This window comes from Elaeis guineensis, chromosome 10 (assembly GCF_000442705.2).
Source record: "Elaeis guineensis isolate ETL-2024a chromosome 10, EG11, whole genome shotgun sequence".
NCBI lineage: Eukaryota > Viridiplantae > Streptophyta > Magnoliopsida > Arecales > Arecaceae > Elaeis > Elaeis guineensis.
Window position 1 is genome coordinate 56,344,426 of NC_026002.2, and position 70,073 is coordinate 56,414,498.

General features: G+C 41.6%; 1 protein-coding gene and 1 non-coding gene across 7 annotated transcripts; one reads left to right on the plus strand and one right to left on the minus strand.

The window, feature by feature from the left end:
* The first annotated feature begins 24,225 nt into the window (after positions 1-24,225).
* On the plus strand, positions 24,226-60,639 carry LOC105035396 (probable DNA helicase MCM8). 6 transcript variants are annotated; one of them, XM_029261947.2, is made up of 18 exons: positions 24,227-24,601; positions 50,629-50,769; positions 50,848-50,965; positions 51,059-51,281; positions 51,374-51,537; positions 53,527-53,790; positions 53,958-54,053; positions 54,217-54,369; positions 54,966-55,036; positions 55,124-55,242; positions 56,533-56,662; positions 56,847-56,898; positions 56,993-57,149; positions 57,250-57,424; positions 59,136-59,306; positions 59,488-59,601; positions 60,248-60,316; positions 60,495-60,639. In XM_029261947.2, the coding sequence occupies exons 1-17, from the start codon at positions 24,416-24,418 to the stop codon at positions 60,266-60,268; spliced, it is 2,355 nt and encodes a 784-aa protein (XP_029117780.1). In that variant the 5' UTR covers positions 24,227-24,415; the 3' UTR covers positions 60,269-60,316; positions 60,495-60,639. The 6 variants fall into 6 exon arrangements, 5 of the variants coding, with proteins under 5 accessions (XP_073101175.1, XP_073101176.1, XP_029117780.1 ...); XM_019847324.3 differs by having other exon boundaries at positions 60,248-60,639; XM_073245073.1 differs by lacking the exons at positions 60,248-60,316; positions 60,495-60,639 and adding an exon at positions 60,100-60,241.
* Positions 41,069-41,174, minus strand: LOC114913302 (small nucleolar RNA R71). The gene has a single exon (XR_003799311.1). It is a non-coding gene; the product is annotated as a small nucleolar RNA R71 (small nucleolar RNA).
* Positions 60,640-70,073: the final 9,434 nt, after the last annotated feature.

The window sequence follows — 70,073 nt, forward strand, 5'->3', positions numbered from 1 at the left end:
TCTACTGTCAAGATTTGCTCCGATGGGATATGGGTATAACTATCCCTCCAATCTGAGACCGTCATGGTGACTTGCACACAACTCATGGCACTTAGGTACTGGACTATCTGAATTTTTAATTCAGTGATGGAAGGCTGCTGGGTGTAGTCAAGTACTTAACTTGTCGGTGCATGTATCAAGATGGGATTGACCACTCCAATTCAGGAGCTGTGTATAATCGTGTTTCAATTTAGCAAAACCTTGGCCAGGACAGTCCTAGTGAGGAGTCACAGGACTGTTTGAATTGAGTACGATTCGGATGATCTAATCAGGGTTGACAGTTTAACCCTGAGTCATCCTAAACATAGGGGTCAAAAGGGATGAATTATACAGTAACCATATTCACATAGGTTCTGAGTGTTATGATTGTGACTATTCGATCTATCCAAACATCGGGTACCATTGCTAGATGGTCACTTCGATTAGTACAGGAATTGGTTCCTGTGCTACCGACTTAGGTTCGAACCTGCGGGGTCACACACATTAGAGGTTCCTATCTGATCTGATGGCTGATGAAGAGTCTTAATACTTATGAACTATGAGTTCTATGTGTCTGAAACTCTATGATCAAGAATTAGAATTCTCTGATCACGAGTACCACACATTTTGGGTACCGGGGTCAAGAGTCCCACTGGTTTGGGACTCTTCGATCAAGATTTCATATCGATGGACTTTGATACTCGATTGCCCATCGAATTTGGATTCAATATTTATGAGAAATTTAATTAGTAATTTGATCACTAATTAACTCAATTTGATTGAGTAATTATTTTTGAATCAAATCCAATTGAATTAGATTCAGTTGGGTTTGACCCGATTAGGTTAAATGTTGACCTAATCGCTAAGGTGTTTTGGTCACTGATTTGATCAGGAGTTGGGCTTAGTCAATTTTTGATTTGATTAAAATTTTATTGAACCTAATTAAGCCTAATTAAGTTGAATTTAACTTAGTCTAATTATGTCTAACCTATTTTGATTAGGTTGGCTCAATTAGGTTCAAACCACCTTAACTAATCTCTCTGTGCCACCTCACTTCTCTAGTGCCCATTTGAACTCACGAGAAACAACTTCTCGTGAATTTTCTTCCATGCAGAAGCCTTCCCATGCCCTCTCTTGTGTGCCATTTATCTGGATAAAAATGGTTGGTTGGCCATTCAAATTCAAATGAAGTTTGAATTTGAATGGGGCAACCAACTCCATGCGCCAACTTGCCTTATCTATTTTGTGCGCCATTTACTTTACACGAGAAAGAGTTTCTCGTGTAAACTCTCCATGCACAAGAGAGCCCACGCCCCTCTATTCTCATGCGTAGAGTGGATAGAAATGAGTTGGTTGGTATTTGAATTCAAATTCAATTTGAATTCAAATGAGCAACCACTTATCTTTATCCTCTCATGCGGTAAAAATGCTGCAAAGATGCGATCTTGCATCATTTTAAAAAGAAGATAAGATAGGGTGTGTGAAGAAGACATCAAAAAAAAAAGGGTGGCATGAGAGAGCTTTCTTGCGTGAGAAAAGAAAAGAAAAGAAGAGAGTAGTGGGCGCAGGCTTTTTTTGAGTACCCTAGGATTTCTACCTAGAGTTCGGGAAGTGAAAAAGTGAGCTACGAGTATCGTGAGCCCACCAAACTTCAGAGAGAGTATCATCAATCTCTCAAGTGCATCTGCTGATGATTCGGAGTATCCAAAGAGTCGGCAGATCAAGATCGAAGGAGTTCGATAAACATCGGCCATCCAAAGGGTTCAACCACGAACTAGCATTTGTGAAAAGCCGATCGACCGAGAGCTTTGTGTGGACGATCTGCAGAGGCCAGACACATTGTGTGGCTATATTATGAAGATCAGATCCTTCCGACGGTGATCAAATTATGGCGATCGACTATCCATACAAAGGTAATGTGTTCTGAACACATAACAGTAAAATATTTACTGTAGAAGTTTGAATTTCAAATTTAAATGCATGCTATGTATATATCATATTTAGATCCTTATGTAAGATTTATCCATATTAATTAATTAGATTAATTAATAATTTTTAGGATAAAATAATAATTTTTAAAAGTTTTAAAATTACTATTTTACCCCTGCACTAAAATTCACTTCAAGCTCGTCCAGAATGGATCATCCCATATGGCTTATCCCACTATGATTGGAAAGTCCCATAAGCCGCCTCATTTGGCCAGTCTGAAAATCAGACTTTCTGTTTTGATCTCAGGGCCTCAAGGGGCATCCCAGGTGGGTCGTCCATTGCGTGCCACAAGCCAAAATAGTACATGCCGACTACTCAATGAAAGGAGATGGTTCAGATGGATCGTCTCATTTTATGCCAATCTAGTTTTTGATTCGTGTTGGGTATAAAATACCCTCCAGCCGAAGTTCGTATCAGGAGTGACCCTCCCGGGACTCTACCGACGTCCGACCTTGGGCGACATCTTTCCGAACCTCTTCGGCGGTCGAGCTTCTGCAATGTTCTCAAGCTCTGCCGACGGATCAACTCCCACAGCTTCTTCCACAAGTGTCGATCGGATTCCCCCGACGGACGAACTCCTGCCGCATCTCCCGGGCTTCTCCAGCGATAAGCTTCTTCGGTCGTCTATCAGGCTGCTCCAAGTGCTCTCTGTATTCTACTATCGGCTGACCTCCTACAAGGGTCAACCGTTCTCCGGACCTCTTCCAGATCTTTTCCAACAGGATTTGATCGACTCCAATCCGAATTTCTTCCAGAACTTCGTCAGTTCGTCAGTGGCCGAACTTTCCCAACAGCAGATCTCCACGACGGACAGACTCCATCCAAGTTTCTACGACGATCGACCGCCTTCTGGATTTCATCCGAGCTCCTACGGGAGCCGGACTTCTTCCCCGAACTCCTACTGCAAGTAGACTTCGTCCGAGCTCCTACGGGAGCTGGACTTTAGCCCTGAGCTCTTATTGTAGGTAGACCTCATCCGAATTCTTACAAGGGCCAGACTCCGAGCCCCCACTGCAAGCGATCTACTCCGAGCTTCTACTACAAGCGATCTACTCCAAGCTACCACTACAAGCGGTCTACTTCGAATTTCTACTACGAGCGGTCCACGTTGGATTTCTACTATAAGCCTCCACCTGAGCTTCTATTGTGAATGAATTCCTTCCGAACTTCTATTGCAGGTAGGCTTCGGGCGAGCTTCCTCAACAAATGATCCCCATCCGGACTTCTATGGGAACCAGACTCTGATCGAACTTCTGTAGTGGACAGATTTCGGACGAACTCCTACGACACACGGGCTCCAGCAACCGGACCCCTCCAGTGGGTGAACCTCTCCAACGCCATCCGACATCCACTACCGGTCGACCTTCTACCAGATTCTGCATGAAATCGAACTTCGTCCACAGAAAGCCCCTGACCGAGCTTCTACAGCAGATGACCTTCGCCTGCAGTACTAGCGCCCAAGGCACCCAACGGTAGAAGGCTCGCCAGCAACATCCGAGCTCCTCTTAGACGGAGAGCTACCCCTCTCTACCAGACACCCCAACCGAGCTTCGGCCGACGGGCCTGGACTCCCTGGCAGGCCACAGTAATGGCCACGACTCTGCTCCACTTTCTGTAACGAATCTCACGCGGCTCCATCATGCTCTGGCAAGTCACGATAACGGACATCACTCCACTCTCCACAATAGGCTCCACGTGGCAGGCCACGGCGATGGCCACGACCCCACTCCACTACTCTCCATAACAAACTCCTCATGACCCCGAATGGCCCACTACCAGGTGGTTATAGACGTCGCTGTTAATCTGTTACGCCCTCCGCCTATAAAAAGGGGACCCCCAGATACGTTATTCTCTAAGCTCTAATCTCTATCTCAAAACTCTGCTAAAATTTTCGTTCGAGCACTCCATTCTTGTTGAGGCAGAGAACTGACTTGAGCGTCGGAGGATCTTGCCAGAGCACCCCCAACTCCAGTTTAGACTTTCTTTGCAGGTCCCGATGGCGACCGCGACTCCCTCGACTCCAGCTTCTCCGATGCTGGTGGATTTTTGCACCAACAGGATTGACGCTAGAAGAAGGGCACTGTGTCTTCGCAGTACCCTTGTTCTTAAAGGAGCACTCAACGGGACCACCTCCGGTCATCTTCTCCGACATCTCCTCCTCTGGTTGCCTGCCTGATCTCCACCTGATGCCTCCCCGAAGGGCATCCACCAGGCGATCAACGGCCTCCACGGCCAGATCTCAGCGAGCTCCGCAAGCCCCGACCTCATCTCCGATTTCCCAAGCTCCTCTTCCTCCGACAACGGCAGTCGGCATGGAGCAGTTTGACCTACTGGTTCAACAGGTCAGAAGCTTCACCGAAGTAGTGTAGGCCATGCAGCAGCAGCCGCAGGCATCGGTGCGGCTGGAAAGAGCATCGTCGGAGTTCCAGAATCTGACGATCGGGCGGGCCACATGGGCCAGCCACCCTATCTTTCCCAAAAAAGAAAAACAGAAGGCGGAGAGTCCTCCGTCTGATCATGATTCAACCCTCAGAGAGTCCCTACCTCCACTCCACCAAAAGACCCTCGAGGCTCGCAATCGAGAGGACCTCCTGGATCAAAGATTCCAGGAGATGAACCGATGGATCGAAGAGCTCCACCGCACTCCCACTGCTTACGATGAGGACATCTGTACTGACCCTCCTTTCTCTCAAATGATCATGCAAAAACCAATCCCGTCGAACTTCAAGCTCCCCCAATTCGAGAGCTACGACGGGACCTCGGATCCGATCGACCACCTGAAGGCCTTTCGAACCATGATACTGCTCCATGGTGCACCAGACGCCATTTTGTGTCGAGCTTTCCCATCTACCTTGAAGGGAGCAGCAAGAAACTGGTACTCAGCACTGAAGTCGGATACAATCTTCTCCTTTGACCAGATGAGTCACCAGTTCGTGGCTCATTTCATCAGCAGTCGGCATCCCCGGCGAGGTTCGGAGTCCCTCATTAACATCAAGCAAAAGGAGGGAGAATCCATCCGAGCTTACGTCAACCGCTTCAACGCCGCTATCCTGGAGGTCCGGAACCTGGACCAATCAGTTGCAATGGCCGTCTTAAAGAGCGGCCTTCAAAAAAATGACCTCCTCTTCTCCCTGAAAAAGAAGTATCCCAGAGACTTTGCCGATCTGTTGGCTCGGGCTGAAGGATATGCCCGAGCGGAGGAAGCCTTCAAGCTGAAGGACGAGGAGGCCGTAAAGGAGCGGCAGGCGGGCGACTCCAGTAGGCCCGCAGTTGAAAGAGGGTCGAGTGAAGCTCGGCCACATTCTCGGACTCCTCCCAGGCACAAGCGTGCCCAGACTCCTCTCCGAGCTCGCAGGCAGAGAAGCTCGGACTGCAGAGTTCGGTGGGGCTCTCCCCCAAGAAGATTCCGCAGCTATGCCCCCCTCAATGCATCGAAAACCCAGGTGCTGATGGAGGTCAGGGAGCAGCTCCCAAGATCGGAAAGGATGCGCACACACCCCGAGAAGCGCAATCCTAACAAGTTCTGCCTCTACCATCGCGACCACGACCACGACACAAAGGAATGCATTCAACTTCGAGATGAGATCGAGGAGCTCATCAGACGAGATTGGCTCGACAGGTTCATTCGACACCGGCCTGAGGGTAGAGAGGATCGGCCAAGGGCCCTGCCACAACATGAGCCATCGAGGAGGGAAGAGTAGCTCGAAGATCGGCCTCCAATCGGGATCATCAACTCCATCTCTGAAGGACCTCGACGGGGTGCAGACCTTCTACGATCATGGGATTTGAAAAACCTGTAAATGTATTACTAACGACTTTGCTTTAAATCAAGATTCCTTTCAGATTTGCATATCTTTCCCTTTCGGTATGGACTCGTAATGACAGGGGATAATCCCTTCAGACAACAAAAACAACGCCATGTTAGGAACAGAAGGAGAACCTCGTCCTAACATGAGCAAAGTTGGAAGTCCGATTATTTTAAGATCGGATGGGGGAAGAGGCCCATATAACGGCCCTTATATGCCCCCACGGCCATGTTAGGAATAGGAGAAAAACCTCGTTCTAACATGAGCAAAGTTGGAAGTCTGGTTATTTTAAGATCGGACAGAGGGAGAGGCCCATATAACGGCCCTTATGTGCCCCCACGGTCATGTTAGGAACAGGAGGAGAACCTCGCCCTAACATGAGCAAAGTCGAAGGCCCGGTTCTCCTTAGATCGGATGGGGGGAGAGACCCTACAACACCCTCATGCACCCCCACAGCCATGATAGGGACAGGAGGAGAACCTCGTCCTAACATGAGCAAAGTCGAAGGCCCGATTCTCCTTAGACCGGATGGGGGGAGAGGCCCTACAACGCCCTTATGTGCCCCCACAGCCATGTTAGGGACAGGAGGAGAACCTCGCCCTAACATGAGCAAAGTCGAAGGCCCGGTTCTTCTTAGACCGGATGGGGGGAGAGGCCCTACAACGCCCTTATGTGCCCCCACAGCCATGTTAGGGACAGGAGGAGAACCTCGTCCTAACATGAGCAAAGTCGAAGGCCCGATTACTTTTAGACCGGATGAGGGGAGAGGCCCTGCAACGCCCATATGTGCCCCCACAGCCCTGTTAGGAATAGGAGGAGAACCTCGTCCTAACCTGAGCTAAAATTGACGACATCAGGAATAGGAGGAGAACCTCGTCCTGACGCCAACTAAGATCCGATCGTTCAAGACCTGATAAGAAAAAAGAGAACCTTCTCGACAGCCCCTCTACGCTTCCACGACTCCGTAAAGAGTTGGGGAGAACCATTACTTAAAAAGAGAAGGGAGATGCGAAGGAAAAGCGACAAACTACACCAGTGAAAAATGGAAGCCAAACTATACCAAAGACACAAAGCACCTCACCTCAATGAAGAAGGAGACCCCCCAATAAAAACCCTCAGTCTCTAAGAGGGAACTCAACACAGGCCGAGGACAGATCGACTTCCTCAAGGCAACTCAAACGGCCCAAAAAAAAAAAAGAAGAAGAAGAAAGAGAAAGAGAGACCTACAGTCATGAACGAAAAGGCAAATCAATACGACAACGGCTAGGAACCTTCAAACGATGTCGACGTCGAACAAGTCAAAAGACAAAAGAAATTCGGTAACGATGACCTAATACAAGAATGAATAAGGTAATGAAAAATTTTCTTTTCATTTCATTAGCAAAATATACTTTACAGAGTCCGAAAGGCCAAAAAAGAAAAACAACAAGAATAGAAAAAGAAGACATATAGAAGGATGGAAGGCCAAAAGAGCCCTAAGGGAGCTCAGCCTCTTCCGACTTCGAACTTTCGATTTCGACCCTCATCAGGGAGTGCCTTAAGCTTTCGACTTCTTCTTCCAATTCTTTCTTCCTTATCAGCATCTCCAGATACATCCGATGAAACTGTTGGCTTTCATTCTCTGCCTCTCAGAGCCTTTTTCTCAGGACCTCAAACTCCGCCTCCGCATCCTTGACCACCTGCTGCTCGTATGCCAGCTGGATCTTCAACTGCTGCAGCTCGATCCTCCCCTCACCAAGGGTGATGGATAGCTCATCTATGGTTCCTCTCAGGGATCGGAGTTCGTTGGGGTCCCAAACAGGGACGAACTGGGCTCCTTCAGATAACTGCCTTTGAAGGCGGGCAACCTCGTCGGTCGTCATCCTGAGCTTCCTCCTGTAGTCATCCACCTGCTTGCACCAGCCGGCCCGGTATGCATTGTAGTTCGACTCGGCATCCTGGAGCTGTTGCTGAAGGTCGGAGAACTTCTTCGACCATTCTCGGTCGTGGTCGGCCCGAGTCGAAAGCCAGGACGAGCTTCCTTCCAGCTGGCCGATCTTCTCCCGTGCAGTCGACAGCTCCGCTTCAAGAGAGCTAATCTTGGAAGTCTGAGCCCAGGATCGATCGCTGGTGCACTTCTTATATTCCTCGAGCTCTTTCTCGAAGTTCACCTTCCTCCGGCTGTAATCCATGATCCCTTTCACATGGAGGTTCCGAAAGTGGGTGGCCTCTGAGTGGCTCTCCCTCAGCCTGCGAAGTTCGTCCTCCATCTCCTTCGACTTTTTTGTTAAATGACAAACTTTCTTTCTCAGATGTCGGATCGTGGGCTTCAGCGAAACTCCCTGTGGCAAGAAAAGTGCTTCGATAGGACACTACCATCGAGAGACAAAAGCGTCAAAGCGCGGCTCATTGCAGAAAGAAAAAAGAAAAGAGAAGAGAAGTCCCCCATAAGGAGGAGACCAATTTTATTGATTGAATATTTTTTAAAGACAAAAAGAAAAGAAAAAATCGCAGTGAAAGAAAAATACAAAGTCAGAGGTCTCAGACCTCCGAAGCAGGAGTTAGGGAGCTCGATGTTCTTGGAAGGAGGGCTGCGGTGGCAGTGGTGGCAGCGGTAGTAGGAGAGGGTCCGACCTCATCTTCAGATGCCTCATCCAAGAAGTTGAAGTCGAGCTCGAAAAATTTCTTGACCATCTTCTCTTGACAGAGCTCGAATCCTTTGATGAATGCATCTTGGCCGAACTTGATGTTCAGGTCCCTCATTTCGGCGGAGGCCTTGAACTCCTCCACCGCTTGGTCCCTAGCCTCCGAGATCAGGGCCGAAATCTGCTCCATCAAATTTGCAACCTCGGCCTCCGCCTTCCTCGCCATCTCCTCCGAGGCCTGCTTTTCTTTCTCAAGTGCCTCTTGAAGGTTGGCTACCTCGGCAGTCTTTTTCTTGAGGTGGGCGGCCTCGACCCGGTGACCTTCCTCCACCTAGATAGTGTCCCTCCTCGCCTTGTTTATCGCCTCGATGTTGGCGAGGAGCTAGTGCCCGATCTGCAAGGAGGCCAGAAAGCCAGAATAAAAGTCGAGAAGTTAATTGAATGAAAGAGCGAGGGGAAGGAGGAAAGTGAATCTGCTTACCTCGAGAAAGGACCCCAGAGAGTCCCAAACCCGCTGTTCGGGATCGACGCGGATGATCCTCTGGATGACTTCGGGCAGGACGCACCCGTCGACCAGTCGCTTTATCAGGTCCCTGCCATTCAAGGGATTCTCCACCGGCTCTTCCTCGGAGCTGTGGGATTCTTCGATGGTAGCTCGGCGATCGCTGACCCTGCAGGCCACCGTCTTTTTTCTCCTCCCCCTCTCAACCCCTGGTGCCTCCTCGGAGCGGGCCCCTGGAGCGGGAGCCTCGGTGGGGCAACTCCTCGAAGAGGCTCGGAGAACTGGGGGCTCGACGTCTGAAGGAACATCGACAGTGAGGGCCACCTGGGTAGGCGTGGCCGAGCTCGTCTCCTCCGTTCTGGCCTTCTTTGCTGATCCGGAGGCCGCAGCACTTTTTCTTTTGTGAACCTTAAGGCTCCTGGCAAGCATCCGTGCTGCTTCGACATCCATTCCTTAAGAAAAAAAAGAAAAAAAAGAGAGAGAAAAGAGATCAGTAACGGAGTGAAAAAAGGAAGAGGTGATGCATGGTTAAAAAAAAAAAGGAGAAGAAGAAGAGAAGAAGAAGAGAAGAAGAAAAGAAGAAGAAAAAGAAAGATGGAATACTCGCAAGATCCAGGGGACTCAGGCCGATGTTGAACAGGAATTGCTCCTTCAGAAGGTTGGGAAGGGAAGGAGTTGGATAACTAAGGAGTTTCTGGGCAGCTTGAAGGTTATCCTCCCCCAGGCTAGGAGTCCGGCGGATGGAGTCTCTCAGGGAGCCCCAAGGGGGCAATCACAGCCTCAAGGTCGGACATTGGACATAGAGGTACTTTCCCTTCCAGTTATGGATAGAAGAGGGAGCACCTTTCAGCAACCCCTTCTTACCGAACTGAGGGGAGAAGTACCACCAGTTCTTTGCCGAGGGGTGGCGCTTGAAGGTGTAAAAATATCTAAACAAAGGAAAGGATGGCTGAACTTCGACTATGTGGCAAAGGGAGAGGAACCCTATCAAAAATCTAAAGGAGTTCGGCGCGACTGAAGCTAAAGAAATGTCTAGAAAATGAAAAAGAGCGATGACGAAGGACGAAAGCAGGAGCCGGAGTCTAGCACGGAAGGCCTCCTGGTACAGACAGAAATGGCCAGGTGGGGGGGTGCTAGTCCGGTCGGCTGGACCAGGAAGCTTCAGATCGTACTCCGGGGAAACTCCATACTGAATCCTTATCAGTAGAAGTTCGTCCGGAGTCAGAGAACAGGGAATGGCGTCTGGTGCAAAAATCGGACGAGGTCCAGCCCTAGTTATGGGTTCATCTACGGTATGAGGGTTCTGAGGGACTAAGGCAGACGAACTTCTGGAACCGCTAGAGGCGGAGGTGCTAGAAGATATTTCAAGCAAAAATCCTAAAAATTCTAGAAAAATCGAGAGAAATAAGAGATGAAAGGTTCGTGGGGAACCAAATAGGTGGAATGCGGCAGAAGAAAAATGAAGAAGAAGGAACACCTAAATGACAAGAGAAGGAATGAAAGTTCTGGAACTAACCTAAGTTGCTCCGAAGGATGCAGAGATGCAGGGACAGGGATGACTCGAAGAACACCTAGGGCCAAAATGGACGTCGAGGAAGGTCAGAGCTCTTAGAAAGAAGACGGGCACCAACAGGACTTTCAGGCAGAATAAAACTCCTGAGAGAAGAAGGGCGGGTTTAAATAGACCCTGGGATTCGACGTAATAATGATTGCGGATCTCCCCAAGCCGACCCATATTCACCACGTGTCCCACTCGCCACAGCAGGCGGCTAAAAATGGCTGACAGCTGGCAGAGCCATCATTGTGCCGTACCTGGAGTAACGCTCCAGCAGGAATTTCGAAAAGTCTCTTCGGATCGTCTCGATTTGAAAAGACTCCAGCACGCACGCATTAAATACCAGAATATCTGAGGGCGATCACGCACAGGATTCAAGAAAGCAACTTCGGCTGTGAAAATTTTTCTATACTCCCTTCATTCGAAACTCGAACTCGAAAGTAGGGGGACTGGTGTTGGGTATAAAATACCCTCCAGCTGAAGTTCGTATCAGGAGTGACCCTTCTGGGACTCTACCGACGTCCGACCTTAGGCGACATCTTTCCGAACCTCTCCGACGGCCGAGCTTCCGCAATGTTCCCAAGTTCTGCCGACGGATAAACTCTCACAGCTTCTTCCATAAGTGTCGACTGGATTCCCCCGACGGACGAACTCCTGCCGCATCTCCCGGGCTTCTCCAGCGATAAACTTCTTCGATCGTCTATCAGGCTGCTCCAAGTGCTCTCTGGATTCTACTATCGGCCGACCTCCTACAAGGGTCAACCATTCTCCGGACCTCTTCCAGATCTTTTCCAACAGGATTCGATCGACTCCAATCCGAATTTCTTTCAGAACGTCGTCAGTTCATCAGTGGCCGAACTTTTCCAACAGCAGATCTCTACGACAGACGAACTCCATCCAAGTTTTTACGATGGTCGATCGCCTTCTGAATTTCATCCGAGCTCCTACGGGAGCCGGACTTCTTCCCCGAACTCCTACTGCAGGTAGACTTCATCCGAGCTCCTACGGGAGCCGGACTTCAGCCCTGAGCTCCTATTGCAGATAGACCTCATCCGAATTCTTACAAGGACCGGACTCCGAGCCCCCACTGCAAGCGATCTACTTCGAGCTTCTACTACAAGCGATCTACTCCAAGCTACCACTACAAGCGGTCTACTTCGAATTTCTATTACGAGCGGTCCACATCGGATTTTTACTGTAAGCCTCCACCTGAGCTTCTATTGTGAACGAATTCCTTCCAAACTTCTATTGCAGGCAGGCTTCGACCGAGCTTCCTCAACAAATGATCCCCATCTGGACTTCTACGGGAACCAGACTTCGATCGAACTTCTGTAGCGAACAGATTCTGGACGAACTCCTACGACACATGGGCTCCAGCAGCCAGACCCCTCCAGCGGGTGAACCTCTCTAGCACCATCTGACATCCACTGCCGGTCGACCTTCTGTCGGATTCTGCATGAAATCGAACTTCATCCACAGAAAGCCCCTGACCGAGCTTCTACAGCAGATGATCTTCGCCTGCAACACTAGCGCCCAAGGCACCCAATGGTAGAAGGCTCGCCAGCAACATTCGAGCTCCTCTTAGACGGAGAGCTATCCCTCTCCACCAGACACCCCAACTGAGCTTCGACCGACGGGCCTAGACTCCCTGACAGGCCACAATAATGGCCATGACTCTGCTCTACTTCCTGTAACGAATCCCATGCGGCTCCATCATGCTCTGGCAAGTCACGACAACGGACATCACTCCACTCTCCACAACAGGCTCCACGTTGCAGGCCACGGCGATGGCCACGACCCCACTCCACTACTCTCTGTAACAAACTCCTCATGGCCCCGGATGGTCCACTACCAGGTGGTTACAGACGTCGTTGTCAATCTATTACGCCCTCCACCTATAAAAAGGGGACCCCCAGATATGTTATTCTCTAAGCTCTAATCTCTATCTCAAAATTCTGCTAAAATTTTCGTTCGAGCACTCCATTCTTGTTGAGACAGAGAACTGACTTGAGCGTTGGAGGGTCTTGTCGGAGCACCCCCAACTCTGATTTAGACTTTTTTTGCAGGTCCCGATGGCGACCGCGACTCCCTCGACTCCAGCTTCTCCGATGTCGGTGGATTTTTGCACCAACAATTTGAAACTTACTAAAATACTTTCAAACATTCTCAAATGGCTTCAAATCAATTAGACACTCTCAGAAGGCCACAAAAATTTTTCTAACTTACAGAAACTTCAATTTTGGCACACTTGATGAAGCTTTTCAAATTTAATCTTTTGGACTACTTGAAACAACACAAGAATATTCTCCAAAGATAAGAAATATATTAATAGTCTCCTCAAATGATTTGTGATCATCAAAATCAATTTTTAGAGTAACAAGGTCCTTGACCAATTTTTATGTGTGTGACCCATGAAGTTTCACATCTAGCTGGCAGTAGGACCAAGTGCAAGTTGATTAAATTTGATTAGATTTCAATCTAATCAATTTAGGTCCAATCGAGCTAATTCGAGCTCAACAATTAGAATCCTTTCTAATTGGCAATCGAATTAAACTCTTTAATTCGATCAAAAATCTATAAGTCAAGATTGACGTCTAGCAACGTATCATAACTATCCGAAGATGTGAAATTTGATAAAAATATCAAATATATCTTTCAGTGATAAGTTATGGTACAATTCAATCCTTCGATCATCCCTGCACTCTGAATATGTTCATGAGTATGAAATCATGTCAAACTTAAACACATATTCATATCGATTCTCAATTAACCAATGATGACTCCAATAAAAAAGTATTAGAAACTCTTTCTAATCTTCTTCCTACTTTTGGCCAAAAGACTTTTTTTGAGTCATCTAGGATTGAGAATACATAGGATACGATCTCCTCTTACTATGAGTGATCGATTTCATGTTGACCTACTCACAAGCCCCATACACATTTCATCATATTCAGAACACCCCGTACATGTCTTAATGCCATGTCTGGATATGAATCAAAATATGGGTTCATGTGCATAAGATTCTGTCGTGATCTTGATCTAAGGATCACTTGCACAACTCCCACTTAGAGAACCATTTTTGACATATACGTAAGGCTTTCATAAGATATTTTTTTTCATCGAATCAATTCAGTAGACTCATTTCTCAAATGAGCATCCACATCTTTGTATTAGTATTCTACACAAGTGGCTAGTGAGATCTGCCACCCTCCCTATCGAGCATACATAGGATGTGCCAGTCTATCTAGAATATTGATCTCTGACTCAATGTTCCTACGATCAGAAATATTTAAGATTAGGATTATAGAATTTTAGGTCTCACCAGCATGACCCATTCATGTCTCTTAAAATCATTACCCTAATCTTTAGGGTTCATCATAATCTTAGACATAATGAGATGCAGCTAAAATGATGAATCAATGCCTCATAAATGTCATTACATGAGTTAAAAAATTATAAAAAAAAATTTCATCGTAATACACTTGTGATTGGTTTATAGGACACTCTTCTTTCAACCCAATGCTTGTTCTTCTCTGAGGCAAGCTCAGCCTCGGCCTCCTCCCATAGCTTCTCGGCCCTCTCCAACACTTGTTAAGGTGTTTGGCCTCAACATCAGCCTTCTTCATCATCGTTTGGGTCTTCGCCACGATCGAGTCTGCCTCTTAGCATTTTTGTTCGGCCTGGGTATACGCGTGGTTAACCTCTGCCCGAGTCGACCTTATTGAATTCGTGAAAACAACAATATAGTGGCCTAGCTGCATGAACAAGGAAAATGGGTTAGCTATGATGAGCATGTGTAAAGGTTGAGTTAGGGGAAAACTTACTCAAACAAACAAGATGATTGCTTTTCTTTGCTAGAGGTTAAGACTCTGCCCCTCCATCTTCTCAAGGTCCTTGAGGAGGAGCATCTCTTAAAGCAAGTCACAAGCAACCCTCCAGTTCTCCAGAGTGGCACTGGATGGCAAGGCTGAAGTTTTCAGTCCTTGATCGATCAGGGCGATGATAGGAGCCGAGCTGACCTGTTCAACCCAAGTGGGCAGTCGACGAGAACCCCCGACTTATGGAGTCGGGACAGGAGCCAAAGAGCTGGGCTTCGGGATATGAACTTGGGCTAGGGAGGCTAGCACTACCTCGGCCTGAGTAGAAGAGACCTAGGGCGAAGGCAATCCTGTCACCTGCCCAACTTCCACAGCTCTCTACTTCTTCTGGGCTTCAATCATAGCCGAAGTCTTCCTCTTCCTCATAATATTTTTCTTTAATAATTCAAGTTCTTTGAGCTTCATATCTGCATCAAGACAAAACAAGTCAGTTCGAAAAAAAAGGGAGAGAAAAAAGATGAAAAGATCAACCTATCAGACCAACACTCATCTTGGAGGTCGGTCAGGCAAAGATCGATGTTGAAGAGGGTCTGCTCTGATAACAACTACCTTAATGGCCAAATCTTGTACTCATGCAAAATCTCAAAATGCTGAGTATCCTCTTTTTCCAACATCAAAATTCAAAGGACCGACTCCCTTGGTCATCCCCAATAAGCAAGTCCCCCAATCTTTAATTGAAGAGGTAGAAACACAGAGAAAGCACTCTTTCCAACTGTGAATAGAGGAAGAAGCACCTTTAATCAATAGAGAAACTCCCTTTTGGGGGGAGACATACCACCATTCTTTGGCATAGGGATGCCTTTTGAGGGTGAAGAATGATCGATTGGTTGAACCTCGATCAGAAAATAGGCGATGAGAAGACCACAAATAAAATGCTAAGAATTTAGAACCATCGAACTCAAGAACATATCAAAAAATTTGAAGTTGAATGACAAACGGATGAAGAGGAAGCCTAAGCCCTACCTAGAAGACCTCCTCATATAGACCAAGCTGACTAGGGGAGGGTCATAAATTTGACCACTAGACCCAGAGAGTTCTAACTCAAAATTGGAAGGAATCTCGAATAGAGTACAAAGCAAGCTCAAATCATCCAAGTTTAGCATCAATAAGTACTGGCCAGGAATGAAGGACTCTTTGGTCCCACAACCGACATCTAACTTCTCAAGGCCACACCCCAAGGAAGAAGGATCGGAAGAATAGCCCCAGCTGTGTCATCTGATCCACCCATCCTAAACTTAGAGACAAGAAATTGAGGAGAAAGAAAGGAGCTAGAAGCAGGACTAATAGACGAATAGAAAGGAGACAAGGATCAACAAGAAGTGGATCGAGGATGTGCTCGAAAAACCAACCTACAGGAGGAGTGCCTAGCTAAAACTAGGAAAGACGATCGGAGATCATCGATAAAGACTTGATCTTGGCTGGGGGAGTGCCACCACCACTACGCAAGGAAAGAAGAAAGCAATGGGAAAAAGAAGGATGGGAGAAGAAAGATGGGCCCCTATTTATAAATATTTTGGATGCCCTTGATCCCATGTCGGTCCACCCAAGGCCATCCAATGACCACCAAATGGTAGCACAGGAAAGACCGAACCCACATCTCTGAACAACACATTTATGAGCATGTCTCAAAGGATGCATGTGACACTTCAATTCTGACATGCTCCTTTTACGAGCACCACCAAATTGCCTTTCGAACAATCCCTGATGCGATATTTTGTCAAGGCCAAAGGAGGCAAGCGTCACGATGATCCAAAAGAATGTTAACACGATGCATGTCCTCAGCTTTATCAGTAAGGTAGTTTTGGCATACTCCCTTCATCCGACCCAATCTTGTCTCGAGTTTGAAAGTAGGGGGGCATATGTTATGGATGAATAACATCCTTAATCAAGCCAAAGTTGTGAACAAGCTTTGATCCACATCGACCCACCTATCCTACTAACTCAACTTCTATCGACTTGGCCTCTTCCAACTTGAGGAATAATCAATTGTGCCATATACTTGGAAGGCTCCCTATATTTGGAAGGGTTGGACCTCGAGCTCTCATGGTGGTTTTCAAATTTTGCTATAGCTAGAGGCAACTGGCGGTGAAGCAGATACGGCAATAAGTAACCAACAGATCCTGAAAAATTAGGCTAAGAATATTATGGACGATGCACCCAAAACAATTAGGACAACCTCTCACACTCCTGCCTTCTCATGGCTCTCACATCTATTTATAAAAAGAGGTCAATAAGGGATCCCTAGTTATGAAATCTCTCTCGCATACTCCTTCCCATCTATTTCGAGATTCTTACTAAGTGTTGGAGGGTCTCCACTAGAGCCAACTTCAATCAAAAAATTTTTTTACAAGTCCATCCACCAAGATCCCGCTATCATCGCCCACTTTAGTCATGCCAACTTCAAGTTAGAAAATCACAGCAACACATCCCATATTAAATGCCCTATTAATTCCTTCAAGATCAACTTTGACGATAGTACCTTTGATGGTATTGTAAAGGGAGGAGCATGGTTCATGATCCACAATCAAAGATCATGGTTGTTGATGGCTAGAGGGTACTATATATATATATATATATATATATATATATATATATATATATATATATATATATATATATATATATATAATATTATAGTATCCCCAACGAAACTGAGGGGAGCATGAGAGGACCTAGTCTTTATTGTCATTGTGCTAAGAGTCCCTAGTATCGTGTGGGAGGGGATTCAAAGATGTTGATTAGCTAGTTACTATATGGCACTACTGTTCAAGATGATCAGCATCTGATTTTGGCGGATACGGCGAGACTTGTATTCACATTATGATCCTTTAGGGCAATTCATATTTACAGTGAGGCCAATATTATTGTGAACTAAGTTGATGCATACGCAACCAACCATATGGTGTTGGGTTTTTGTGATTTTACCACATTTGTCCCAACACTATTGCAGGATTTACCATACTCTAATGTGTCAGCATGTATTTATGAAAGGGCAATGTAACTTGGACGTCTCATCAAAATACAAATGATGGGTTTATATTAGACATGTAATCAACCTAGATCTTTGCATAAGGAATCTAATAGATGTGATTTTGATTCATTTATTAGTTGTTCTCGAAGGAACAATACTTGACCCTATTAAAAACATGAGCTTGCTAGAATTTGATTTTGAATCCCACATTGGGAGGGGGCTGTTATTTTCTCTTTTATTTTTCTTTTTGGAGGGGGGTTAATTGTATTAATAACATTATTAATAAATTATTTATTTTGGATAATGAGTAGGAATTTCATTTAATCATTTCTTTATCAAAATATAATAATTTATAATAAATCTATTAAATTATTAAAACTCATTAAATAATTTTTCAAGTACTTCAAAATTAATAAAAAATTAATAACATTATTAAGAACTACATTTGTTTAATGTATATTGATATTAACAAATAACATTTTTCATAGTACCATATCTTGCTCATTTTTGGTACGGATTATTAGATCATCATGTGAGAGTACAACCATTAATAATTTTATTATATTGAATTTAAGTCCCCTAAATATAATCTACTTATTAATATATGCAAGATGAATCAGGATTTTATTGTTTTATGATAATATATTATTTCACTCTATTGATAGATATGCATATACTATTTGAGTTTTGTATAGTAATAATATATCATAATATTAATAATAAACATATATTTTAGAAAATAATTAGACTCTTATAATTATTATATTCTATTCTATTTCTGTTATATATTCAATTATATCTATTATATATGGCATTTCAAAAATAATTGCAAAAATGAGAAAGAAATTACAACCTGCATACTGCACGGATTATATGGTAGTATTATATTATTTTAGAATCATGAATAATCAAACAATCTAAATCGTTCATCCAGGATGGGGATGGGCGTTTTGGATAAAAGTTTATCTAGGAATTGAGCTTCCTCTTTGTTGTCTTTATTTGACGCATCCACCAAATCACCACCATTTAATCTAGGGTCATTCTCCATCATGGAGTTCCACTGCCGCCTCCCCCTGGAACATTTGTCATCAACAAACCTGTACCAGGGCCTGCTTCTATGTCAATCTCCAACAAAATTATGTCCTATTCAGCATACAATTCTCTCCCCAAACATCAGATGAAATAGAGAGAAATTACCTTTCTTGAAGCTTATAATCTAAAAGAGAGAGAAATTACAAGGAAAAAGAAAAATCCAATCTTTGTTTTAGTGAAGTAGATGCTAACATGTTCAATAACGGGAAGACTTGAGAAGTCATTATGTTTCTCGAGAAGATATGAGAGCCTTTATGTCAGGCTTTGTTTATTACTCTCCTTTTTCTTGGTAAAGAAACACAAATTTATTTCAACACAGGTAGTAAGTTTTTACAATAGACAATTCGTATAGAAATACATTAGTGGTTGCATAGAAAACACAGCCAAGAGTCAAAAGGAGGAGAAAATAGCTCCGATAAAGAAGGATCCTTGTGTCATAATTCTAGAAGGCAGCTTCCGCATAGCTAATTCTGTTGTGGAAATCTCCAATCAGAGCCGAGTAACCAGGTGTAACAGCATGTCACAAGAAAAATATCAGATCCTGCAGTACAAGAGGCAATTGAGAATTGAAGACATTGGAGCATTCTGTTGTCAGCACCGTTGATGTGATGAATGGCAAAGTACTACAACAGTTGAGATAATTCCAAAACAATAACACCCACTCTAGTGCCCCATGCATACAGAACTTTGAGGTAAGATGTGTTAGGATTTGACGCCTGAGATTCAGCTCATAACGAGGTTCGCGATGAAAAATGAAGTCCAACGAGATCAAGATCATCCGAAACGCAACTCGGATGGAGGAGATACGAGCTTTTGAAATCGGTACGAGATTCGAGGCGGCGGAGGACCGCCGGCGGGCGGCAGCGGTGCGGCCACAGGCGGCGGTGCGCGGGACACGCGACCCACGCGGGCGGGCGGCCCAGGTGGGCGTGCGGCCCAGCCTGGCGCGCGGCCCAGGCGTGTGCAGGCCCGCGCGTGGGAGCGGGCCGGCCTAGGCAGCCTACTGGCCCTGTTCTCCAGTCCAACGTGGACCGGTCGGTCCACGGCTGGGCCTGTGGACCGCATGGGCATTTCCCATGCATTTCTCGCGGTCCACGGCACTATTCCGTGGATCGGAGCGCGATCTGAGGGCTTGGGTGGCTCTCGATCTTGATCCGACGGTTCAGGGGTTATCTGGCTTTGTTTGGGACTCCTAATCCTTCTCTAATCAAGTTTTAAGCCCTTTAAATAGGGCTGATCGGTAACAGAGAGGGGGTGGTTCAGATTTTTGCGCCGTACGAAGCCCGTACGGAACCCAAGAGAAGAGAGAGACGGAAGCGCTGAGAGAGAAGGAGCAGAAGGCTCCTGGACAGCGGTCGCCAAGCACTTCAAGGGTTCGGGGGGTCTTCAAGAGAGAGAGATCTTTTGTGAGAGAAACTTCAGGTGAGAGAGAATTGGATGTACAAGGGTTGAGGGTGAGGTTTCCTCTTGTAAAATTTCTTTTTCATAGTAAAGTTTGCATGCCCCGTGAAGGCGAGCCCTTTTGTGGCTGATCCACGTATTTTGATTATTTTTCTTTTGTTTTGTTTCTTCTTTCTTCCTGCTGCATCGCGTGGTACTGAAAAGATCTTGAGAGGTGGTGTCCTGGCCAGACATCCACCCAACAAGTGGTATCAGAGCTAGGCGGTACAAGGACGCAAATTGCAGTGGTGGTGAGCAAGACTGAAGATGGAGAAGACATGAACAATCAAGATGGAGATCAACAAGTTCGATGGTAAGAGCAATTTCTCCTTGTGGCAGGCAAGGGTGAAGGATGTGCTCATCCAACAGGGGTTGATCGATGCTCTCTTGTGCGATGAGAAGCCGACCACTATGGAGGTGCGGGATTGGAAACGGCTACAGATGCAGGCGGTGAGTACCATCCGCATGTACCTGACGGATGAGGTGGTGATCCATGTGCTGAGCGAGACTTCCCCGACGGTGCTGTGGTCGAAGCTCGAGGAGTTGTACATGACGAAGTCTCTTACCAACACACTTTTCCTCTGGAGGCAGTTTTACCAACTGCGGATGACTGAGGGACAGAGCGTGCAGGAGCATCTGAGCCACTTCCAGAAGATCCTCACCGACCTTCTCAGCATTGGCGAGAACGTTGAGGAGAAGACCAAGGTGCTGGTTTTGCTGGCGTCGCTTCCTCCTTCGTACGAGACCTTGGTGACTGCTCTTCTAGTGGGGAAGAGCACTATTAAGATGGACGAGGTCACCGCGGCGATACTCCAGAACGAGGTTCTTAGGAGGGAGAACCCAGCTTCGAGCTCAGGTGGCGGTAGCTCAGCTTTGGTGGCTTCTGGAAGAGCAGGAGGTGGTAGACAGAGCGACAGGAGATCGCAACGAGGGCGGTCTAAGTCTAGGAGGGACTTGAGCAAAATCAGGTGTTACCGGTGTGAGGAGTTGGGGCATCTAGCCAGAGATTGCCCTCAACTTAAAAATCGGATAGTGGCTGCTGTAGCGACGGCCGACAGCGATTTAGATGGAGATGTCCTGGAGATATCTGATGAGGTATCTACTTCTTCCCAGCAGTGGATATTAGATTTTGCATGTCCCTATCATGTATGTTGCAGAGAGGAGCAGTTTGACTCCCTGGAGAACAGTGAGGGCACTGTATATCTGTCGGATGGATCGAGTTATGAGATCAGAGGCATTGGGACGGTCAGCTGGAGGACACATGACGGTGCAGTGAGGAGATTGGGGGAGGTCCGATACATACCCAATTTCAGGTGGAATCTTATCTCACTTAGCAGACTGGATTCGAGAGGCTACAAGATGGTAGCTGGTGGAGGAATCCTGAGGGTGTTACGTGGCGATAGGATTGTGCTGGAGAGGAAGAAGGGGAGCAGAGGATATTATTACCTGGCAGGAAGCCCAATGCGAGGTGGAGCTTCGGGAGCTCAGAGCGAGGTGGAGCTCCAGGAGGCGGATCGGGCACGAGACAGGAGACTCGGGAGGATGAGAGGCGACGTCGCAGGTGATATTCCTATTACCGCAGGATGATGCCCCGAGTAGGTCTCAGGTTAGGAGAAGCACAGCATACGATGGAGATGGGATCGAGCAGCCTGGCTCGACTCCCATGTTTGCCCATCCATGATCAGCAGGCAATTGTCCTAGGGCATGGGGCCGAGGAGATCCAGAAGCTCTCAGAGTTTGGAGGAGGCCGAATATTGAGTCGAGGTGGAGATTGTTAGGATTTGATGCCTCAAGATTTAGCCCACATTGAGCCCACAGCAAGGTTCGCGACGAAAAACGAAGTCCAACGAGACCAAGATCACCCGAAACGGAGCTCGGATGGAGGAGATACGAACTTTTGAAGTCGGCATGAGATTCGAGGCGATGGAGGACCGTCGGCAATCGGCGGTGGGCGGCAGTGGTGCGGCTGCAGGCGGCGACGCGCGGGATGCGCGACCCAGGCCCACGTGGGACGCGCGACCCATTCGGGAGGGCGGCCCAGGCAGGCGCGCAGCCCAGCTTGGCGCGCGGCCCAGGCGCGTGCAGGCCCGCACGCGGGAGCGGGCCGGCCCAGGCAGCCTGCTAGCCCTGTTCTCCGGTCCACCGTGGATCGGGCGGTCCACGGCTGGGCCTGTGGACCGCGTGGGCGTTTCCCACACGTTTCTCGCGGTCCACGGCACTATTCCGTGGACTGGAGCGCAATCTGAGGGCATGGGTGGCTCCCGATCTTGATCCGACGGTCCAGGGGTTATCTGACTTTGTTTAGGACTTCTAATCCTTCTTTAATCAAGTTTTAAGCCCTTTAAATAGGGCTGATCGGTAACAGAGAGGGGGTGGTTCGGATTTTTGTGCCGTACGAAGCCCGTACGGAACCCAAGAGAAGAGAGAGGCGGAAGCACTGAGAGAGAAGGAGCAGGAGGCTCCTGGACAGCGGTCGCCAGGCACTTCAGGGGTTCGGAGGTCTTCAAGAGAGAGAGCTTTTGTGAGGGAAACTTCAGGTGAGAGAGAATTGGGTGTACAAGGGTTGAGGGTGAGGTTTCCTCTTGTAAAATTTCTTTTTCATAGTGAAGTTTGCATGCTCCGTAGAGGCGAGTTCTTTTGTGAATGATCCACGTATTTTGATTGTTTTTCTTTTTTTTTGTTTCTTCTTTTTTCCTGCTGCATCACGCGTGGTACTGAAAAAATCTTGAGAGGTGGTGTCCTGGCCAGACATCTACCCAACAAGATGCAAATTGACAAAATGAAGCAGCTTCCATAGTAGCATTCATGGACACGATTGGGTGGCCTTTGCTTTCTTTAAGCATAATGTTGATCTATGCAGGAGTGTTACTGCCCCACGTCAAGGATATATTGCTGTATCTGTAATAGGAAGCGAATTGAACCAATGTCAAGCTAAAATATGTCCCAGTAAAGAGGAATTTCTCTTCATCAAAAGCCACTCTAGGATGCTTAAATAGTGGAATGCAAGGAAGTTGGAAATTAGTGCTAAAGGTAGCTTATTACTATCCTCTATTAGTAATTTTCTTTTTTTCTTTTCACCCAATCTATTTCTTCTTTCAGCTTAACTCATAATTTCCTTATTAGGGTATAGATTTAATTTTCATTAACCTTGATCCTGATATAAAATATAAGTTAATTTATTTCCTATAACATTATAAATTATATGTTGAGTTGGTGATATCCAAGAATGATCTCAAGAGGAGGAAGAGAATTAAAGCTTTCAAAATAAAGATATCGGAGAATTAAACTTGTAGCAGTTCATGTATAATCAATCTAGTCTTGATATGGTACCTATCAACCACAAATTATTGTTTACACTATGTAGCTCCTAATCTCTCTGCTTGAGGTTAGCCGCTTAGGTGGATATGGTAAAGGTGGAACAGCTACTAGAACTCCATCCGAATACTTGCAAGAAGTTCTTACTGGGGTGTTCTTCGGTGAAGATCCTTCGATGCTAAGTTAGGAGATGAAAAATAATGAGAAGAAAGAGTAGGAACTCGTAAACTTACTTTGAGGATCCTGGAGTCTCTTTATTTATAGGAGAGGAATTGAAGTCGTATCCGTCTTGGAGTCCTGATGATCTTTGAAATTTATCATGCAGATTGATTCGGATGAGATTTTTTTTTTTAATGGGAGATTGATTGCAGCAGAATTTTATTCTATTTGAACTTTCTCAATTTAGGAGAGGGAGAGATGGATCTATCGGTAGAAAATATAGCTCAGCTATGTATGAACTATGGTAGATCGTCCAAGGCTGAGGTCGTGGAGATTGGGGTGTGTGTTGGTTTCCGACGATTGGGAATAGGTTGGTTGGGGACGATCTAGAATAGATCGTCCAAGACTGAGGGATCGAGAACCTCTGCTGATGGAATATGTCCGATGATCTTCATCTCTATCATATATGCGTATATCTGATGAACACCTATCTTTCATAACTCGATCGGAGCTGAGGATGTTATAGTCGAGGCCGAGATACAGATCCACAATATATTACATGCATAATATACTTGTTCATGCAGTCAACAATGACCACTAATTTTTTGACCCTATTCATCAAGTATGCAGTCGTGAATCATTGTGTGCATGGCCACATTGGTGCAGGCAACGTAGATAGTAATTTCTCCACTTTAACACTATCTAACCCAATTCTTGGGTGGGAAAAATGTACGAAATCAAGGGTGGCAGATCTGAACTTACCAACGCGTGGGTCCGGGATTGACAATAGTCGAACCGGATAACCTAGGCTCTATTGGCCCCTCCGTAGGACGGGCATGGAAAATCGGTTCGTATGGGCGTTTTGGGTGCTTGAAACGAAGGTCGGTCGGTCGGTCAAACAAACCGGCCAACGGGCAACCGTCTCTATTTTACGGCGCCCTGGGGTGTGGGCGTTCCCGGGCGACGGCTCTCTTCAAAAGTCCCTCCAATTCTTTCTTCCGTTCCCGCTCTCGAGATCTGGGCGAGCGTCGACACCGACGGCTCTCGCCGAAGCAATCCGATCGCAATGTACTTCGAGGTTGGTTGTAATGCCGGCGTTCGGGGGCTATCCATGGATCCGGGCGATATCGCTAGGATCTGGTCCAACTATTTCCCCGAGGTGGAGTTCTCCATAGACGATTGGAAGTTTAAGCTCATAGCCAAGCTCGGGAAGTTCTTCTCAAGCCCGCAAGCCGATCGTTTCCTCTCCCAGGCACGGTGATCCCATCTTTATTTCCCCTTTCTTTTCTTTCTCTATTTCGTTTTTTTTTTTGTTTTTCGTTTCTTTTTTTCCATCCTAGGGTTTCTGCTTTTCTTCTTCTTGCGAAGAATTCTTACGAGTTAACTTTAAATGATGATAAAATGCGATGAGTAGATTTGCTTAAGTGATTCCAATAGGCATTTCTTGGAAAAAAAATTCCTGTATGCGCTCTCAAGAAGAAGGAACAAAAGGATTTCTTGAAAGTTGAAGATCTTGATGACGGTTCTTGAAATCAAAGATCTTGCTTTGTGATGCAAGAACATTCAAATTTCCGGTGGAAAGTTTGTGCACAATCTTTCATTTTAGTTTTTTTGCGTCTCTTCTATATCCTTTATGAACTTCAGTCTCGCCCCTATGATTGGTGTCTTCAATCACGGAAGGAATCGGATGTAAAGAAAAAAATCGTGGAAATAAAGGCGACATTACAGGGCGAGGGGGCCACTCCTAAATCCCACTCCTGGTGCTGTTTTATTGTTCGGCATTAAAAAGGATGTCTTTTTTTTTTTTTTTCTAACTTGTCGGGATTAATTAAATAGGAGCAATTCTGCATAAGCTAATTCTATGATTTTGTTGCAAGAAAGGAGGAAATATCCTAAAAGTAGCGATTAAGTGGAATGGAGTCATGGTCTTGGTAGGGGAGGTGGAGGGAATGAATGTGTTCTTGTGAATATTTCCACCAGGCTTGGAGGACACCAAGCTCCACGTATGGATGATTAAAAGGATGATCTGCCAGAGGAAGCCGGGCTGGGGCTGGACGTCGCCATTGGATATGGCAACACAGTAACTATCCATGATGTAGCCATTCTTCATGTCATCTTTGAGTGCCTCGGCCTTGTGCTTGTTCACACTGTTCCCGATCTCATGGCTAATGTAATTAAAAACAAAAAGCAAACATGATGAATGACAGTCACTACAAATGATAAGGTAGGTGGTGAGAAAAGTTGAACCAGCTACTGAATTCTCTCCAAGGCAAAAAGTGCAGCAAGATAGGATTAGAGATTTAGAAAAGATGAGGAAATCTGAGAAAGCTAAAAAAGAAACAAAAAGGATGCTGTTTTAGTAGTGTTGTAGATATGTACCTCATCCTCGGCTACCACATTCTTGTCACCGGCGGAGCTACGGGAGATTGATGCTTACCAGATTATGAGTATACAATAAATATGAAGATCATTGGGCATGACCTACTGAGTCAGCAGTAGTTTCTATTCCTTAGCCTAGTTACCTCATCCTTGGACGACCTATTATAGCTCGTACCTGTTTGACTTATTTCAGATTGTCTATAGCCAGCATGCGCTCCACTCTCTCCATAACCTCGGCCCTGGACAACCTACCATAGCTTGTTCGTAGACGAGCTAAACTCCTCACTGCCAGATTTCTCTTTCTCTCTCTCTCTCCCTCTCTCAAATTGGGAGAGTCCAGATAGAGTGGAATTCTTCTGCGATCGAGTCTTTCTTAAAAAAAAAATATCTTATCCGAATCAATTTGTACAATAAATTCGGAAGCTATTCAGACTCCGAGATGGATACGACTCCAACTCCTCACTTATAAATAAAGGGGCTCCGGGATCCTCAAAGTAAGTTCTCCACTCATTCTCTCCTTCTCATTGTTCTCCATCTCCTGACTTGAGCGTCGGAGGATTTTCATCGGAGAATACCCCGATGAGGATTTTTTACACGTATTCAGACGGAGCTCAAGCGGCAGTCTCACCTTGACCGCATTAACCTCGACATCCAACCTCAGGTGGGGAGATCAGGAGCAACACTTGGCATTAGAGGAAGGATCTCGACTAGTTTTGAGGTCTTATTTCGAGAAGAAAGAGCTCACCACCAGCTGCCATGAGGACACGAAGGGGCGCATCGAATGCGTCATAACGCTCCAACGACAGGTAGGCTAATAATGTCCCGCCGACCAATGCACCACCACCATCGATTTAGAAGAACCCCCCACCAGCAGCATCGAGATTTCTCAAGATCAGTACAATAGCCTCGTCCAGCAGGTACAGGCACTTTTGACTGCAGTAAGAGGGATGCAACAAAGTAGTGAACCTCGTCTAGCTCCTGAAAATTCATAGCCAAACAGAAGGAGATTAGTAGATCGACCTCCCCATAGCTCAAGGTCGGGAGCTATTCGTCATAGCCGACTTAACAGTCCACCTCGTCATAGACCTAGGCGGTCACCTACCTTGATTTTGAGAAGAGATTCTACTCCAGATCATGCTTCTCTTCAGCATCGCCCAACCGAAGAGGATGATTTAGAAAGGAGGCTCCGAGAAATGCAACAACGGATCGACGCACTACAGGCATCGAGACAGTCGGATGATGATCTGAGGTTCAATGTCAACCCACCATTCGCTCAGAGAATTATGAATGAACCCCTACCACCTCGGTTCAAGATGCCTCAGGTGGAACCCTACGACGAAACTGCCAACCCAGTGGATCGTTTAGAGAATTTTCAATCTCTAATGCTCTTGCAAGGGGCCAACGACGCGACTCTTTGCCAAGCTTTTCCTTCGACTCTGAGGAAGGCATCTTGTCATTGGTATTCTAATCTGTAGCCGAACTCTGAGGACTCCTTTCATCAGTTGAGTCGGTTGTTCGTCGCGCACTTCGTCAGCAGCTACCGACAGCATCGTAACTCAACTTTCTCGTGAGTATCAAGCAGAAGGAGAATGAACCTCTCCGAGACTGCATAAATCGATTCAATGCTACAACTCTGAAAGTTCGAAATCTGGATCAGTCCATGGCAATGATCATGTTGAAGGTCGGGCTCCTTCAGAACGATCTCTTCTTCTCGTTGAACCTGAACTACCTAAAGGACTTCGCCGAAATGTTAGAGTGGGTAGAGAGGTATGCTCAAGCTGAAGAAGCTTGGGATTGGCAAGGGGAGAACCTCAACAATGGATCACTGCAGAATGTCAGGTAGAAAAAGATGAAAGATTATCAATGAGTGCAGCACCGATGCGTGGAACCAAAATCTTGTCATTCTTGGACCCCATCTTGGAACAACCGACATAGATCCCCTACAACGCCATGCTGATCTAGAACTCCTCCATGGAGATTTTATTACTTCATTTCGCTGAATACCTCCCGAGCCCAAATCTTTATGGAGATAGAACGATAAGAACAACTCCCCTGGCCGAAGAGGATGGTTGCTCCGGTGCGAGCGAGGAATCTGAGGAAGTACTGCAGATACTATCGAGACCACAGGCACGATACTGAAGAATACTGGCAGCTCAGGGAGGAGATAGAGGTGCTCATTCGACGTGGGTGTCTTCGACGCTAGATTGATGAACGGTGGATCCTAAGAAACACGTGCAATGAGCCTCCTTGGCAAGAAGACCTCCATAGAGATCAACCAATAGCAGGAGAGATCCGCATGATCTTTGGGGATAGCTCGGCCGTGGTACCTTTGAACCAAGCCGAGCTGAAGATAAGGTGCTAAAGAAAATAAAGATCGGCGATGAAGTTACCTTCTTCGAAGCTGATCTAGATGGAATAAAATATCTACATGACGATCCTATAGTTGTTTCTTTGAATATTGCTAATTATGATGTACATCGAGTCTTAGTTGATAATGAAAGTTCAGTTGATGTTTTGTTTTACGATGCATTTGTTCATATGAATTTGAATTCTAAGTTGCTGGTGAAGAGGAATACACCTCTGATCAGGTTCTCGGATAGCACTGTCCTCGTAGAAGGAACTATCTCCTTGACCATGATAGTCGGACGAGCTCCTAAACAGATCGTCATCAAAATAAATTATTTTATAGTGAAGAGTTCATCTGTCTACAATGTCATCTTAGGTTGGTCTGGACTGAATACTCTCCGAGCTATTGTATCGACCTACCACTTGATGGTGCAATTTCCAACTCCATATGGGGTCGGTGGGCTTCGAGGAAATCAGCAGCTTGCAAAGGAATCCTATATGGCGACCTTATATGGGGCGACACCTGAGGATCAGCCGACAGACGAGCTGGATGTACGTGACGAGCTAACTGAACAAATAGATCATGTAGTGGAAGATCTTATCTCGATGCCAATTGATGAGGATCTGAACAAAGTGGTCAAGATCGGCTCCAATTTGTGTGAAGAGGATCGTCGTCACCTCATCTCTTTTTTGTAGGCCAATGCAGATGTATTTGCTTGGCCGGCCTTTGATATGCCAGGCATTGACTTGGAGATCATAGTTCATCGGCTTAATGTGGATCCGAAGCATCGTCTGGTCAAACAAAGAAGCATAGTTTTGCTCTCGAGTGACAAAAGACCATACAGGAAAAGGTGGACAAGCTTTTAAAGGCAGGATTCGTCCGAGAAATCTATTATTCAGAATGGTTAGCTAATGTTGTCCTCGTTAAGAAGGCTAATGGGAAGTGGCGCGCATGTATCGACTATACCGATCTCAATAAGGCATGCCCAAAGGATAGTTACCCCCTGTCTCGTATTGATCAGCTGGTGGATGTGACTTCAAGGCATCAACTCCCATCTTTTGTGGATGTGTTCTCCGGATACGATCAGATACGTATTGCCCCTGAAGATGAAGAGAAGACCTCATTTGTCACTGACTAAGGTCTTTTTTACTACAAGGTTATATCCTTCGGCTTGAAGAATGTGGGTGCGACCTACCAACAGCTCGTCAACAAAATCTTCAAAGAGTAGATCAGCAAGAACATGGAGGTGTATGACATGGATGACATGCTTGTCAAAAGCAGAGCTGTCAAGCACCATATCGCCGACCTTGAGGAGACATTTGTCATGCTGTGACGCTTTCAAATGAAGCTTAATCCCAACAAGTGCGTGTTTGGCATTACCTCTGGTAAATTCCTTAATTTCATGGTGTCTCAACGAGGGATTGAAGCGAAGCTAGAAAAGATTCAAGCTTTCTAGGAAATGAAACCTCCGAGGACGATCAAAGAAGTATAACGCTTGACCGAAAGAATCGCAATTTGGAACAGATTTCTCTCAAGGTCGGTCGAGAGGAGTCTCCCCTTCAAAGCTTTTAAACAAGCGAAGAACTTCCAATGGTCGGATGAGTGTCAAGTTGCATTTGATGATCTAAAAAGATACATCGACTCACCTTCTTTCCTTAGCAAGCCAGAATCTGGAGAAGTTCTGTACTTGTACCTTATTGTTTCACCCTTGGTGATTTGTTCGATCCTCATCTGGCAGGAGGTCAAAGTGCAGAAGCCAATTTATTATGTTAGTTGGGTGCTCCATGATGCTGAGACTAGATATACGAAGCTTGAGAAGGTAGCTATACTCTTGTGGTGTCTTCTAAGAAGCTACGCCCATACTTTCAGGGACATACCATCGCCGTCCTCACCAATCAGCCCATCATGTCAATACTCTATTGGCCTGATATCTCAGGACGATTAGCTAAGTGGGCCGTCGAGCTAGAAGAATTCGACATTAAATATCTACCTCGATCGTCCATCAAAACTCAGGCACTGGCTGATTTCGTCTTGGAGTGCACCATCCCAGATAAGGAACAGAATAATGAGGCAGCTCCGACGATTGACGAATGCTGGGTCCATGTAGATGGTTCTTCAAACACCACGGACTCGGAAGCTGGATTGATCTTGACTAGCCCAGAGGGAGTGGTTGCAGAATACGTCCTACGCTTTGAATTTTCTGCTTTCAATACTGAAGTCGAATACAAGGCGCTTGTGACAGGTCTGAAAATGATAAAAGAATTAGGAGTTCGGCACCTCAGGGTTCACAATGATTCACAGCTCATTGTTGGCCAAATTCAGAGAGAATATGAAGCACGGGAGCCGAACATGATAAAATACCTACAGAAAGTCAAAGATCTTGCTTCCAACTTCATCATGGACATCCAATAAATACCAGGGGTGGAGAATGTGCGGGCTGATCTCCTCTCAAAGCTTGCAACACTCAGTGCGACTGACCTAAAGAGAAGCTCATATCTTGAAACTCTTGAGAAGCCGGGCATTGAAGAGCCTTCTGTGATGCAAGCAGATCTCGAGTCGAGTTGGATGGATCCAATCCTTTAATACTTGCAAGATGGTATGCTACCAGCCAATCGGGATGAAGTCAAGAAGTTGAGACATCTCGCACCTCAATATCTTGTATACGATGGGAGATTGTACAAAAGGTCTTTCACTTTACCCCTGCTTCGGTGTCTCCGCCCCTCGGAAGCTGACTATGTCCTACAAAAAGTTCACGAGGGGATCTGCAATAATCACTTGGGGGGCAAGGCCCTTGCTTACAAGGTGCTACGGAAGGGATACTTTTGGCCGACCATGTAGAAAGATGCTGCTGACCTGGTGAACAAATGCAATCAATGCCAGAGGACTTCGAATATCCAGTGCCGACCCTCAACCCCTCTGGCTCCGATCACCACATTTTGGCCCTTCGCTCAATAGGGAATGGACATCCTCGGATCTTTTTCTACGGCGGCGATGTAGAAGAAATTTTTGCTTGTCGCAATCGACTACTTTACCAAATGGATAGAAGTGGAGGCACTGGCAACTATCACCTCGGCTAAGATTTACGACTTTGTGTGGAAGTCGATCATCTATCGATTCGGCTTGCCACAAACTATTATCACTGATAATGGACAACAGTTCAACAATCCGAATTTCATAGAGTTCTGTGATAGGCTTGGCATCTCCCACAGATTGACTTCGATAGCTCATCCTCAGAGCAATGGCGAAGCTGAAGTAACGAACAGGATTCTGCTGCAAGGGTTAAAGGCTCGGCTAGGCCAGATTAAAAGATTATGGGTTGAAGAACTATACCATGTGCTTTGGGCGTATCGCATGACTCACGACTAGTGGGTTCAAATCAGAAAGACCTCTTTCAAGCTGGCTTTCGAAATTGAGGCCGTCATACCTCTTGAGATCGGTTTGTCCATGCTGCAAGTGGAGTTCGATGAAGATTGCAACTCCATTGGACTAAGGGCAAACTTGAACTTATTGGAAGAAATTCGAGAGCGAGCACGGATTCGCAAGTTAAAGGAAAATCATTCCTCGCTGGACAGCTAGTTCCTCGTCGAGCTGTGGTTTCTCACCCAATCGAACGTCAAAGCATGCATTGAATTGAGAAGGCCCATACCGTATTGTTGAAATAGTTCAGTCGGGAGTCTATCATTTTGTCAGCTAGATGAAACTCCGATTTCTAGGATTTGGAACGCCGACAACTTGCGTATCTATCATCCTTAAGTTGTAATTTTTTATTGAAATAAATAACAAAGAATTATTTCTATAGAATTATGTTTTCTTGAATAACACGTGCTCCTCATCCACGGATGAGGTGCGGAACATATCGTCCATGTTGTTCTCCATCATGCGCTCCTCAGTCACGATCGAGGAGCGGTATGCGTCTCCTACAGATCTCCATCACGCGCTCCTCAGCCATGATCGAGGAGCAGTACGCGTGTTCATGCGGATCTCCATCACGTGCTTCTCAGCCATGGTTGAGAAGCAGTACGTATCTCCATTCGGTCTCCATCGCACACTCCTCGACCGTTCCTCGACCATGGTTGAGGAGCAGTACGTATCTTCATTCGATCTCCATTGCGTGCTCTTCGACCACGATCGAGAAGCGGTACATATCTTCATCGCATGCTTCTCGACCACGATTGAATAGTACGCATCTTCATTCGATCTCCATCGCGTGCTCCTTGGCCACGATCGAGAAGCGGTATGCATCTCCATCGGATGCTTGGCCATGGTCGAGGAGCAGTATGCATCTCCATTCGGTCTCCATCACACACTCCTCGATCATGGTCGAGGAGCGATATGCATCTCCATGCGGGTCTCTATTGTGCACTCATCGACCACGATCGAGGAGCGGTACGCATCTCCATTTGGTCTCTATTACGCTCTCTATGGTCGAGGAGCGATATGTATCTCCATCGCACGCTTTTCGACTGTGGTCGAAAAGCGGTATGCATCTCCATGCAGGTCTCCATCATGCGCTCTTCGATCACGGTCGAGGAGCGGTATGCATCTCCATACGGTTCTCTATTGTGCGCTCCTCGATCACGGCCGAAGAGCGGTATGCATCTCCATGTGGATCTCCATCATGCGCTCCTCTATCACGATCGAGAAGCGATACGCATATCCATGCTGTCCTCCATCGTGCGTTCCTTGACGACACGCCTCCGCTTAATCCTTACATGCACTCCTTGATCACGATCAAGGAGTTGTATGTATTTCCATTTGATCTATTCTTCATCGCTCAAAAGATGACCTGAAGACCTAAAGATTGGATTAGTGCTACCTATGATCGTCTACACCTAGTGAAGGTTAGAAGCCGAACTCATTTATCTAAAATAGCCGACCACTGCAACTTGAAGATATTTTGATGGAAGAAAAGTAATGTATTCATTGAAAAAAGATATTTTATAAAGTTCGGTAGGTCCAATACAAAATACCTAGGCAAATATTGAGTTCTACAAAATGGACCGAACTATGCCTGAACATGAGCGAGCTGAGGTACAAAAAACTTAAGCTCCCTCGGGAGTATGAGACTCGCCAACCTCGATGTGGTCGGAGAGGATGATGACAGCTGGAGGCGGAGCCAATGCAGCATCCTTAGGCGCCCGATCTTCATGAGTCGGGCTGAAAAGCTCCTCGACCTGTAGCCCCTCGTCGCCGACCTCCTCGCCGTCCGAATCCAGGGGTCGGAGGTTAAGGTTAGGAAAATGACTCCTGGCCCTCTCTTTGAAATCTTGGATCCCCTATAAATACGAGGTCGAGCCATACTCCACCTTAAGGTTCTGAAACTCGGTCGAAGGTCGGAAGGCTTCAATCACGACAACCTTGGCAGCCTCCAGCTTCTTCTCATACTTCTTCTCGATCAATAGCTAAGCTTCAGAGTCTGCCTGAGCTTTGGAGAGCTCGGACTCCAGTCGCTTTACTTCTCCCTTCAGCGACTTGGCCTCATCCTCGGCCTTCAGCTTCGACAGTTGGGCGTCATCTGCCCTTCGAGTGGCCTAAGCGGCCTTCTCCTCGCCTCCCTGGAAATTCGTCGAGCTTCACGGATCATCTCTGAAAAATGATCGAAGTGGTGGTTGAGCTACAAAAAAAAGAATAGGTCAGTAAAAAAATTAAATCAAGTAGAAAGATCGGAATGAATCGAGGAATGACAGTAGATCGTCACTTACCTGGAGAAGGGAGTCCCACGAATCCTGGATTCGAAACGCCTTGCCTTCATTGTTGAAGGCTTCAATGTCGGTCGGTAGTAAGGCCAACCTAAGCAGAGATCGGGTGAGCTGATAATCATCGATGGCCTTCTTGGTGTTTGAGGCCTTAGCATTCGGTTGAACTTCTGTCGGAGGGGATGCCTCAGTTGGTAGGTCGGTCGGGCGAGAAGACATGCGCATCGAAATCCAAGTACTCGAACCTCGCTGCGACGAGGACACAGAAGGCCTGGGGGCAGCCCTGCCGGCACGACAGATTGGAGTGACGCCACCGCCTTTGCTGGCGTTGAAGACTCCTTCCTCGGGGCACTGCTTGGTCCCGAGGAACCCCCAGCTGTGGGCTGGGCAAGGACGGCCTCAACTCGATCGTGTTTGGGAGCAGGGGCCGTGCTTGCTTTCTTCCTTTTCGCGGCCCGACGAAGAGCTTCAATGTCTTTAGGATTCATTGCTGCATGAAAGATAAGGTTAGTCAAAAGAAAATAAAGTCGGGCTAAATAAGATGCAAAAAATTACTTTTAGGGTCGGCCGAACTCAACCCGACCTTGAATAAAGTTTCCTTGTTAAGGAGCTTGGACAATAGAGGGGGAGTAAGACTGAAGATCTGCTCCAATACCTCTCCCTTGGCGTCTGATAATGTTGGAGCTCTGACCGCCGATCTATGAGGTCGACCCCACGACATATTGAAGTCTCAGGGTTGCTCGGTTGAGACAAATAAGAAACGCTCCTTCCAATTGTGCACTGAGGAAGGAGCACCTCAGAAGAGACGATATCCTTTCCAAGAAGAGACGTACCACCACCCGACCTCTGTAGGGTGCTCCTTCAGTGTGAAGCAAGTCCGAAAGAGGTGGGAGGTCGGTTCGACCCCGAGGAGAAGGCAGTGGGTGAAAAAGCCTAAAATTTGGTGCCAGGAGTTTGGTGCTATGCTACAGGGGCTTATTTTATATAAATTTAAAAATTCTATGACCAAAAAGTGAAAAGACAGTCGAAGACCGGCCTTCAGAGCTTCCTCGTAAAGACCTACTCAGCCTTGACGAGGAAGAGCTATCCGTTCTTCGGGAATGGCGACCTCCAGCCTGAACTCGGTTGGGACCTAGTATTTCAACCTAAAAATCTCTAAGTCCTCGGAGGTGAGGATGGAGTTTACTCTAAAAGGATCGAAGTCCGGGACTTTACTCACTTTGGGCCTGCCCGGAAAGCAAGCTATGTCGGACTTAGGGTCCGCACTCCTAGCGTCGTCACTCGAGCTTCAGGTAGATGAGGACGAACTCGACGCACTCATGATCAGTAACAAAAAACTGACCTACAAATGATGCGGTCGAGCAAACGAAGGGCGTAGATGGGGTCGATGGTAGCTCGGCTTCAATTGAGCAAAATCTTCGAGAATACAAGTGATAGAGTTCCCCTTTTGAATAATGGAAGCAATAAAAATGAAGTTACCATGGTTCTATTTATAGAAGGTCAGGACGGCTCCGATCTATTGATGATTTATCTCCCTCCATCGATGTTCGACAAATGGCAGCCTTTGATTGGTCAAACCATGGCTCTTGCGGATCCGAGGAATCAACGGCCCAGATTTGATGATGATTCGACTTGGAAAATCGATCTTCGACACGTGTCAATAGAGGACAGCTTAACAAGATCAGTCTCGACCTCAGATTGGTACTCTCTTTGATCGACCTATCGGAAGCTCGACCTTGAGAGTGGGGGGCATCTGCTGTAGATCTAAACCTCATCCTCGGTTGCCACATCCTTGTGTCCGATCGAGCTATAGGAGATTGATGTTTACCAGATTATAAGTATACGGTAAATACGAAGATCACCAGGCACGACCTACTAAGTCAGCAGTAGTTTCTATTCCTCAACCTACTTACCTCGTTCTTGGACGACCTACTATAGCTCGTACCTATCCGATCTATTCTACATTGTCTGTAGCCAGCATGTGCCCCACTCCGTAACCTCGGCTCTGGATGGCCTACCATGGCTCGTCCGTAGTTGAGCTAACTCCTCACTGTCAGATTTCTCTCTCTCTCTCTCCCTCCCTCTCTCAAATTAGGAAAGTCCAGATAGAGTGAAATTCCTCTACGATCGAGTCTCTCATAAAAGAAAAATATCTTATCTGAATCAATCGTATGACAAATCCAGAAGCTATCCAGACTTCGAGATGGATACGACTCCAACTCCTCCCCTATAAATAAAGGGGTTTTGTGACCCTCAAAGTAAGTTCTCCACTTTGTGCTTTCTTTTTCTCATTATTCTCCATCTTCTGACTTGAGCATTGGAGGGCCTTCATCGGAGAATATCCCGGTGAGGAATTTTTGTAGGTACTTGGACGGAGCTCTAGCGGCAGTCTCACCTTGGCTGATCAACCTCGGCATTCGATCTCAGACGGGGAGATCAAAAGCAACAAGGATATTGCATGGTTTGTCGAACCATCTCGAATTGGACGGTTCAGGGTGTTTCAAGCCGTGTCCATCGCAAATCAGGATGGTTCGATCCTTCGAATTAGAATACTAGAGCAAGGTTTTAAATCCCGTAGGACGGGGGCATCTCGATTTTTGTCTGAAATGGGACGCCCCGCATCCCATCCCGTCTCGGTGGCCATCTCGATCGGGCGTCCCAACGGCCATCTCACGGGCGTGGATTTTTTTTTAAGACGAGGATGAGGCCGTGCTTCGCATGATATCCCACCTCCGTATTGCATGCACAAGGGCAATTAGACCGCGCAAATTCCACGGCGCCATGCTACCCCTTGTATTTCACCAATTTTGGATTGCACGCTCTCCATCATGTCCCACTCGAATCCTACGGTGGATAACACGCCATGTTACCTTTTTTATTTCATTGATTTCGGACTGCACGCCATGCACCGTGCATATCCTTTGGGATTTGCCTTGAGTGGCTGCATCTGGAGCGGTCGCGCGAGAGCCCAAAGGCTCCATGTCTCCAAGCCTTAATTCCTTTCCCTCCGTCGCTGCCTCCGGTCCTTTCGTCCCTCCTCCCTCTCTGGCCTCTCGATTGGCTCTCTCTCGGCATGCTCTCCTCTCAGAAAAGCAGAGTCGAAGGAGAAGACAGTGCTCCCTCCGACAATGATGCGAACGCCGACTCACCAGCAGAAAAAGAAAGAGATCGGTACCCCTTCTTGGCTTCTCCTTCATTCTTCTCCTTATTCGAAGCATCATCACCAAAAAAAAAATAGGGCACGATCGGGACGGTCGTGCCGGTGCCTGATTCGGCTGGGATGAAGTCGGGACAGTTGGGACCAAGGTCGGAAGTGCATTTTGGGGTCCGCACCCGTTCCTGATGTCAGAATGCCAAAGGAACTAGACGGGACGGTTGGGACTACCCCTGTCCCGCTGAGACTTAAATCCTTGTACTAGAGGAGGGAGAGGGAAAAAGAGGAAGAGCGAGAGAGAAGAGGGAGAAAAGAGGGGACGACATTTTCGGAGGGCCAATGGTGGCCTATCGAGGCCGTCGAGGGCTATGGAGGCCTTCGCGACTCCGTGTTACTTGATAGGATGTTTAATCGAGAGAGAGAAAGAGGAAAAACGAGGGTATTGGAGGAAGGTGCAACCAGCATAGAGGCAGTCAGAGGGCGTTGGATGGTTGCTGTGGCCATCGGGTAGTGAAAAAGATGCGGGCGGAGCCGTGGAGCAGGGGTGACCTTTATTCATCATATTTTTTTAAACGATGATGAATAGTGAAGCAGAAAAATGCATTGTCGGCTTCATTGTGTTGGGGTTTTTTTGAAAAATCCTGTGAAATAGGAATGATTGCTCCTGTTTCACACCGCAGAGCCACAGACCGCAATTTCACTATTCGATGGCCACAGTGGCCAGCAGAGGCCCTCTGACGGCCTCTACGCTGGCTTCCTCTCCCTTCTTTCTTTCTCTCCCCCTCTCTTTATCTCTCGGTCGGCTGTGATTTGGTGAAAGAAGTGGAGGCCTTGGCGGCCCTCTGAGCGTGCCCGCGGCCCACCTATGGCTACCGCCAGCATCTCCTCCAGCCACTCTCTCTCTCCCCCTTCTCCCTCCCTCTTTATCCCCCTCCTTTCTCTCTTTTCCTCCTTGGTTTCTTTCTTCACTTCTATATCGATTTGCACTGATCCGATTTGGTACGAATTTGTACTGACTCATACCGCTGGCCAGTCAGCACGAAACTCGATACTGGTTCTGTGGATCTTGGTACATTATTTTTATACATATGGATGATTAGGCTTCATTCTATCTAGGTGATTCTGCATTAACTGTTATTTTTTGAAATTTGTAGAACTTGACTTATGCATTAAATACATTTGAATTCAGATGGAAGGTTTCCATTGTTCCTTATGACTTTTTTTCTTGATATCTTTTTCCCCTTTGCATCTAATTATCATGTTCCATTATTAACTCAAGGGGATCAAACTAAACCGAATCCTATCCATTGACTATGATATTTGTTTCCTGTGTCTGTTTTTGCACTTATTGGCTACATATGATCAATGGCATTAATATGACATAAGAAATATTAAAACCTTTGTTATTTAATCTCTATTGTTTAATATTTGATACTTATACTCTTTTTTAGGAATTATTAATTATGAAGACTAATCACATACCAACAAGCAAAGGCCCCCAACTTTTGCAGTGATGAAGCCCAAGTTAAAGTCCAAATTAGCCTGCCTCTATTGACAAATTTTCAGCCAATATGTGCATCCAGGCTAGAAAAAAGCAATTAGGGACCACAATGGTCGCACAGCCCACAGGGGCATAAGGCCCATCGAAACAGACGCTCATCGGCCCATACAGCAAGCCCACAGAGCCACTCGGTCCACACACGGTGCACAGCAGTGCACAGAGCAATACCACGCGGTCCATGCGCGTGGTGCATGGTAGAAGAGGCACGGTCCACGTTGCGGCTCATAAGCAGGCTTTCACGCGATGCAGGCGTGGTTGGCGTGTGTGGGTGCGGGCATGCATGCAAGCGGATGCGAGTGCGGGACTTAGGGCATGGTTCAAATGCGGGCTTGAGACCGATGGAGACAGGCTTATATGCGGATGGTTTAAGCAGCTTGAGATGCATATTTGACATGCCTAAGTTTTTGGGGTGCCACAACCAAAAGAGGAAAATAGGGGAGGCATGAGAGATTTGAGGAGTTGAGAGTATGGGACGGCTGTGACTCTAGGAAGTCTTGAGGGCTATAAAAATGGGTGTGGGGTGGCTTGAGAAATTTGTGGGGGAGTAAAAAAGGAGAGAAATTATAGAGAAATTTTGTAGAGAGGAAGAAAGGGAGGTTGCCAGGGTTTTGGAGTTTGGGAGAGAGTTTGTGGCAGCATAAGGGGGTTCTGGGTCTTCTTCTTTAAGTTCTTCCCTAATAATCAAAAGAAGATGGAGCTTTTAGCGGTGAGTGAGATTTAATCCATGAGCAGCTAAACCCTTCATCCTTGGGAGAGTAGATGAAGTCTTTAAGTACAGATTTGTATTTTTATTTCATGCATCTTATTGTATATCTTTTTCTATGCAATCAACTATTTAAACATTGTAAGGCATCTTTCTTTTAAATATGATTGAATATTTTGCAAGCATAGAGAGTTTCTGTGATTCTTTTCCATGCGTTTAAGTAGTCGTATTCATGATTTTATGATGCTTGATCTCGCTAGCTTATGACTATGTAGAGACAAGTCGTGATTTAAGGATACGATTCGTGCTCAGCGAGATAAGTTATGTTGAGAACAAGATCGTAGATTTATCTTTTTATTATCATTACAGATAGTTTGTAGTGATTTGGATTGCTTTGATTAAAATACTAATTTGTGATTAAGGATGGATTCGAAAATCCTGCAGCACTTTTTTTAATCTGATTTTTTTAAAACTTTATATCTATCAACTTGTTTCTTTTGTTTTTTCTAAACCCTAAAATTCTTATTCTTTCACCGTATTTTTTAGTTTGAACACAATTCAGCCCTTTGATTCCTGAGGATTCGACATCTAATCTCACCTTATTCTACGTAATAAGTTGAGTCAGATTAAAATTTTTATTTTTGGTGCTTGCGACAACATCAAAATTTTGGCGCCGTTATCGGAGATCATTGGCACGATTGTTTCAACATAAAACATTAAAAAAATATCATAATACATATAGTGACATTAGAAACAAAAATAAAAAAAATAATAATTTTATTTTGCTTGGACATCTTGTTTGTTGCATTACATTCTCATAACATATTGTAAGGGCACAAACCCTAATACAAAATAAGATAGGGATCTTATCATCCTTTCTTGGCCCACAAACAAGAGTCCTTCATTTTGTATTGACCTAACCTTAATTAAAATCAATTAGACGTTAGCCTCTAAGGAATTCGAGCTTATTAAGACAAGAGAACTTGAAAGTTGGATCAGATTTGGAATTGATCAATCGATTGGTGTCTAAGAAAAGTGGTTCAGGAACTAGGCCTGAAGAATGATGATTATTTAATTAGGACCGTTGCGAAAGCACAGGGAGCCTCCTACCAATCTTACACTTATCTGGTCAATGGTTAACTTTGAACTTGGAGGGCTTGAAGGGAAACTTGGAATAGTTAGAAACTATCTAGATTTAGATTAAATCTTAGCTAGAGTTTATCTTTTGTGCAAAATTTGTTTGCAATTAAATTAAAAAGGAGAAAACTAAAAAATATTCCTCTCATCTATCTCTTAGATTTAGGTTCCTCTAGGTATCTCACCTCTAGATTTCTTGTTTCTCTTCCCTTTTATACAAAAAGTAAAAAAAAAATTTAAGATTCTTTTGATCTAGAACTCTTGGTTGCATGCTTGGTCATCGATCTTTACAATCAGAACTGCAACCATTAGACCAAGAAATTGAAAAGACTTTTAGAACTACTCGATCTAGAAATATAGTTGAATGCGGTGAACCCAACCCTCCTCATCAATTAAAAGAGTGTTTCACTCTGTCCTCATATACATATTCTTCTTGTATTCAGGTGCCCCCTACAGAGGCCTCCCAATATGAGATTAAGTCCAATATCATTCAAATGCTGTTTTCTTTCTATGGACTTAGTAATGAAGATCCATACAAACACCTAGATGAATTTCTTGGATATGTTCCACTATCAAAATCTAGGATTTTTTTGATGATACTCTTAGGTTGAAATTATTTCCCTTTTTGCTTAGGGGCAAGACCAAACTTGGCTACATTCGTTAGACTCACTGACCATTTCAATCTGGAATCAACTTCAAAGAGAATTTCTCAAGAAATACTTTTCAGTTGGAAAAACTAATCAAATTAGGAAAGCCATCACTAGTTTTTTCCAAATGAGTGGAGAATTGTTTCATGAAACATAGGAGAGACTTAAGGACCTCATTCGTAAATGTCCGCACCATGCTGTCCCTAAATGGTAATTAGCTTAGTGCTTCTATAATGGATTATCAAAGAAACACCGACAAATGATCGATGCTTTATGCAGAGGGACATTTATGCTAAAAAGTGAGGATGAGGCATGATAGTTATTTGAAATTCTTAGTGGAAATTTCTTGCACTACATGTCTGCCTCTTGTAGAGATAAACCCATGTTTGCCCAAAAAAGAGGTGGAATCTATGAAGTTGAAAATTCCATAGATATCCACAATAAAGTAGATGAGTTATCCCAAAAACTAGATCATTTACTGAATGTCGGACACTCTTCTGCTCCATCCTTTCTTGCTCAAGATGTTTGTACTTTATGTTCGAGTCACACCCACTTTGTGAGTGAATGCCCAGCTGCACCCCAATTTTCTGAGTTTGTACAAGAGCAAGTTTAACAAGCCCAAACCCAAACTACTTATAGATCAGGAAATAATCTTTTTTTTAATACTTACAATTCAGGCTGGAGAAATCATCCAAATTTTTTCTGAAAACCACAACCAATGGGTAACCTGATTATGCAAAGACCAAGTCACCCGGATGTGACTTATAGGCATATGCCCTACCCATAATTTCAAAATGTTCCTCCACCCGCTCCAATTATCCATAATTTGGCTTTTGAAGAGAAAGTTTTACAAACATTAAAGGGGCTAGAAAGCAACACCCAGATCCTTCACTCCCATACATAATCCACAGCCAAACTAGAGACCCAAAATCAGCCAGCTAGCTACTGCATTCAATAGGAGAGGAGGAAAGTTGCCTAGTCAACCTGAGAGTAACTCGAAGGGACAATATATGGTTGAGAGTTCCAATACCTTTGAAACTTTTTTAGAACATACCAAATCTGTTATGACTCTCAGAAATGGAAGGGTCATTGAGGAACCTAGCAAAACCAATAATGAAACTTTGATCAAGTCCGAAGTGCTCAAAGATAAGGAGGATCCGACATTGAGGGATGAACCAACTCCATTAGCACTTCCTTATCCACCTAAGGTTTCATTTTCAAGTGCTCTAGAATTCTTTATTCCTTTTAATGAGAAGGGAGAAAGGATAGATGAAATGTTGGAATTGTTCAAATAAGTTTAGATTAATCTCCTCTTGGATGCAATCAAACAGGTCTTAGCTTATGCCAAATCCCTGAAAGATTTGTGCATAAAGAAACGCAAATCCAAATCACAAATCCTAAAGAAAGTTTGTCTCATCGAACAAGCTAGTTCAGTTTTCTAGCACACTACCCCTCCTAAACTTAAGGACCCAGGTGCCCCTATCGTTTTCTATGTTAGAGGGGATGTTCACATTGAAAAAGCACTTTTAGATTTGGGGGCAAGTGTTAATCTTCTTCCTAGCTCAGTGTACGAATTTTTGGGATTTGGAGAGTTGAAACCCACTTTTGTTATTTTACAACTAGTTGATAGATCTATTAAGGTACCATTTGGGATGATTGAAGATGTTCTAGTCAAGATAGATGAGTTTTACTTTTCAGTTGATTTTTTTGTCCTTAACATGAAACTTGGTATCAACCCTAGACAAATTTTCATCATTTTAGGCCGACCTTTCCTAGCTACAGTTAATGCATATATCAATTATAGGACAAGAGTCATGGACATCTCTTTTGGGAACAAAAAGTTGCGATTGAACATGTTCAATGCTTCCCAAGGACCACAAATTGATAGCTGTTTCGAAGTGGATATACGAGATAAATTGACACCATCAATTTGATGGATCCGGTATACGAGACACATTAAGATTCAGGAAGTTTGGCTGAAAACTCTAAACTTAGCACTTTTTGGAAGGCAACCAATTTCTCCATCTTAATTTTCTTTAGGTTTAAAAATAATAAAATGACTGAGTTACATTCACTTGTAGGGACTTGGATTGGAATGCTGAAAGCACCTATCAACTCAAGAGCACATTTATCCCAGGTGACATCTCTCCTTGTTCTTCCTTTTTGCCCGCATCACTTTATTTTCCTTACTCCATTGACGACAATGTCGTTTAAGTTGGGGAGAGGGATAAATTAATAAATCCTTGAATATATTTGTGATTACGTATGCGATTATGCTTTATAGGTTAATCATGTATTTTAAGAAACAATTGATGCACAGTCCAGAGAATTTTTGAAATATCGAGGGATCAAATATTAAGAAACCCAATAAATGGTTAAGTCTGGAATGAAAATCAATTTTTGAGCATTCCTAACCCACTCTATTAAGAATCTACTTTTTATGGATATAAATGAAAAATATTGATGAATGCAAAAGTTCCTTCGTAGAATATAGAAAAATAAATTTTGTTTTGAGCACTTTTTATCGAGTAATCGGGTCTTTTTGCCTAAGTAAGCATTGATGTTCGCATCTAAAAGTGAGAAATGTGAAGAAATCTTGTTGTACAGCCAGTTTTAACCCATAGTCTGTTAGATTCGAGTTAGTAAGTCCAAGGGGTGTTCTACATTTAATGCCCTAGAGCCAACTGATTTAGGAGTCATTGGCCTAAAACTCGTTACAAGGATCAGACAGAAAGCTTAAGGGGTTAAGACATTGCACCGACTATACATAAAAGAAAAAATAAAAAAAATAATGAAGGAATGAAAGTGCATGAAGACAATACATCAACCCATCTTGGAGTGGGGAGTCGGTTAAGAAAAGGTTCTAAAAAATTTTATGTTCTCTACATAACCACTCTATTGGATAGTATTAATACCCTATGACATATTTCGCTAATTTTCTGGCTGAACATCATTTGCCATTAAAATTGCCTGACAGAACACTCATCTCTAAGCAAGAAAGTACATGACACTAACTTTTCTCTTACTCGAGGACGAGTAAAGTTCAAATTGATGGGTGTGATCAATGCATTAATATGACATAAGAAGTATTAAAATTTTTATTATTTAATATCTATTATTTAGTATTTGATGCTGTTTATGCTTTTTTTCAAAAATTGTTAATTATGAAGACTAATCACATACCAGCTAGCAAAGGCCCCAACATTTGCAGTAACAAAGCTCAAGTTAAAGTCCAAATTAGCCTGTCCCTATTGACAAATTTTCAGCCAACATATGCATCGAGGCTAGAAGAAAGCAACCAGGGCCCACAACAGTCGCATGGGCCATAGGGGCATAAGGCCCATCGGAACAGACACTCATCGGCCCACACAGTAAGCCCACAGAGCCTTTTGGTCCACATGTGGCACACAACGGCGCACATAGCAATACCGCATGGTCCATGCATGCAGTGTATAGGAGAAGAGGCACAATCCATGTCGTGGCTCATAGGTGGGCATTCATGCGATGCAGGCGCAGTTGGCATGCGCTGGTGCGGGCGTGCATGTGGGTGGACACGAGTGTAGGACTTACGGGCATGGTTCAAATGTGGGCCTGGGATCGGTTGAGAAGGGCTTACATGCGGACGGTTTAAGTAGCCTGGGATGTAGATTTGACACACCTAGGGCTTTGGGGTGCCACAACCAAAAAAGGAAAATAGGGGAGGCGTAAGAGATTTGAGGAGCTGAGAGTTTGGGATGGCTTGGACTCTAGAAAGTAGGATTTGCCATATAGGCCCAAACCGATCGGTACAGGGTGAATCGAGCTGGATCGGCAGCTAGTCGGTCCGGTTCGGTGCTTTTTTTAGAAAACAAGTGGTCTTGGATCGAATCGATTCGGTACGCTGCAGGAACCACCTGGTTCCTACGTAAACCACTCGAATCGAGCAGTTTAGGCTAGTACGGCTCGGTTTCGAGCTATATCGATCGTGGCAATTGGGGGGGTGTGGGGGTGGGGCCATCATGTCGGGAGGGAAGCTTTAGCTTTTTCTTCCTGCCTCCTGAGACCTCTAGCTTTCGAACCAGAGGCTCAATTCATTGTGAAAACGAACGAGAGAAAAAAAAATTGCGGAGCTCGTGGATGCGAGAATTGTCACAAACCTATTGAGAAGGTGATAAAGATCAATCGAGAGCAAGGTAATCTACCGTTCTCTTACTTAATCTTTTTTTAATTATTTGATCAAAAAACAGCAACAAGTACAAAATTAAGAAGAAATCATACCAAAATTTATGATTTGGATATGATTTCATTGTATATCATAGATCTTTAGATGATCTACACGATGATGCGAAAATCATTAATTTTCATTAATAATTTTTTAAAATTTTTTTTTAATATATTTTGAAAAAAAATTAAAAAAAAAAATTTCAAAAAATAACTGTAAAATCATATTATTAAATTATTATACTTTGTTAATCTTATAGAGATGAGTAAGAAGAAAGATACAGAGCGTGACATTGGTTGGGAGCATGGCGAGATACTCTCGGCTCAGCATCATTAGAGATGCAAATGGTGCAACACAGAGTTCAAGGAGGAAGGTGTGACAAGATTGAAGCAGCATTTGGCTGGTGGTTACGGCAATATATCCATGCATCGAAAATATCCATAGGAGGTACGTCAGTTGATGAAGAAGCATTTTGCTAATTTTAAAGCATAAAAAAAGGATAAAGTAGAAAAAGATAGAGGTGGATCGTCGAGCCGTAAAGCCATCTTCCATCACTTTAGAGAGTCAGAGGAGGCTTCCGCTCCAGATGATGAGGAGGCACAGATTGAGGTCGCCATTCAGACGAATCTGGATGATCAATATCGACTGGAGGAGATGGCCAGATACAGGGAGTGATTTGGACTATCATGCTATGAATCGGGGTTCGGCTTTGCGATCGCTGGAGGGAATCAAAGTTCAGGAGGACCATCTCAATTAGAGAGACCGACAGTAGAGGCAGGCATGGTATTTCATTTATGTTGGGGCTTTTGGTAGTAGGAGATCTTCTAGAGACATACCAGCAGGAGCCATCATTCGTGATTTGGATCCATAGGTTTTTTTCAGCAAGGATTCAAAGCAGTAGAGGATTGACAGCATATTGAAGAAGGATAAGAAGAGGGATATATGGTGAGTTATGGGATCATAGTTTCATTTCAGCCACATTTCAGCGCATGCAGCAGACAATACTTACTGTCGATTTGCCGTTTCAGCTATATAGGCTGTTAGCTCGAGTGTGGATCTCCCAACATCTAAAGATATCTATGGTCAGCTTCTTGACAGTAACAAGGAGCTACAGAGATGGATTGCTTCTTACAAGAATAAGTGGCCCACATACGGACTGACATGTGTGATGGTTGGACTGGTCCTACCAGACGGAGCATCATCAATTTTTTGACATATTGTGATGGAAAAATATTTTTTCACAAGTCAATTGATGCTTCAGATAAGGTGCACGACGTCGCATATATTCTTGGATTGATGGAGAAGATGATTCAGTAGGAGAGCAGAATGTCGTACAGATCATCACAGATAATGGGCTGCAATATTAGACCGTCAGAGAGTTACTGATAGAGAGGCGATCGCATATTTATTGGACCTCATATGCTACACATTGTATTAATCTTATGTTGATGGATATTGGGAAGCTTCGTAGAGTGCAGCAGACAGTAGACACGACCCAGACTATTACTAGATTCATCTACAATCATATATAGGTCCTATCATTGATGCGGACATATATTGGGGGGGAGATTTTGAGATCGAGTGTCATCAAGTTTGCTACGAACTATATAGCACTTGATAGCCTTCTAGAGAAGAAAGCAGCCTTACGTCAGATGTTTGTTAGTACTGAGTGGCAGTAGAGCAGATATGCAAGAGCTGACACAGAGGGAAGTCAAGTAGAAAATTTGATGACGAGTCAGTCATTCGGACAATGGGCTGATAAGATAATGAAAGTTATTAAGTCATTATATGAGGTGCTTCGCATTGTGGACAGCGAGAGATCCCTCAGATGGACTTTTTATATTATATGATGGAGAAGGCAAAAAAACAGATCAATGAGATAGATCCAAAATATGTCCAGAAATAATCAACATCATCGAGCGTCGCTGGGCTACCAAATGGGAAGGGATTTGCATCTAACCGGTAAGCATGAATGAAAAATTTCATTAAAAATTTTTTAGCTTTTGTATTTGTGTAAGTGTACTTAATTATTTATGGATTTATCTGCAGCTTACTATTTGAATAAGAGATTTCAGTATACCACACCTGGGATAGATATGGATCGCAAGCTTCTCACTACTCCATAATGTGATATATAAGATGGTGTTCGATCCGAAAATCGTATCTATATGCCTGCAAGAGGTATGTTAGGTTACCTAATATGTGAGCATTTAGCTGAATTAGGTCCATAATCAATAATATATTTGTTAATTTAAGAAATATATTTTTCATAGATGAAATAATTTAGAGAGGGGACGGACAGTTTTGGAGTTGCATCAGCTGTCGTAAGCAAAAAGAAGATGAATCCAGATAAATTACATATCAATAATGAGAAGACTTTGTTGACGTTATATGCCTAAAGATATCATAAAATATGATATGTAATTTTGCGTAATATTTTTGCAACTGAATAGTGGATTCATTTTGGATAGTCCGTAGATAATTTAAAAGCTGTGGCGATCCGCATTCTTTCTTAGACGATCTCCTCTAGTAGTTGTGAACGCAGTTGGTCAACTTTCATCTTTATTCATAGCAAACAGAGAAACTGTTTGACAGAAGCGTCTCAACGATCTTGTATATATTCACTATAATTTGAGGTTGAGGCTAAAATATATCCAAAAGGAGGTACATCTGAAGTATGCAGATCCGACATTAGGTGATTATGATGATGAGGACGACGATCTGATGATCGAATGGCTTACAGGGAAGCAGTAGGAGTCGGAGCTTGATGAGTCGGGATCCCCTCTACGACCAACCAATGTAATAGCTAGGGAGATCAAGGTGGATCCAAGACAATGGACAGAAAAAAATATTTCACATAAGGTTTCAGCTGATTAGCCACAGCCTGAGAGGTCACAGGGGGGTCATGTATCACATGACTCGATGTTCGAGACATCCTCGTAGATGTTTGAGGGAGAAATGTTTAGACGAGGCTGGTCAGCAACGAGACATCTATCCTCTCAAACACAGAAAACTTAGTTACAAAGGGGCACAAGGGGAGAAAAAGGAAAGATAGTTGCACGTGCACTACTTTCGAGAGTGCAGGAGCTATCTAGCTCAGATTTAGAGATCAGGGAGAGTGATGATGGTACTAGTAGTCATAGATCTGATATCAAAAAGGGATTGGAGGACAGGAGACCACTGTTTATGAGACAGTCGTAAGGTGGTATTCGATTCACTGATGAATCTCAGTTTACACATGCCACACAAGATAGGGATCATGGTGGACGAGTCGGTAGAGGTATTCGATTCACTGATGAATCTCAGTTTACACATGCCACACAAGATAGGGATCATGGTGGACGAGTCGGTAGAGATCGCAGAGAGTCGATTTCATATAGAGACGGACTCTTAGAGGTCGTCCAGCACACCATGCAGCTGCAAATGAACTTGCATGTGAAGTAGGACCCATGGATGTATCTGGATCATTCTCGCATTATAGATCCTATTACTCGTAGCTACCTTATGATCTATATGGATATGATGCATCCGAGATATCATCTTTTAGTGGTTACTATCTTATGTAGTCTAGAGTATCTTACGGATCAGATTTTATTACCGGCATATTTGGATGGGCTCCTCCACAGCCATACCATATCCCAAGGATATCTCTCAGAGTCAGAGTTTGAGTGAGAGATCTGAGATGTCTTATAATTCAGAAAAAATATCTTATAGGATGAATATTCAGGAGTACAATGCTACTTAGTTAGAGGGATGGACTGATATTTCTCCAGACTATGTCGGTGATGCAGATATCTGCGAGTGTCACAGACACTCGACGAGATATTAGATGCAGAGCAGATCTCAAGATTAGTATGTCATTCTTTGTGCCTTGTACTTTAAAAATTTGGATATATTTTAATGCATATTTATACATTTTTTTTTTAATTTTAAGATGATAGAGTTGTAATATAATATAAATAAATATATATTTGGATCAAAGTTCCTTGTACCGATATCGAACTCAAAAATTGAACCCAAATATATAAATAAATATGTAATATAATGTAATTATTGGATGATAATCATGATATTAACTTGGAAATCCAAAAAAAAAATTGAAACAAAATCAAAAAAAATTATATCGGTACCGAATCGATACGTCGGAGCGTACCGTATGTTGGTACGGTATGGTACCGCTATCATACGGTCTGGTGTCGGTATGGGTACCGTTTACTGGTATAGCAATCCTTGCTAGAAAGTCTTGAGGGCTATAAAAAGGGGTGTGGGGTGGTCCGAGAAATTCCGAAAAGAGCAAAAAAGGAGTGAAAAATTGTAGAGAAATTTTGTAGAGAGGAAGAGAGGGAGGTTGCTAGGGTTTTGGAGTTTTGGGTGAGAGTTTGTGGTGGCATAAGGAGGTTTTGCGTCTTGTCCTTCTTCAAGTTCTCCAGCAATCAAAGAAGATGGAGTTTTTGGTGGTGAGCGGGATCCAATCCATGAGCAGCTAAACTCTTCGTCCTTGGGGTTGTAGATGAACTCCTTAAGTACAGATTTATATTTATATTTCATGCATCTTATTGTATATCTTTCTTTATGCAATCAACTACTTAAACATTGTAAGACATCTTTCTTTTAAATATGATTGAATATTTTGCAAGTATAAAGAGTTTCTGTGATTCTTTTTTATGCATTTAAGTAGTAGTATTCATGATTTTATGATGCTTGATCTCGAATAGCTTATAACTACGTAGAGACGAGTCGTGATCTAAGGATACAATTCGTGCTCACCGAAATAAGCTATGTTGAGAACAAGATCATAGATATATCTTTTTATTATTACTACGACTTGTAGTTTGTAGTGATTTGGATTGCTTTGATTAACATAATAATCTGTGATTAAGGATGGATTTGAAAACCCTGAGGCACTTTCTTTTATCTGATTTTTCTAAAACTTCATCTCTATCAACTTGTTTTTTTTGTTTTTCTAAATCCTAAAATTCTATTCCTTCACCATATTTTCTAATTTGAATACAACTCAGCCTATTGATCCTTGAGGATTTGATACCTGATCTCACTCTATTCTACGTAATAAGTTGAGTCAGGTTAAAACTTTTATTTTTGGTGCCGACAACATCAGCATACCAGTGGTTTTTGATGCTTCATCTGCACCTCTTGTTTGTAACTTTTTGTTTATGATTTTGATTCTCAAAGAAAGTAGTCATATGGACTTCAAATTCTTGGTTTGTGAAGATTTAGAATTGTTAAATAAAGGGAATTGATGGATTTTGTACTGTGTTTTAGATCTATATAGTTCTTTTAAAATGAACTGATGTGTATATGTACTATGTTATATAAATCTCCTAGTTTTAGATCTTATTGTTTGCATCCTATGATACTGAACCCTTTTGTAGTTCCCAGTTGCTATTTTTCTAGTCATCATCACTGAGTTACTGACTTCTATCTTTTGTAACTTAGGTGCAAGATGACAATGGCATCTTCTTTCTCCCCATTGACTTCCAGCAATTTCGGAAAGTATGTGGAGTTGAAGAGCTTTGTGCCATTCTGGAGGAAGCACCTAAGGAAGCTCTTTTGTGCATGGGTTCTGCTGTGCATATGGTTCTTGTCATCGTATATTTAGTGAATACTTTCTCCTGTAGCTTTTTTTTGATAATTGCTCCTTAAATTTGTAAGCAGGCTCTCTCTCTAAAGGAAAAGAACTGCCAGTTGATGGACATAGAAAAGATAAACATTCGGCTTCATAACCACTCTGATTCATCGATCACTTTGAAGAATTTGAAAGCTGCATACATCAGTTGCTCTCTGGCTTATTTACTTTTTTTTTTAAAAAAAATAAATCAATCTAATAGAGAAAGCAAAGAATGACTTCAAATTTATGACATCACAGAGAAGCTTGTTTCAGTGCGTGGTTCGGTTGTCAAAGTCAGCACTGTCAGGCCTCTGGTGATGCAGATGAGCTTTGCCTGCCAGAAGTGTGAAACTGTCATCACACGCATGTTTCCTAATGGGAAGTTTTCACCTCCGGGAGCTTGCAGTCTTCATGGATGCAGAAGCAGAACTTTTGCACCAATCAGATCTACTGCCAAAGCAATAGATTTTCAAAAAATTAGGCATGTGATTCTGAAGTTGATTTTGAGTCCAGTGAATTCCTTAGGTAGCTGTCACGTGGGATTTTGATATTGTTTTCTTTTTTTTTTTCCAGGGTCCAGGAGCTCCTTAAATCTGGAAATCATGAAGAAGGGCGGGTGCCTCGAACCATAGAATGTGAACTAACCGAAGATCTTGTTGATTCTTGCATCCCTGGTGATGTTGTGAGAGTTACTGGAATTATAAATGTTATAAACAATTACATGGATGTTGGTGGAGGTATGGCAATAATTTTTTCTTACAATATTATCATAAAACTTGGCTAGCCATCATCCTTCCCTTTTAAATTTATCCTGACCATTATATCTGGTTACATGCTACTGGATTGAGTTCAGATAGCACAACAGTTTCAAATGAAGATGACCTGTTTGGATTCAATTGCACAGAAAAGAAGTTAGCCTTAGAACCTCCTGAAACCATAAGGTTATCTGCCAAAGAGCTTTAACCATGTTACATAAGTGACTTTTACTGAATTGATCCATTCAAATGATTCCTATTTAAAGCTTGGGGAATTCAGTGGGAGATTTCAAGAACCAAAAATAAAGATTTTCAAATAATCAACTGTGGATAATGCAAATGGTAAAGCATGATGTGGTTATGTGGCTGGCTCTTCCCTCCATAAACACTTCTCTTTAATGAGCATCCTTCTTTTAAAACTTACATAATAATTTTAAAAGGAAGAACAAAACTTAGAATAAATATATCAGCTGACATAAACAATTTTTTTGTCCGTTGTTCTCATTCTTCTCTCTTGAAAGTGCATGACAGGTTCCAATTACTTGTACTTTATAATGACTCAATGAGATTTCTGATAAAATTGAAGGAAATCATGTCTTCCACCATTTTCATTCTACTAACTTGTACTATGACTATTGTGCTTTGGTGTGACTTGTGCGCCTAATATTTACGTCGTAAATAAATGCAATTTTGCATACTGGATATTGTCTTTCTTTCCTCATTTTCTAGCTATACTTGTTTCAAGCCTATGGAACCTTGGATAGTTGCTCCTTGGTTGCACAATCATGCATGACCAAGAGGCTATGTCTTTCTGCTTGTTGGTTTTCTTGTTTTGATCACCTGGCTGCAGGTTCGTCTTCTCCCATATAACTTTACCAAGGAACCAAAAGTAATTAAGAGAGTTGCTATTAAGTTAAGATCCAGATTTTAAACATCCTTTTAAGTCAATTTCGTATAGATTAGATAAGACTTGATAGTTTGTCACTTGCAAATTTCTTCGAACTACAAAAGAAAAGTCATGTTGATGATCTATGTGAGATGGTATTAAGGAAAAACTTCTCAAAATAACAACAGAATAAATTTATATTGCTATGACCTTCCAAAGCTCCAAGCCTCTATAATGATGGATGACTCTTTGGCATACAAGGATAGTGTTTCAGTATTTAATTTTACACAAAGCACAATTGCATACCAAACAAAAGTGTTCTTTCTCTCTGTTGAATAGGCATCTGCAAATTATTTATTTTTCTGCAATGGCTTATAAAAACTAATGCTGCTTCAATAAGTTGGAAAAATGGAAGCATACAATCAGATTTTTTTTTTTTTTTTTTTTTGTGATATTGTAAACTGTGGCTGATCTTTCCAGATTTTGAGTACTTTATTTGCTTTTGCATGGTAAGACAGATGTATCATGTGCTGTTATTTGTCAGGAATATACTCTATAATCTTCTTTTCACCCTATGCCTTAAGAAGTGTTTGTGTGTCATATACAGTTATCATTATCATCAGCTGTTCAAATGACATAACCATCATAATCTTGTACTCAGTGACAACTGCGATGTTTGGGATTTTAAACTGAGATCTAACTAGATAACTTTAGTTTAGAGCCCTCAGCCTCGAGCCTTCAGCTTCATCTTAACTAGCACTCGACATTTCTAACCAAGATGTTTAGGTTAAATGACAAGCCTATCATGTATCCATGATATTTGATATTAAACAGATTAATCTTTCTCGTGACCATTATTTGCCTAGTCTTTTAGTATTTCTAGGACTCATTATAATTGAAGTACCCAATTACCACAACTATCACACTATCAATATCACCAGCATAGCATCATTTGCTCTTTTTGATCTAAATACTTTTGCAATTGGAGTTTATTCTTGATTCCTGAGAAGCAATACTCTATTCCTTTTCTCAATAATTTTGTAGACTGTAGGGTGTAGACTCAGGTGAACATCTGAATTTTCCAGGAAAATCCAAAAACAAGAACCAAGGGTTGTACTATCTATATCTTGAAGCAGTTTCAGTCAGTAACTCCAAGTCCCAAGCTGACTCTGAAGATTTTCCAGTGACCAATTCTAAAACCAGAGCTAACATGCTGTCGGATTTTCATGCATTTTCACTGAGAGATTTGGAATTTATTGTTAAGTTCTCAGAGGAGCATGGTTCTGATATATTCCGTCAAATACTTCAATCCTTCTGTCCCTCCATCTATGGGCATGAACTTGTGAAAGGTGATATTTTTATTTTACTTTTTAAAAGAACCATTATGCTCTGTTAAGGTGCAATTTTGTAAATGCAACTTTTTGTTATTGACGGTGCTTAAACAGGCATGTGCTGTCTTGTGTTTCATTTTGAACTTCATAGTGTACTTTTGATTGTTTTATACTTTTGTCCACAGCTGGCATTACACTTGCATTATTTGGAGGTGTGCAGAAGTATTCGATGGATCAAAACAAGGTTCCAGTTCGTGGAGACATCCATGTAGTTATTGTTGGTAATTAAGATCTGTACTCCTTTCCTTTGCTGAAGCCATTGATTTTAAGTTTAATGGTTCTATGATCTATTTATTATTTCCACCTGCAATTTCTATGTAACAATTATGTTTTGATATATCTATAGTGCAGGATTATGCATAATTTTAGCATGTTTTTTTATAGGTGATCCTGGATTAGGAAAGAGCCAACTTCTGCAAGCTGCAGCGGCAGTTTCTCCACGAGGCATCTACGTGTGTGGCAATGCAACAACAAATGCTGGCCTAACTGTTGCTGTAGTTAAAGATCCTATGACCAGTGATTATGCATTTGAGGCTGGTAATCCTTCGCATTAAACTCTTTAGAGGCATTTTCCCCCTTAAATAGTAGACCCCAAATTGTTGGGATAAGGCTTGATAGTCAGGAATATGGTTATGGTCATTTTCACTTTACCTATCTTTTCCCATGTCATCCAAAAGTGAACAATTTAAAGGTAATTGCAAATAAAATAGAGACCATGAAAAGTACTGTAACTTTTCTCTTTGTGCACAGAGACATGTATCCACACATTTTGTCACTTGCAAATATGTTTGCACATGTATTTATTTGTTTGAATATTTTATTTTCCAATTCGCGTGTGTGACCCCTACAAATTTGGTGGGTCGCCCTTCTTTCCCTAAAACAGGGGGAAAAATGGAAAAAAAAAAAAGGGTACAACCCCTCAAGTCCAGAACCTATTTGAGCTTTAGCTAGTTTCTTATGTTGGGCTAACTCATGATATATTGAACCATCATCACACAAGAACAACACTACATTCAATGGACATGAAGATCAATTTAATTGTTGTTTCACTATTTGCAGTTTAGCTCATTGGTCTTAATGGAAATTCATTAGTTGCTTGGTTTTATAAGTAATCATTCCTCTGTTTACCATAGGTGCAATGGTCCTTGCTGATCGTGGGTTATGCTGCATTGATGAGTTCGATAAAATGCCAGCGGAACATCAGGTATAGTGGCAGTTTATTGATTATTTGTCAGAGTTCCATCCTAAGTTGTATGAATATGAACATACGAACTGAATTTCAGTTTCTTAGGCTCTGCTGGAAGCCATGGAACAGCAATGTGTTTCTGTTGCAAAGGCCGGATTAGTGGCAAGTTTATCAGCTCGAACTTCTGTGTTAGCAGCAGCAAATCCTGTTGGCGGTCACTACAAGTAAGTTGCCTCTATTATGTCTTCCTACTCGGTATTTTTCTTTATAGCTGAAATCTTCTATATATATGGAAGTGTTGCTACCAAACAGGTCTCAGCATTCTAATATTGTTTACAAGAGGGTTATATTGCTCAAATGTGAAACATCTTTTTTTCTCAATGTTTCTCTGCCCGTTATAGTTAAACAATTTTCTGACAAGGCAAAGTAGTATATATATATATATATATATATATATATATATATATATATATTCTGGAGTGCTTCACTTAATTTCTTCTGCAGTCTTAGGCTTTGGCAGTATTTATCACTTGGGCATGCTGGGATGTTGGTACACGTCTCTTGGAAATCAATGATGGGCCATCCAAATTCATGATCCAAACCATTGAACATGATCTACACCACAAAATAGGACTAGAAACTGAAATCCATGTGTTTTGATGGTCTCTAACATAGTCATCAAGTAGTTGTTATTTAATACTATGATACTATGTTTACCATGATTTAATTATCAAAACCTGGTAAATTTAAATCTATTGATGTTTTAAGATATGTAGATAATGATTCTTAAAATGATTTTTTAATTTACATACCCTGTCATGTATCTTACTATACCAGTACAATTGATCCTGTCTACTTTGACACCTACTTGATGATTATGTCGAGATCATCAAAGCACATGAATTTTGGTTTCTAAGCCTTATGTTCCGCAGTTTGGATCTTGAATTTGGATGGCCAACTCGTGATTCTCAGGGAGGTTATCAATTTCTAGTACACCAAAGCACACAACAGCATACACACCACAGTCCACACACACAGATATGTATATGTACACGCATGCACACGTGCGCGCACGCATGCATGCACACACGCGTGCGCACACACACATGCATACATATGGACATACTTAGGTATATTTGTGACATGCTTAGCTAAATAATGCTAGGTTAAAAGAAAAAGGCTTCCGTTTTTCAGTGACCATGATCTACATTTGCTGATGATTGAGCTTTATGATAGATTTCACCTAGATGTCTAGATTTAACCTATTTTTCTCAGCAACGCCTTTTCACACTAAAGGATTGAATTCAGGTCCTTAGAAATGACGTATATTCAGTAATCACTTGTTTATTGTATATACATATTCTCTATCTTTTTATCATTTAAGGCCTTTTTCCTTTCTTTAGAACTAGAATGTGGTTCCTGTTTTAGAGTTGCTTGTCTTGTAGCGTAAAGAATTATTTTAACTTTGCTTTTTGCAATTTTAACTTCCAATTGTGCTTATAAATTTTTTGCAGCCGGGCAAAAACTGTGAATGAAAACCTGAAAATGAGTGCTGCTCTTCTCTCGCGTTTTGATTTGGTTTTTATATTACTAGATAAACCAAATGAAGTACTGGATAAGCAAGTATCTGACCATATCATGGCAGTAAGTTACCATGCCTGCTTACCATTATGCGGAGCCAATATACATGTTATATGCTGTGTTTATTTCTAAGTGATGCATTAAACTAGCATTGGAATATATAGCTGTTTTTATTGTTTGAGTACTCATATAATGCTACCCATCACTTAAATATGATGGTGGATACAAACTAATTTTAATTTTGCAGCTTCATGCGGGAAATCGACAACGGTTGTTGCCCTCCAAGAAGTTACGAAGAGGTGAGATTTGATAACCTTTGGAGTTTGGAATATAGTGATAAATTTTTAAAATTTTCCTTTTGTGATACATGACTCTATTTTCACAAATATTCAGCATCACAATACAGTAGAGGCATGGAGCTTGGCAGTAGAAATGGTTCGTTGGCTTCCAGGTTGAGACTAGACCCTGAGAAAGACATGGACTTCATACCATTACCAGGTGTTCTTCTTCGCAAGTATATTGCATATGCAAGAAATTTTATCTTTCCCAGGTGATTACATTTTTATTTTGCTTAGTTTTTGCTTTTGTTTGTGATGTAAGATGCTATCTAAAATCTTTTTGTATCTATTTTTTTTTTTTTGCTGCATTAGGATGACTAGACCAGCAGCTGAGATTTTGCAGACATTTTATTTGCAGTTAAGGGACCATAATATTTCAGCTGATGGTACTCCTATCACCGCAAGACAGTTGGAAAGTCTTGTGAGGTTGGCAGAAGCTCGTGCTCGTTTGGATCTAAGAGAAGAAATAACTGACCAAGATGCAATGGTGAGTAAAGTTTCTTAATTCTCAGTTAACATGTCTTGCTTATGTTAATTGATTTGCAGTTTACTCTTTAATCCTGACTTCTGCATAACACTGAGAAACGCTTTCTGAAGCTCAAAATCAATTCGATTTGACAACAAACTTGAAAACTTATAACAAATTGACCTGTAGGAAATATTGATATACTTGTTTTCTTCAGTGTAGAGTCATTTTGTAAGCATCCTTGGATTGGACATGCCCTCAAACCAGCAGCTTCACTGCATTACCTCTTTGTATATGTTGATGCTCTCATCTGAGACGTCCAGGCCATGACATCGGCTTTCTTCCATTCACTGTCTTTTGAGTTGGAAAATCAGAATAAAGACCAAGAAAGGCATTACAGATGAAGTTTGATGTTGGGATAATTTAGAAAATCACTGGCTTTTAGGAACGGCACATATCGACATTGTGGAGGATGTCCTTATTCAACCTCTCTAGGCAAGCTAAACATTTTTGACAATCAGATTTGAACTGTGTATAATATCATCACAAGATCTCTTGATCATGGCTATTTCAATGTAGATGCTTCAAACTAGTTACACTTATGGCTTCAATATTAGATAGAAGACCCTGTTCGAAGTTTTAGTCTATCTACTAGGAATGTCCTGCTTCATAGAGGAAAAAAAGGAGGCTGCAACATTTCTCTGGATCTCTCAACTTATGTCAGTCTCGTACTTTTTAGCTCTGTTTTTTTTCTCCTCTTCACTTTGAGGAAGTCAAGTTCTGGCTTCTTTTTATATCCCCTTTTCCCTTTGCTTTCTGAATGAAAGTTATTAGGCTGTTCCTAATCTTTGCTCCAACAAAAAAAGATCTTCAATCTAGGCATAGGAGATGCAGTTGATCTGCCTTGAGATTGACTATTGAAGTGAATTTGCAGCTTTCTGCCAACTTTGTGCTGCAATTGAGATTTGAGGCTAAACCTCAAGCCACTGACATTGAAATTTTATGGTTCAAGATGGTTTAAGAGAGAGGCTTCTCAGTAAGGTACATACTTGATGCGGAATGCCTCCATACAATCCTATAGCTACTCTACGAGTAGTCGACCACCAGTTTGAAGAAGTAATGGTTACTCTTTTTACCACATCTCTTTATATGTTCCAACCAGGCTCTTTGGTTTGAGGGTGGACTACTAAGGGTCTATTAGGATGAATGGGCTGAAAATCCTATTGGATTCATTGGATTGGGCCAATACAACTAGTTAGAAAGGGGCTAGGTCATATCCATAAGTACCTAGGACTGGTTTTGTTAGTGGGCTGGCCCGAATCCTATAAGAAGAAAAACAAAGACCTCAGCACTGAGGTCTTTTTTTTTTTTTTTCTATGGGATTTGGGCCAAACCACTCCAAAGGCTCTTGGGTATTTATGAAAATAGGCCTAGCCCAAGCCAATTTTTCTTAATTGTATTGGCCCAACCTAGGAATCCTACTGAATTTTGGGCCTAATCATCCAAACACGCCCTAAAGTGGTTTAAAGCCATAGGGTGCTTTAGTTTGGTGCATTGTTAGGATTGTTATGGGATTTTATATTCTGTAAGGTTGACATCTTTTCTATACCAGGTAATAAGTCAAATAGTAAATTTTGTTGTTCAGATACAATGTGCATGATGAAGACACTGTACTTTCAGGTATTTATTTGATTGGATTTGCTTTTTTGTGATGCAACTCTGTGCTTCTCAGGATGTGGTTGAGATAATGAAAGAATCCTTGTATGACAAATATGTAGATGAGCATGGGTTTGTAGACTTTGCTCGGAGTGGTGGGATGAGTCAACAGAAGGAGGCAAAGAGATTTCTAAGTGCCCTCCACAAACAGTCTGAGTTGCAGCAAAAGGATTGCTTTTCAATTTCTGTAAGAAGCATCTCTGTTTTCTTATTTTGGAAAGTTCACTTACTTTGACGCACCAAGTTGCATGAGTGATCTTGTCAGCAAAACATTAGTATTTCTCTCCTCTGATTGCACTGGATGGGAGAGATATTTTTGTCTTTTAATTCAGGTCAGGAACATTATTGTATCATTTCTTTCTTATCAGGAGATATACAGCTTGGCAGATAGAATCAGCTTGAGAGTTCCAGACATAGATACTTTTGTGGATAACTTGAACAGTGTTGGTTATCTGCTCAAGAAAGGACCAAAGATGTATCAGGTATAATTATATAAAGCACATTATTGTTTCTCCACTAATAGCAGACAAACACTGATATCTTGTTGAATGGTATGTAATATAACGCATTTTTTGCCTTTGAATGATTTGTGTCAATGGAAGTCAAACTGTTATTCTCCGAATGGCAATTACAGAATGGATTATTCTGGAAACTAGCAGGAACCAGGGTTCTTAGAGGGAAAGTTTATAATGCATTTCATATGAAACGAAATGATAGTCTTTTCTCATACATGAGATGCAGAATCTTTTGAAAGTCAGAACTTCTCTTACTAAAACGATGAGGCAAGGCCAGGGGATATTCTGAAATATTAATTTCTTTTATATCCATGCTTTCCTATTCATTACATGTGACTCTTCAAAGACTTGCCTTTCACACATTAACTGCCTCGGTGACAAGTCTAATTTTTTAAACCAATCACATTATTATGATCACTTGCCACTTTTTCATGCAATCACAAATAGACTTCATATTTCTTGCAGGTTACCCTGTCTTTGGCAGTTGAAATAAGTTGAATATGGATACTGGGGAAAAAAACTTGAATGCTCTGCTTAACCTTCTTAATTTTGTCCATGTATAATTTTAACTCATTGAAATTCTTTATTTACAATAAAACTCCATCTCCTGTAGGTCTTGTCTTCATCTTACTGACATAGTCAAGCAACAAGGCCAAGATGCTAATGATTGCATGAGCTTTTGGTTAGTTTTACAAAACTAAATGTTATCCATCCTCAAAGTTTGGTTCTAAATGCGGCGGTAGTCTACTACTTTGCTCTCCTTTTTTTGTGTTATGGTCCACCAATAAGGCTACTCTGACAACAGTTGAGGAATTTCAATTAAGGATAAAGGGAATATAGCAACTACCTTTTTCCTGCAGGTTCGGTAAGGCAACTGCTTTGTTTTTGTCAACCTTAGATACAGAGACAGATGTATGTTATCACAGGAGAAAGATCTGTAAATGCTGCTGCATGTTGAGGTATGTATAGCCATGTTTTCTAATAATATTTCTTGTGATTGGTGCATATTGTCCTGTCTTCTGAAACAGAAAATGGCATTTGAGAACCCTGAAAGTTTTCTTGATTTCACCGACTTAAACCATATAATGAGTATCCTCTCTTCTCCATGCTATGTTCAGGAAATGTAACCAATTCATCCACAGGGTTAGTGACAATTAGTGTTGTCATTTTAGATTTTGATGGATTATGCTTTGATCTATACACAACCAGGTTGGGTACTTGTCAAACAAATATTACAGAATTTTGATGGATTATGTTTTGATGCACATACCAATTTTACATTAGAAAGGATGATGTTTGTCTGTCAAGGTATTGACATATTGGTGTGCTTTCTTTTTGATTGATTGGGTAGCTAGGTTGTGGAAAAAAGGTCAATAGTCAAAACGATACAGATTCTGATGATGGGATGTTAGAATATACATACATGCATACATACGGATGTATCTATTCATGTGTGGTGTAATATTTCTGATTCACCCCCCAAAAAAAAGAGTTGGCATGCTTTCTGGCTTAGAATCCTATGACCAACAGACAACAACTTATAAAGAGCCTGATTAGATCTCGTATAAATGTTTAAACCTTTAATATTGTTACTTTTCCTTGAAAGCATAAATGAGATGTTCCTTTTGCATAAAACGAGTTACTAAAACTGTCTCGATTTTTTTTTTAAAAAAATATTCTGACCCTAGATTAGTTGGTGGCTGCTGATACTAACAAATCACAACAAACTATTGAAACATGACTACGGAGATGCCCTAGGAGTTGCATCCTTCTTTCTTGAAGGAGGTTTTAGGTTTGTATTTTGGATGATGCATTCTTAAGGTATGTGGCAGAAACACGCACCACCGAGGGCGGGGGGTTCGCATGGGTTGTGCTTCTTGTTGTATGTGCACAATATTTAAATTTATGGCCAATTGAGTGCTCAAAGCTCTCATCAGGAAATACCAAAATACCACGGATGAGTTCAATTATGTGGGATGGCCTTCTCCAAACAAAATGGCAATCCAGTTTCTTTTATACTTGCTAGTTAGACCTCGTAACGTAACTTTACATTCAATCCTCTAACGAAGCACATCTAGATCAAACAACTGAAGCCCTTACAAAAGAGAAATTATTTTATTTGAACCAGCCACATATAGACCTTGGGGTTCCTTGAGCCTGCTTTTTTCCCATGTCAATCACTTATCCCGTGTACAAGGCGGTGATTGATGTAAGAGAAGGCATCCGTCATCGACCATGATAATCGCTCCTTTACGACCTTGTTAGGTCTTCAAACGCCATATCATAAGGTCTCCTGTGCAGTTTGTTCCTTTTTTTTTCTGTTCCGGCCAACTCATACGCCTCCAGCTAGCTCCCAGTCACGCGGGGGGGTCTTCGGTTCCTTCCTCGAGATTCTATCTGTCAAAGCTTATAAGCTGACAAACACCAGCTGCATCTCTCTCTCTCTCTCTCTCTCTGAAAAGAAGATTGCAACAGGTGTTGCCGAATGTAGGTAGAATATGTCACGTCTTCGATCCGAAATTGTGAATCGAGGATTATGACAACTGCCGCATACTCATAGAAAATTCTTTCCATAAGCATGCAAGGCATCTTATTATGCTATCTTAAAATAACAGCGAAATAATTAGCCAATAATTTAAATCCAAAACATAACGACTTAAATTTTTCTTTAATATCTCAATAAATTCAACAATGATTCATAGGCTTTACATCAAATTTAATAAGATTTTTAACCTAAATTAAAAATATGGAGATTCTGCTTCTGATCACTCTTCCATTCATATCTTGTAACATCTTAATTTTTTAATATCTGTAAAAATAGTAAAATAAGAGGTAATGAGCTAGACAGCCCAGTAAGCAATGATCACTTCTCAACAGATTTTATCAGGCATTTAAAAAAATAATCATTTATAGAAAATAAGCATATAGAATTCATCAATTCGAAATCAATTTTCAATTATGCAATATAATCATACCAAATTCATTTCTTTTTCGAAAATTCAAGTTTCTTTCAAGATTTCAATTTCTTTCATTCTTAAATTCCTTTCGTCAACCATGAGCTATGACCATATTTTTTCTGTGGCAGGGTCATAATACCGCGTATCTGCTTGCGGTAAGCTGCGAATCATCTGGCAGCAAAATCCTTCGGAACCGCTGGTCTCTTTGGCGGTTTGTCGTTGGTCTCTCTGGCGACATGTCGCTGGTCTCGCTGGCGACATAAACCCTCAGGACAAACAATTGCCAACGTATATGCCCCCATTGGCAGGATCTTTTACATAGTCAGGTTATCAATTCATAATGTTTCTTATATCATAATTCTTCATAAATCATATTTCATATTCTAATTTCGATAATAAAACATATAATCATGTAGTATCGAAATCAATCAATATAACGCATCATGAAATCAATATGTTCAATCATGCTTCATCATAACATTTCAAATAAAATATTTTCATAACAAAATACCATTCATTCAATTCATGCATCGTTTCACAAATCATGTCAGAAAAATATATTATAATTTGCTGATAAATCTAGAAAAAAGTGAAACATTACTTACCTCGAACGCATTCCAATAAATCCACATAATTCTATAAATTTTTCTTCCAAAAATTCTGTTCGTAGATCATATTGCAATATCTCATGATCAAACATCCACAATCCTATACAGAATCAATTTCAATAATTAGAAAGAATACGAATACCATATTTCAACGGTTTAGATTGGGTCCGACCATCTAATTTCATCTAATCAAAATCTAATTAGGACTTAAATGATTCAAAATTTGACTATCAGATCAAATCGGATTCGAAGTGATAGGACCGAGGTTTCTTCATTGATTTCATAAAATCAAGTAGAGAGAGAAAATTAGAGGAGAGAGAATTCATGAGGTATAATTCGAATTGATCAGGTGACACAATCCAACATTACGATGGGTCCAATATCTCGATTGATGAAATCAACGTGATCAAATTAAGTCATGGCTAGATCGGAATCATGGATGATCAAATCTAAAGATTCATGGTCTGATTAAGGTGGGTGCCAGTACGCTGTCTGACAATCATGGATCAGGATTCTTCATTAGAATCAGATCAATACTATTGAAAGAAATTTCTTCATTGACTAACCTTTTTAGAGAGAGAATCAATCAAGAAAGAGAATATTTTAGAGAGAAAATTTTAAAGAGAGAAAATTTTAGAGAGAGAAAATTCATCTTGAATTCTTCAGACAATATGATTCAACAAATCCGATCGATCAGATCAAATCATGCTAAGATTATCATGTGGATAATTTAATAAAATTATAAAAATTAAAATCTAACAATACCTGATCTGATCAATGTGGATGTCGGTGTACCGTCCGACGATCACGGATCAAAAAAATTCATCACAAGAATCATTTAAATTCATCATCATTCTTCTCAAAATTCTAGAAATCTTAGGAGAAAGAAATAATCTAGAGAGAGGATTTTAGAGAGAGAAAGTAGAGAGAGAAAGTCCAATTTTAGAGAGAGAAAATACTAATTCAAGCTGAAGAGAGAGAGGAAAGAGAGAGAAACTCTCTTTCTCATATTTTATTATTTATATCATTATTTATTAATTTATTTTTATTTTTTTCTTCTTCTTTTCTTTCCCTTTTTTTTCACGGAAGAGAGAGGAGAGAAAATCCTATTTATTATATTATTATATTATTATTATTATTTTATTTTTCTTCTTTCTTTTTTTTTTCTTTTTCTTTTCCTTTTTCTTTTCTTTTTTTTCTTTTTCTTTTCTTTTTCTTTTCTTTTCCTTCTTCTTCTTTTCTTTTTCTTTTTCTTTTCCTTCTTCTTCTTCTTCTTTTCTTCTTTCCCATGGGTTTCTTTTGGGCTGAAACAGGGGACCTTGAGGTCCCCTCGTTGGCTGGCCGGCCGGCGGTGCAGCCGACGCGGGGATGGTCGGCGGTCGAAGGAGAGGTGATCCGACGGCAAGAGGAGATCAAACTGGTGGTCGGCAGTGACCACCGATGACGGAAAAATGGCAAAAAGGAAGATTCTTCCACAACAAAATCCGGCGACTTTGGTCGCCGACGAGCGTGCACATCGGCACGGGAAGGAAGGGGGAGGAGAGAGGAAGGGGAGGAAGCTTACCTCCGACACCGGCGAGATTTTTCCGGCGAGAAATTGGACGGCACAGGGACGGGTCTCCGTGAGAAATTTTCGGCGATTGCCACCGTTTTGCCCCGGGATTCTCGATGAGAGGAGAGAGGAGGGTTCTCCTCCTTAAATAGAGCCGGAGGGAACTCGTCTCCGACTCCGATTGGGAGCCGGTGAGAGGAGGAAGAAGACTCCCTTCGGGAGTCTTCTCCTCTGTTTTCTGTTTTTTTTTTATTCATTTGGGCTTTGGCTGGAATTCTTACATGGGCCAGGCCATCACATTCTTCCCCTCTAAAAGAAATTTCGTTCTCAAAATTTTTCTTGCTTGAGTCTTCATAGTTTCTTACTTGAATCTCACCCACAAATATTTCAATAGTCTAATTCTTGATATGAATTCATTCTAAAATCATTTCATAAGAAAAAAGTTGGTACATCAATATCTATCTGAAACGGAACCATTCATTTTCTTATTTATCAAAATCAACATCTCAAAATTTTTAATATTTCAAAAATTTTGAAATTATACTCTCATTCCCTATAAAATAATGTTCAATACCTCATGACTAGATCAAAATCAAATCTATCTCTTATGAATAGAAGAAGGTCAATGTCTCTATTCTTGCATAAGAACTTCATTCATCATAATTTATTTATTTATTTATTTTAAAATATTAACCACTCTTAATTTCAACCCATTATAAGATAGAAAAACATACTTCTATGAATCATATGATGACATCCCAATCAATCAAAATTCAAAAATATTTTCTCTTAGTCGTATTTTCAAAGATTGAAAATTTATTATTTCAATCTCATTCTCGAACTTTTGATATTTAATTCTTGATGCAACTTCATCATTAAGTCATTTCATAAAGATCAATATCACCATTGTTGATTGAATCAATATTACTATTTCTAGTCATCGAAATTTTCTTATTCAAACCTTCAAACTCTTAAATATTCTAATTCTTGAAGCAAATTTTATCATTAAGTCATTCCATAATAAAAATCAATAACTTAAAAATTGATCTAAATCAAAACTATATTTTTCTTATAGTCAAAATCAATGTCTCTATTCTAAGTAAGTATATCAATTTTTTTTATCTAAACATTAACAACTCTTATTTAATCAATTCATTATCAAATTAAATAACTCCAATCCATCTTTTGTAGAACAATCGTCAATATCAATAGATAACCTCAATCTTTTTCATTTAGTCAGAGAAATAATAATGATCAAAAGAGTCCAAACTTCAAATTTTATTATACCTTGGAGATAAATATTTGAGTATAATAATCTAAGATCGAAATCATCATTCGATAAACAATCTCAAATTCTTCCTAGTAATTAGAGAATTATAAAATTTAATTCTAGGATAGAAAAAAAATTTATCTCTAAATATTCTAAATCTAAAATCAAAAATCAAAGATCCACTCATCCTAGAATTAGGATGCTAATTATTTTTGTAGCATAATAGGTGGAAGCACTACTTTTTAAAAAATTACATTAGGGATATCCAAAAATTATTCTTTCCAATATCAATGAATTTATTGTATCGAATAATATCATCTATCATAATTCTTTAACTCAAAGGGTCAACATTCCTGACTTATTCAAAGTAATCCAGATTACCATGCTTCCGCTGCGCACTCTGATCTAACAATCAAAATTTCTTAGGTTCACCAAAAAAAAAAATTGATCAAATTATTTCTTTATCTTATCAATAGAAAAGATCTAAAATTTCAAATTTCAAATTTCAATTGAAGTCAAAGATTAACTTTCGATTCTCATTCATACTTCTACTGGTATACAATAATCTTGATTAACCCTTGAGTCTAATATCACATTTAAACCATCATATAGATTTACTATAATCAATATGAATCAAATCTTAATTCTCATATCAATTCAATTCGATTATTTTCAAATAAAAAATCTTTATAAGTCAAATCAATGAAAAAAAATCCTTCGATGCTCCATCAAATTTGGACATAATCAGAATATATAAGAATTTCAAATCATTATTTTTTTTCTAAAAATTTCTATTATCAGGATCTTCAATATCTATCAAAATCCTTTCATAACAATCATACAAGCTTCAAAAATCAAATCTCCATTTAATAGTAGATTCAATTAGGGACCTCATTAACAAAAGCAAGGAACTCCATATCAATTTCTAAATCTAAAATTTCTAAATTGTAAATTCACATGGATCCCTTAATCTGAAATAAATATAAATCAGATCTTTTATCTTAATCTAAAGATATCAATTTTTTTCATTAACAACCTCAACAATAATATCAGAAGATCTCTTGATCAACTTAGATATGAAATCTTTAAATTGAAATTTCATACACATCATGTAGTCTCCAAGAGACATAATAAGATCTATTATTTAGATCCAAGGATGATGATTAAAGCTTCCAATACGATGAATATCCTACAATCTCAAAATCAATTTTACCAATAAGAAATAGACTTCTTTGCAATATCTCCAAATATGCATTCATCCTAATATACCACTTTATATATAATCCACATACCAAATTCAATTTCAATAAATATTCAAATCAAGCATCATAAAAGATTTTTCTTAGTCCATCCTGAAACAATATTTTATCGTCAAATCTTTATCCAGTCAACTTTTCAACTAGAAGTAATATCATAGTATCATTCTCACCTCGAATTTGAACTTACGATTTACTTGAATAATCCATGATCAAATTAATAACCACAATGCATAATAAAATTTTATGTCAATCCTTTTGTGATTACTTTCGATCAAGATCTAACTAATCATATTATGATCAATAGATTATCCATCATATTTCAAATGCTATATGTCATAATCTCTTGTGATCCTTTCATACATAATCTCAATGTTTAATCAAAATTTTTAAATATTTCTCCCACTACAATCATCAAAGATCTACACTATAATGTCCCTGGTGTCTATCTACTTACACCTATTCTATATCTGATTATATGTTTCACAATTCATCCACTTATGCTCTGATACCACTATAATTGTCACGCCCCCGATCCGAGATTGTGAATCGAGGGTTATGGCAACCGCCGCATACTCATAGAAAACTCTTCCCATAAGCATGCAAGGCATCTTATCATGCTATCTTAAAACAACAGCGGAATAATTAGTCAATAATTTAAATCCAAAACATAACGACCTAAATTTTTCTTTAATATCTCAATAAATTCAACAATGATTCATAGGCCTTACATTAAATTTAATAAGACTTTCAACCTAAATTAAAAATATGGTGATTCTGCTTCTGATCACTCTTCCATTCATATCTTGTATCATCTTAATTCCTCAACATCTGTAAAAACAGTAAAATAGGAGGTAATGAGCTAGACAGCTCAGTAAGCAATGATCACTTCTAACAGATTTCATCAGGCATTTAAGTAAATAATCATTTATAGAAAATAAGCATATAGAGTTTATCAATTCAAAATCAATTTTCAATTATGCAATATAATTCATACCAAATTCATTTCTTTTTCAAAAATTTAAGTTTCTTTCGAGATTTTAATTTCTTTCATTCTTAAATTCTTTTCGTCAACCATGAGCTATGACCATATTTTTCCTGTGGCAGGGTCATAACACCGCGTATCTGTTTGCGGTGAGCTGCGAATCATCTGGCAGCAAAGTCCTTCGGAACCGCTGGTCTCTCTGGCGGTTTGTCGCTGGTCTCTCTGGCGACATGTCGCTGGTCTCGCTGGCGACATAAACCCTCAGGACAAACAATTACCAACGTATATGTCCCTATTGGTAGGGTCCTTTACATAGTCAGGTTGTCAATTCATAATATTTCTTATATCATAATTCTTCATAAATCATATTTTATATTTTAATTTCGATAATAAAACATATAATCATGTAGTATCAAAATCAATCAATATAATGCATCATGAAATCAATATGTTCAATCATGCTTCATCATAACATTTCAAATAAAATATTTTCATAATAAAATACCATTCATTCAATTCATGCATCGTTTCACAAATTATGTCAGAAAAATATATTATAATTTGCCGATAAATCTAAAAAAAATAAAACATTACTTACCTCGAATGCATTCCAATAAATCCACATAATTCTATAAATTTTTCTTCCAAAAATTATGTTCGTAGATTATATTGCGATATCCCATGATCAAACATCCACAATCCTATACAGAACCAATTTCAATAATTAGAAAGAATATGAATACCATATTTCAATGGTTTAGATTGGGTCCGATCATCTAATTTCATCTAATCAAAATCTAATTAGGATCTAAATGATCCAAAGTTTGACTATCGGATCAAATCGGATTCGAAGTGATAGGATCGAGGTTTCTTCATTGATTTCATAAAATCAAGTAGAGAGGAAAAATCAGAGGAGAGAGAATTCATGAGGTACAATTCGAATTGATCAGGTGACACAATCCAACATTACGATGGGTCCAATATCTCGATTGGTGAAATCAACGTGATCAAATCAAGTCATGGCTAGATCGGAATCATGGATGATCAAATCTAAAGATTCATGGTCTGATTAAGGTGGGTGCCAGTACGCTGTCTGACAATCATGGATCAGAATTCTTCATTAGAATCAGATCAATACTATTGAAAGAAATTTCTTCATTGACTAACCTTTTTAGAGAGAGAATCAATCAAGAGAGAGAATATTTTAGAGAGAGAAAATTCTAGAGAGAGAAAATTCATCTTGAATTCTTCAGACAATATGATTCAACAAATCCGATCGATCAGATCAAATCATACTAAGATTATCATGTGGATAATTTAATAAAATTATAAAAATTAAAATCTAACAATACCTGATCTGATCAATGTGGATGTCGGTGTACCGTCCGACGATCACGGATCAAAAAAATCCATCACGAGAATCATTTAAATTCATCATCATTCTTCTCAAAATTCTAGAAATCTTAGGAGAAAGAAATAATCTAGAGAGAGGATTCTAGAGAGAGAAAGTAGAGAGAGAAAGTTCAATTCTAGAGAGAGAAAATACTAATTCAAGCTGAAGAGAGAGAGGAAAGAGAGAGAAACTCTCTTTCTCATATTTTATTATTTATATCATTATTTATTAATTTATTTTTATTTTTTTTTCTTCTTCTTTTTTTTCCCTTTTTTTTTTCACGGAAGAGAGAGGAGAGAAAATCCTATTTATTATATTATTATATTATTATTATATTATTTTTTTTATTTTTCCTTTTTATTTTTCCTTTTTTTTTTCTTTTTCTTTTCTTTTTCTTTTCTTTTCCTTCTTCTTCTTT

What these genes read in the sequence shown, in the direction of transcription:
- LOC105035396 (XM_073245073.1), top strand. Translation starts at nt 24,416, where the DNA reads ATGTACTTCGAGGTTGGTTGTAATGCCGGCGTTCGGGGGCTATCCATG. An exon ending in TGGGCATGAACTTGTGAAAG is followed by an intron (nt 53,791 to 53,957) that starts GTGATATTTTTA and finishes TTTTGTCCACAG; the next exon opens with CTGGCATTACACTTGCATTA. An exon ending in AAATGCCAGCGGAACATCAG is followed by an intron (nt 55,037 to 55,123) that starts GTATAGTGGCAG and finishes TCAGTTTCTTAG; the next exon opens with GCTCTGCTGGAAGCCATGGA.